General features: G+C 43.2%; 3 protein-coding genes across 4 annotated transcripts; 2 read left to right on the top strand and 1 right to left on the bottom strand.

The window, feature by feature from the left end:
- The first annotated feature begins 5,593 nt into the window (after positions 1-5,593).
- GPR174 (G protein-coupled receptor 174) lies at positions 5,594-6,595 on the top strand. The gene has a single exon (XM_074963123.1). It carries the CDS (start codon positions 5,594-5,596, stop codon positions 6,593-6,595), a length of 1,002 nt encoding a protein of 333 aa, XP_074819224.1.
- A 23,989-nt stretch (positions 6,596-30,584) lies between these two features.
- On the top strand, positions 30,585-32,346 carry LOC141993230 (uncharacterized). The gene is made up of 2 exons (XM_074962657.1): positions 30,585-30,975; positions 31,895-32,346. The coding sequence occupies exons 1-2, from the start codon at positions 30,585-30,587 to the stop codon at positions 32,344-32,346; spliced, it is 843 nt and encodes a 280-aa protein (XP_074818758.1).
- A 10,316-nt stretch (positions 32,347-42,662) lies between these two features.
- On the bottom strand, positions 42,663-57,715 carry ITM2A (integral membrane protein 2A). Of its 2 annotated transcripts, none has more exons than XM_074964480.1 (6): positions 57,543-57,715; positions 52,812-52,943; positions 52,314-52,502; positions 48,990-49,100; positions 46,775-46,925; positions 42,663-43,413 (listed from the first exon to the last, which is right to left on the bottom strand). In XM_074964480.1, the coding sequence occupies exons 1-6, from the start codon at positions 57,612-57,614 to the stop codon at positions 43,325-43,327; spliced, it is 744 nt and encodes a 247-aa protein (XP_074820581.1). In that variant the 5' UTR covers positions 57,615-57,715; the 3' UTR covers positions 42,663-43,324. The 2 variants fall into 2 exon arrangements, with proteins under 2 accessions (XP_074820581.1, XP_074820580.1); XM_074964479.1 differs by having other exon boundaries at positions 57,531-57,713.
- Positions 57,716-71,684: the final 13,969 nt, after the last annotated feature.

Below are 71,684 nucleotides of genomic sequence, written 5' to 3'. Positions count from 1 at the left end.
CTTGTATAAATAACCCCATTTGCTTCCCCTTCTCTTAACCTCTATCTGTTGTTACACTATGAGCTACAAGGGCGGAGACTGTCCCTTCTTGAAGGGATGGGAAATGTCTGGTGCATTGCGGGCACTACCTTAAATCAATAATGAATATATAGAATGACAATACTGTATGGAAGATGCTATTAATACATTTTTTTTAAGTATAAAAGATAAGTCACAGTGTTGTGCCTGCCAAAATCTGACCAGTCAAAAAAAAATATTACCACTTAAACAGGAGAAACAAAATAGAAAAAAAGGAAGTTACTTATGGTTTATAGTTAGACACAGAAAGTCTTCGTAATACCATAAACTGAAGGTAAACAAGCATGCAGAACATGTGAAACATGAGTTCCTCTTTTAGCACCTTGCTGGGTTTTATATTGTATTTTTGGCCAAAATGCCATACTTTTTTGTTTGGAATTTTCCAGTTGCAGTTTCTCACTTTGCTTTTGTATTTTTTCCTCTAGTAAAAATTGTCATTCGTCTCCTGGGGTGACTCAGAATATCACAAGCATCAGTATCTATAGCTATATGTGGAATCCCTGCAGTGAAAGCGTAATTTTAAAAAAATTTCAGTGCTTGATTTTTCTATATTTCTTCAGTGTCTCCTGAAGCTCCCCAGTGCACAGGGAGAGGAACACACTGCTACAGCCCTTCAGGCTAAAATTTTCAAGAGAGCCAAAGGGAGTTTCATGCCCAAATCCTATTGAACATCTTTGGGAGTTGGGTGCACAACTCTCTTAGGCTCTTTTGAAATATTCTAAACTTAAAGGGTAAAGCATTCTTTCCCTGTGTACGAGGACAGTTCTGCTAGCTAGTGCCTAGCAGGTGGAGCCATTGTTCCAGCTAGTCTCTACTTTTCTTCACTTTTCTTTTTGGGTTACTGTAGGAAAACGGGTTTGTAAATGGGGAGCAGTCTGTGAACTTTCCTGAGTGCAAAGACTGCAATTCTATTTAGCAGTATGCAGGCTGTGCAAGGAGAGGGAGACTTCTTACTTTTCCCCCTCTGACTATGTGCCCTTTTAAGGACTAAGCAGAACCTAGCCTTTGAGGTTATGATGCCTTTGATGAATTATGTAATGTTAGGTAATTATGTAATGTCTGTTGTTTAGTGCAAGTGTAATGACATTGTGTTAGTAATGGAATTAAGGGAAATATTTCAGGAGGAGTAAATATAGAGTGAATGATGGTGACATTTACACAATAAACCAGAGTGGGAAAAACACTGAGGCTATTTTACTCAGGTACTGGTTCACTTAGAGAAGCTCCACCATCCATTTTACCAAAGTTGTTTGTGTGTGTGTGCAACATGTATGGCTTGCGTTAGTTGCACTGCATTGCACTACCCCCTCACTTGAATGGGGGCCATTGATGTAGGGCCAAATCTATCTTGCCTTACTCACCTAGGTAATCCTAGTTCAGTAATGTGAGTAAGATTTAACCTTACTGGCTGGATGAATCTTGCTGGGAACCACCATGCAAGAGAGGGCTTATAAAAACACCCCATTGAGAGATTTTTTTTAAAAAATGAAGCTGTTTTATACGCTGAGCCTGCAAACACTTATACACGCTTAACTTTACTCATATGAGCAGTCCTATTGAACTCCATGGGACTACTCACGTAAATAAAGTTAAGCACACATAAATTGTGCAGATTTGGGACCTTAGCATCCAGACAGAGATGAAATCATTTTAGTATCACACATTCAGAACTTTAAAATAAATTCAGTGCTACATGTTAGGGAAAATCAGGTTAATGTGAAGAGGGAAAAATAAACATCAAGCTGGCCTGTGCAACTATCGATGAGCCTCCTTTGTTCAGTCATCGGAGTGCCTAATTCTAGAATCACAAAATAGGTGACGTGATATCTTTTTATTGGACCAACTTCTGTTGGTGAAAGAGACAAGTGTTCAAACTACACAGAGCTCTTCTGCAGGTCTGCGAATGACAACACTGAACCTGTTACCTAAAACTCAGAGGAACTGAGATTAATACATGCGGTATTGGGTCATGGTTTAATTGACCTTGTTCTATATGCCCCAATCTCACAAACATTTGCACATCTGAGTAATTTAACACATTGAGTAGTTCGATTGAACTCAATGGGCTATTCATGTGCACATTTGAAAGGTAAAGGCCTTATTTTATTTCTTGAGCATTGTCATCTAATGCTACTGTTATGCTCAGGAAAGCAGGCAAAGGCACTGGGTGGGAAGCACAGACATAGGATATTTATTTAATTGGAATTCTACAATAATAAAAAGGGGGGGCCTTTCCCAGGCACCCCAACACCCATTACAAAAACGAGAAGTAAACTAAACAGAAGCTTATCCTGGAATAGCCTCCTACTAGGAGTTGTGGGGGCAAACAACTTGTTTTAAGAGAGAGCTGGACAAATTTTTGAGTGCAATTGTATGAGAAGATTCTTTGTGATGGTAGGGGGCAGAGCTCAACAGCCTAGAGGCTCATGTCTGGTTTACATCTTATGTTCCTAAAGCTCTCATGCTTCAGCTTTTCAGCCGGCCACTAGCAGGGGTCAAGAAATGAAAGTTTCCCCCATTTTTAAAAATCTCCTTCCTCTGAGCATCAGGGATAGCCATGGCTGGAAATGGGTCACTGGGTAGGGTGGGCCAGGGCCTTGAGATGGCGCTGAGCAGTCTCCCTTCCAGGTGCTTGGCTGGCAGGTTTTTGCTGACATGCTTGGGGTGTAGCTCATTGCCATATGTAGGGTTGGGAAGGAATGTCCCCCAATTCAGATTGGCAGTGACCTTGGCGGTTTTTTTGCCTTTCTGGTGTGTGGGTGGGAGTCACTTGTCAGGATTAAATAAGATATATCTCATTTAATCATTTCTTTGCCATTGCAGGGTGCTTGAGCACTGGTGCACCTGGGTTCCTCCTATTCTCTGCCGATGGCACATATTAATGTAGTCTCCTGTGGGTCTCATTTACTTTGCTCTCATTTCAGTTGTTGGGGTTAGTATGCGGGTGCTGGAGGGGGTGTTGGTGGCCTGTGATACACAGGAGGCCAAACTAGGTGCTCTAGGTCACTTCTGGCTTTAAGCTCTATGACTCTATCACTCTCCTGGCCCATAATACTGAACCCACTCCAAAACACAACATTTCCCCTGCTCCATAGATTAAATTCTGTTCAGATGGCATCTTCCACAACAGACTGCACAAAACAGACATGCCTTGCAGAGTGCTCTTAAGGCCAACAACTTAGGCTATGCTGGACCACAGGAGAAGGCAGCTCATCTGCGAGCTGTCAGCCCACCCCTCACAGGGAACATTCTACTACCAAACCTTTCTCTTATAAGTCACAGGTGCTGCAGTCTGAGTGCCTCCGCTGATCACAGCTGTGACAGAACGGTCCAAGAGGAGAGGTGGTTTCTCATGTAGGAAGGTCCCAAGACATTTGGGTTGTTGTAGACAATCACTTATCATATGTTAACAGTATATTCAAGATGCTTTCATCACTCAGTTTGTCATTTGCAGGGGACTTTACCTCAACAAAATACTGGCTGCGTGATAGATCTTTTTATGAGATGTTTCATCCATTAGCAAAAAAGTTACATTTTAAGAAACTTTAGTATCAGCAGCTTCTTGTGAGAAGGTAGGTTGGAAATGCAAAATATTACAGTGATATCAACTGTGAGGAAAAGCAAACATGTAGCCGCACTTTTACTTTCAGTTTCAAGGGGAAACCTGTTAACTGGCTGCCGAAGTAACCAATGGAACAAGTGAAACATTAGTGGAAGAACTATGCTCAAAAATCATGTTCACAGAACAAAAATAGCATTTTTCCCTAGAATGGAGTTTGGCTAGGAGGAAAGGCCACCATTTTGTGACCTGACATTCTGGGTTAGCATAACAGCATTTGCACTGACGGAAAGGTCAGATTTTCAGATTAATATATCAGCCTCATTTACATGAGAAATAGATTCTTTTCTGCAATGCGGCAGTAGCCCAAGACCTTAGAGGTTTTCAGCACATACAAACTGTAATTATATGGTTTCAATCAGATGAGAAAAGTGCTCCTTCTTTTGGGTAAATATCGAAAATTCCTTCTGTGGGTGACTTTTATGAAAGGTTCTTAAATTTTGGACAATTCTGGCAGCTTATGTTATTTTATCATTGCAAAATTATGGAAATAAAATATTTTTACTTAAAGAATTTGTCTTAGGCACCAAATTCAACATTGGTGCAACTCTACTGACTTCAGTGGTGTTACAGTAGAGATGTATTTGGATCAATGTGGTTATTAACATAAAGGAAGACGTAGGCACTTCTTGAAGGGCTCATTACTTTATTAGTCATGCAGCACACTAGACTCCATTGCAGATTCCCAGGCATGACTACTTGGCATAGGAACTATCCAGTCTATCTACCTAATCAGTACTGAGGGACACATAGTGATGCAGAGTGCCCCTTGTCAAGATGTCTGCTGCCTCCAACAGGTGCAACTAGGCATAAGAAGGTCCTTCCTTTTAAGCGGATACCTCAGTTTGTAGAAGAGAATTTGATAAAACTACTTAGTTATTAGCAAATGAGGGTGTACTAGGATCAGAGAAGAGTTCTGCTTAAAGATGCATAACACTGGATTAAATGATGCAGGTGTCGTGATTAGGCCGGTCTATACTTTCTTCTTATTCTGCAGTGGCCTTGCTCTCACTTTCACTGAAGATGACAAAGGACTTGATTTTCTGAAGTGCTGAGCACTCACTGATCTTGATGAGGACAATGGGAACTGTGGTGCTCAGCATTTTAAAAAGCAGGCCCATCTTGGATAAAAAATAATTTAAAGTTTCTTCCAAGATTTCATACACACATATTATATATATATATATGGAGAAGGAGAGAGCGCTTTCAAAAAAGCATACTCCCATATGGCATGATATTAGTCAGTAATTTTCCTCGTTTTCTTTCAGCTGCAGGTCTGCATCTGTTTTGACATTTGGGGGCTGAGAAAACTGGCTGTGAAATACCTCCAGATGGATGATTTTGAGGATGCTATTGCACATGTATTTATTGCTTACAGCACCACATAGTGAATGCTCCTTATTCCAACCTGCACCTTGCCTTCATGCTGAGCTTCATTTTATCGGCACCACAAGCAATTATATTCAAGAGGCATTTGAGAAGGAACGTGACCAGGGTAATACATGACTTACTCACCACAGGACAAAGTTTCTTCCAAAATCAGAATAGATGACATAGAAACTGAAACCAACGTAAAAGTGAAGCCCAAAGGAAATGTCATGTGTAGTTTTTACCTTAGGACAATCTGGTCAGCAAGAAGCTTTAGAGGAATAATGTTATCAAGCCTTGCAAGCAACAATCTTACTTAGTTAGATGAACACAAAGTAAACAAGATACTGTGAAGAGCAAAATAATGCTGTACAAGAAAGCAAAGGGATGCAAAGGAACAAGACATGTAAATGTTAAGTTTGCAGCTTTTCCAGTATTTTTTAATTGTTACCTATCTAGGAAATTTGACGATAGCTGGAAATTCCATTGGTAACGTAAACTTCTCATTAGAGTTCACATCTGTGCTAAATGAAAATAAACATGACGACAGACAGCTCAATCTGTTACAACAATACTGATGTTAAGTGTTACTATGCAATTACATACACTTTGATTTTGGTCCCTGGATTAATAGGGAATGTTTTAGCTCTGTGGGTCTTTTATGGCTACATGAAAGAAACTAAAAGGGCTGTGATATTTATGATCAATCTAGCCATTGCTGACTTAGCACAAGTTTTATCCCTGCCTCTAAGGATTTTCTACTACTTGTCTGGAACATGGCACTTTGGAGAAGGTCTCTGTATATTTTGTTTCTACCTTAAGTATGTAAATATGTATGCAAGCATCTACTTCTTGGTTTGCATCAGTGTAAGACGATTTTTGTTTCTTATGTACCCCTTCAAGTTCAGTGACTGCAAACGTATATATGATGTGTACATCAGTATCGCTGGGTGGATTGTCGTCTGCATTGGCTGTTTGCCTTTTCCTCTTCTAAGATTTAATTCTGGTAACTCTAATAACTCTGATAAGCTGAATGCCAGTATTAAGTGCTTTGCAGATCTTCCCATAAGGGACATTGACCTTTCCAACTCCATTGTGATGATGACCATAGGTGAGATGATTGGGTTTGTAACTCCTCTGCTGATAATTCTGTATTGCTCATGGAAGACTATCCTATCATTAAAAGAAAAGAATTCAATTTCCCATGACTTTGGAGAGAAAAAAAAGGCTTTAAAGATGATCCTCACCTGTGCTGTAGTATTTCTGATTTGCTTTGCACCTTATCATATCAGTTTTCCTTTAGATTTCCTTGTTAAATCAAAATGGATAAAAAACCAATGTGCCCGAAATGTGATTTCAATATTTCATGCAGTGGCTTTGTGTCTTGCCAGTTTGAATTCTTGTGTAGACCCAGTCATATACTACTTCACTACAGATGAGTTCAGAAGACGACTTTCAAGACAAGATTTGCAAGACAGTATTCAGTTACACAACAGAGGTTATGCGAAAAAGCATTCCAGAACTGTGTGATAAGGTGAAGTGGTGGAATATTAATATTGCACTTTCTGAAATGATTACAAGGATGTTCATCATCATATTCATGTGGTCCAGCATATTGGGGAAAATTCTGAAATCCTTTCTCAGGCAAACATCTGTTGACTTCAATGAGCGTTGGACTGATTAAAAAATTGACAAAGGACTTGAGGATTTGACCTTTTTCTTGCAAACCTGTTGTGAATATTGAATTTAAACAACATGGTATGTATATTATAAAAAGAATTGATATGGTGCCCAATCCAGAACTGACCAAGCCGGAATAAAATAGCTTTGTTCATGTGAAACTGATGAGAGTGAGGTTGAGATTTCACTTGTTGAATGGAGGTAAGGGCCAGGGCACTAATTCTGTGTCCAGCTATTGCTGTGTATAGGACAGGGAGCATGAAGTATGTAACCTGCCACTACCCTCCTATATCAGCTTTCAGCCATGTGATATGCAATACACATTGTCCCACTGGTCACAACCACAACATGTCCACTTCTACAACTCTGCAATGCCTTGCAGAGGCCCTCAGGAGATATCTCATATATGTCCACATGCCCCTCTGAGAAAATTCTCTGCTACTTTGGCCAACAGTGCAGAAGAAATGCATCATTTCTGCTAATTTGCAGCTTAACGTGCCTACGTAAGAAGGCTCAGTATTTGGTTGAGACCACTAATCCCACAAACTACACCTAGGTTAGACAAGCGTGATAGGCGGCCCCCACCAGCAAAAACTGATTGGCAATAATGCACAAATAGACCTAGCTGAGGAGAAACCACACAGTACAGTTTTGGTGGATTATGTAAAGAGGAGAAAGTAATATGTTGGAGGCATGGCCTGTTAGGCTCCGTATAGTGCAAATTCTGTGCAGATTAGGTGCAACAGTCTACATCCACTACCCAACTCCATACCTTTCTGTAATATCGGCTACCCTGCCACATACTGGCGACTGTTGGCTGGGGTTGAGCTCTTTGATTTGGATTTTCCTATGTGGCCTGGATTTGGCCCTAAAATAAGAAGCACTTGACATTATTTATTTTTGTGATGAACACTGAATTCAGAAACTTTGTCAAAACTTTGAATCAAGTAAAACTGTCTTCATATTGGGCCAGTCCCTGATGTTGTTGGGCTCCTTACTCGGACAATATTCCCTTTGACTTAAAAGAGAATTTTCACTAAATAAGGACTTCCAGATTTACTAAATCTGGAAGTCCTTACTTCCAGACCCTTACTAAAACAGTAATGATTATTTAATTTGTATAGCGTGCTAAGGGTCTGCTTAATGCAATACTAACCATATGGAGAGGAAGAGGAAGTTCTTGCCTCAACAAGTTTACAATTTAAATATTAATTAACATTGCCTCATATTTTTGAGTAGATCATATTATATATTCCATCACCTTGGCTCTAAGATATGGTTGGGTTAATCTATTAAGAAAAAAGTAAGGACTGACTTGTAATTTTACCTGTTTCTATAATCAAAAGTCCTAAAATGTCCAGAAAGCTTTTTTATTTCACTGCCTGTTTCTGGCTCAGAGATGGAAATGCCAAAACGAGAAAGATTTCACTGCTAATTTTGCAGACTCGAGTAAGCTTCCAATAAAAGGCTCCCCACTTCAGGATATTTGTACCAAACCAAATGTCAAACAAATCTTTTAAAGCTCACCCCTTGCTGAAGGTGTGGAGTGAAATGATTTCTTACTTACAGCTGACATTTTGTGACTATAATATCTACCTTCTGTGTAGTCAGTCACATTTCAGGTGCATTTTGCAAAAATGTTCAATGGGACTCCAGGTTTACAAGCCCACTGTTCATTTCATGATTGATTTGAGAAGATGCTCTCTGTAATTCTAAAAATGCCAAACTCTAGCCAAGTGGAAACCAATGAGAACTTCATCCCTGACTTCAATAGGGCTAAAATATGGCCAGAGGAGTCTAAACTCTCTGAATTTTGCTGGTTTACATTTTATTATTAAAAGTAAACTACTTTAAACTAAAGTGTAATTTTAATGCAGAAGATTAATGTAACTAGAAGCAAAGATATTATATAATAGCCTTGGAGAGATTCTCACAATGAAGGTTCAAACCTGTTTTTTGTTTTGTTTAAGCAATTTATTTTATACTAAATATCAAAAACCTGGGACTGCTGTTGGGACTTAACCCTGCATTTCACCGGCACCCTTCTGTGAAATTTATTTTGTATAAAAATATATTTTTTTAATGTTAAAAATACTGTGAAAATGTAGAGTTTTAATTTAATGAAAATGTAGTTTTGCTAGATAGGGACATAATTTATAAAATGTTTACTTTCCTTTGAACTGATTGATGTGTAAGTTTAAGACTGTTATGACATAAGGCTCGGTTTATACACACACACAGTAATCCCTTTGTACATGCATATGCATGAGTCAGTGTGCCTGTATTTATATTTGTCTGAGTATATAATACTAGACAGGGTATTTCATGGAAATTGTAACTTGTCATTAGAAATGGAAAACAATCTACATAATATTCCTGACTGTATATAATTAAATAAAAATTCCAATTTTTATAAAGTAGCTCATCTCCACATTTATGAAACCTCCTCTGTCACCTGTTCACCCTGCTATAGAAACCAACTCCAGGAAATTGAATCTTGTTGCTGACACCTGCCTGTCAATGGCACGATAAGAAACCGGTGAAAAACCCTGCTCAATAGGGACCAAACAGCTCTGTAGAGAGCACAGACTCACTTTCTGTGGTCAGTCATCACAGAAGGCACTAGTTACTAGAGCTGATGTGTCAAAGTCATTTTCATCCCAAGGGTCCCAAAAAGAAATGATTTCTATTTATTCAAACAAACATTTTCATTTTCAATTTTTTGTTTGTATTTTGGGTTTTTTTTGTTTCTTTCCTCGTTTTCTTATTTCTTTTATCTCCTTTCACCACAGTTTCCTTTTTGACACTAGTGGAAAAAAAGTGGGGGGAGAGAGTAGAGTTTAGAAATAAAAGAGAATGAAAGGAGAAAAAAAGAAAGAAAATTGACAAAAATCATTTTCCAGTTTTGTTAAAAATAGTTTGAGTGTGTGTGTGTGCGTGAGAGAGAGAGAGAGAGATTTCACCAGCTCTATTGGTTATCCACACTGGGCCACATTTATTCCTCCTGTTACTCTACTGACTTTGCTGATGTAAGCCCAACAATGAGTTGGGCCCACTGCTTGTTTCAAACTAGTAACTCCCCACTCCGCCACTTCCTTCATGTTCTCCAATGAGCACCGAAAGGAGTTTGACATCTTTCAAATGTTGCTAAGATATGTCTCCATTATTGCCTCCAGCCTACATGCAGCTTTCATACCCCTGCGTCAAATCCATCTAGGATCTTATATGATCTCCTCACAGGGCCATCTAGCAACCTCAGTTGCCATCTCTGCCTCTCTACTTATTTTAGGGTTTAGCATATGGAGAAGCATAATTCTTTTACATACCTCAGATAAAATGTAGCCCTTTGGAAAGTGGGCACAATTCCATTGAAGTTAATGGAGCAATTAGATGTCAGACTGACTGGCAATCTATGAATGCCTAAGACACATGGTGAGGTACACACACAGGACCAAATTCTAACAGCTACCCAGAACCCTGTGATCATTACATACTTAAGTGCACTGTGTCAGTAAGCCATGTTCTGTCTACCGATCTGTGTTTCATTATCACACCCAGCATACCTTACAAAAAGTGAGTGACACTTGCTTGGTTCTCAGTTTGGTAATGAACCCCAAAATGAGTCCGTGTTCATCAAACCATCAGTGAGCCTTAGAAAACCTTCTCAGTGAGTCTCAGATCAGTTTTGAGCAAACCAGGGCTAATGTGTATAGCTTTGTATCAAAACTCTGAACAATTTTCAATTTGCAACAAGTTTCACTTTGAGGTTTTAATTAGGCCAAAAACTAAAACAAAACTCTAGAACACAAACATATACAAACCAAAACCAAAACAAAGCTTCATATGAACCACTCTCAACCACAACTGACGAATTTCACATGAAGTCCATAAATATGGGCTTACTATAGCCATACTTTTCCATGGGGATTTCTGCATGTTTTTTAATGAGGGATTTTCCAGATAATTGTAAGAAAGCGCAAGCAATGAGGCCCTGCATAATGGAGCATAAAGCAGGGTTTAAATTCCTCCCCCTCCAATCATACATGGAAGTGAGGGATGGACCTTAGCACCTCTTAAGAATTCCTGAAAATCTCCACATCCCCGTCATCAACTTTGGGTTAATACTCCTTTTGTGAGCAATGTAATGTGACGAGCAGAATTCTGGCCAAGTAGAAAAGTGGGAGCAAATCTATGCTGTTCTTAACTGACCAGAAGATCAACTGCTGAGGAAGGCATAGGGCTTGCCTCCACTGGGATGGGGTACACTGCCCTAAAACTCAGTGGCAGGTTCCTGGCATAACAAGGTAGTACCTGGCCAGGTTTAGCATTTATAGACCTTTTCTTCCTATAATTGATACCCACAGATGTTAAGGGTGATTTCATTTAAAACAACCCCCAACGAAAACATGATCTCTAGCTAAAGGGAATCTTATTATTTGTTTAGCACCAACAATGTGTTAGGTGCTGTACAGGCCACACAACTAATATAAGCTCTTTAGGAAGGGCCTACGATCTAAATGGGAAACCTATAGAAGACAGAGATCCTTGGGAAATCTAGAGGAGTGGAGGACATAGCTCATGACATACATTAGAGATACTCAGAGACTGAATTAGAGATACTCAGAGACTGCGTAGCAACTGAATTCATTTTTTTTCATTTAAATTTCTCTCTCTCTCTCCCTCTCTCTTTCTCATATTCTGCATATGTTTTTCCTTCTGCCTGCTCTCTGTGGCCAGATCCAGTCCTGCTTAAGAGGGCACAATGCTATTAAATCAGGGGTACTAGTCATCGGAGTAAGGGCTCACCAGATCAAGCCCAGAATCTCTCAGGGCCTGCCTATACTAGACTATTGGTAACATCAGTTCAGCTCCATCATGGTCAGCAAATGTTCAGATCCCTAGTGCAGACAGGCTGCTTCCACTGTGTTATAGAACCATGTCAATTAGACAGATCTGATCTGAGCAGGATTAGATGACACCATGCTTAAAATGGCAACAGGAGCACTACACTGAGGCTCCCAGTATTGCTGACTCCAGTGAAGTTTAACTATTGTTAGCAGCAGTGGGATATTTTTAGAAAATGTCCCTCCTACTGATTGGAGCTAAGAATGAGAAAAATGCCCAGACAGAAATTCACACCCCGCTTGTAAATACCATCTGTGTTCACTTGTTGACTCTACAGAAAAACATGTTGAAGTAATTTGCACAGTTCAATTGATCTACTATAAAATACATCAAAATCATATTTCTGTTCATTCTAATAGCGTCCACTTAAATTTTTACTGAGAAAGGTCTCTAGACATGATGGATTGAGCTAATTTAATTTCCCTGTGTACAAGAGATAGAATGGTTTCCCAATTTTGGATGATGGAGGTGGGAGTATTTTTTTTTTTTTGTATAACAAGCGGTCTGCCTACTGAACTATTGTCTTGCAAAATGCTTTTCTCTGTATGTTCCTTTTGTTTGGAATTGTTTGGTGAAAGAGATTGAAAGAAAAAAAGGAGGAAAAAAGAAAAAGGATCAATCATTTTATTACACTCAAGTAAATAATAACCTACTGATCTGGGTGTGCACGTCCCTGCTCAGGGTAATACTAGCATTTCTGAGATATCAAACAATTCTAGTGGGTCACTTTCACCAGACTACCTCTCAGCTCTTATAGTAATTTAATACTATAGCCCTGCCATAATTCTCAGCAGCATGTCTACAGCACCTTCCAACTGTGGAACTCATGGCACTTAATAGAATTATTAATTATCAACACTCTTATGAGAAGGATTATCCCTGCATTAGAGATGGGGAAACTGAGGTACAGAGGGGTTAAAGTCAATTTTTCCAAAGTGGACCTCTGTTTTGGGGTGTCCAGCTTTAGACACATAAGCCTGGATTTTCAAAGGTGCTAAATGCCTACAATTCCAACTGAAGCCAGTGGGATCTGCAGGTACTCCGAGTTCTGAAAATGTAAAGCTAGGCACTTACCATTCAAGGGAGTCAAAAAATAGGGGCCAGTTTGGAAAATGTGGCCATAAGTGACATGCCCAAAGATGTGAGTCAGTGACACAGGTGGGAATGTCATTGCACAGGGTCAGGGTGAGGAAGAATGTGCCATGGGGCACTCCACATTTCCATGCCCCACCACCAGATCCCACCACTTCTCACTTTTCTCTGAAAGTGGAATGTAACATTTGGCTTTAGTAAAATAAAGCTACTCTCAGTTCTAGGTTGAGAATTAAAAAAAGAGAGTAGTTTGAAAAGCTACACTGCTAACTTTTCGCCCCTAGAAAATAATGTGGGTGCGGAAACAGCAATGTGGTTTATTCATATTAGTTTTAAAATAACGGTTTCTTTTTACAGGAAAAAGAGTGTGATATGTTCAGTAGACGACTTGAGTTGATTTCACAAGAGAGATAAGTATTGCCTCCTTCCTCCCCTGAGCACAATACTTAAGGGGGTTTTCTCTGAGTAGATTCTACCTGTGCATATAGCAGAAATGAAAATTCTTCTGAAATGAGAAAATCATTTCTCCCCAAACATTTCCAAGCACATTCCCAGTCTACAAAAGGATGGAAACAGTGAACCTGCCTCTGGTTCCCTAATTCATGCCTCACAATTTAGATGATTTTGAATATGGTCTGATCAAACATTAATATCACATTAACAAAAAGAGTCCAGTGCTAGAGCTGCCCTGTGTATGGAACACCTAAGATTCTAATGGGATAAAAAAATCATAAGTCTTTGTTCTTGTTCCTTCACGTTCTCTTTTATCCATCACCCACATCAGCAGAAACTTCTGGTAGCGTTCATGGCAAAAGAAAAAAAGGCTGATTGTGCTGGAGGAAAAAGGTTCTTTGCATCTGACAAAAATAATCTAACCATGCCAGTTACAAGTGACATTTTGAGACTTTCTCAGAAGACACGCATGTGTGCACACACACACAAATTAACTGTGTGATTTTTTTTTAGCATGCATTACTATGATCAACATTAAGGAGAGGAGCAGTGTTTGAGGCTACCTGTGCTTTAGAAAACCTTGGGCTAAGATTTTCAAAGCCATCTGGATTAGGTATGTATTTTACATTAGAATTAATGGAGGATGTGTGTTCAAATCCCTTACATAGCTTTGAAAATCTCAGTACTTTCAAGCTGCATTTCGGCTTCAACACAGTCATGTGCAAACAGACCAGGGTGTTGCTGTATCCCCAAGGGTCTTGCTAAGCAAGAAAGCTTTGAGCATTTAAAAAGAACAACGAGAAGTCCTTGTGGCACCTTAGAGACTAACAAATTTATTTGGGTATAGGCTTTTGTGGGCTATAACCCACTTCATCAGGAGCATGGAGTGAAATTCAGTACGCAGATATAAATATACAGTACATGAAAAGATGGAAGTTGCTTTACCAAGTGGGGAGTCAGTGCTAATGAGGCCAATTCAATTAGGGTGGATGTGGCCCATTCCCAACAGTACAAGAAGAGATGTATATCAACAGAGGGAAAATTATTTTTTGTAGTGACCCAGCCACTCCCAGTCTTTATTCAGGCCTAATTTGATGGTGTCAAGTTTGCAAACTAATTCCAGTTCTACAGTTTCTCATTGAAGTCTGTTTTTGAAGTTTTTTTGTTGAAGAATGGCCACTTTTGAGTGTCCAGGGAGATGGAAGTGCTCTCCTACTGTTTTTTGAATGTTATAATTCTTGACATCTGATTTGTGTCCATTTATTCCTTTCCATAGAGACTGTCCGGTTTGGCCAATGTACATGGCAGAGGGTCATTGCTGGCACATGATGGCATATATCACATTGGTAGATGTGCAGGAGAATGAGCCCATGATGGTGTGGCTGATGCGGTTAGGTCTTATGACGGTGTCCCTTGAATAGATATGTGGACAGAGTTGGCAACGGGGTTTGTTGTAGGGATTGGTTCCTGGGTTAGTGTTTCCGTTGTGTGGTGTGTAATTGCTGGTGAGTATTTGCTTCAGGTTGGGGAGCTGTCTGTAAGCGAGGACTGGCCTGTCATCCAAGGTCTGTGAGAGTGAGGGATCTTCCTTCAGGATAGGTTGTAGATCCTTGATGATGCGCTGGAGAGGTTTTAGTTGGGGGCTGTAGGTGATGGCTAGTGGCGTTCTGTTACTTTCTTTGTTGGGCCTGTCCTGTAGTAGGTGACTTCTGGTACCCTTCTGGCTCTGTCAATCTGTTTCTTCACTTCCCCAGGTGGGTAAAGTAGTTTTAAGAACACTTATGCCCAAATAAATTTGTTAGTCTCTAAGGCAGAGGTGGGCAAACTATGGCCCCTGGGCCACATCCAGCCTGTGGGACCATCCTGCCCAGCCCTTGAGCTCCTGGCTGGGGGGGCTCACTCCTGGCCCCACCCCTGCTGTCCCCCCTCCCCCGCAGCCTCAGTTTGCCACACCGCCAGCACTCTGGCCTGCTGCTCCTGCCGGGCAGTGCGGCGGCGTGACTGGCTCTGGCAGGGTGGCGGGGCTGCGAGCTTCTGCTGCTCTGAGCAGCAGCCAGCATGGTAAGGGAGCGGGAGAGTTGGATAAGGGGCAGGGGGTCCCAGGGACAGTCAGGGGACAGGGGGCTGTTGGATGGGGTGGAGGTTCTGGGGGTGGTGGTCAGGGGACGGGGAAAAGGGGGGGTTGGATGGGCGTGGGAGTCCTGGGTGGCCTGTCAGGGGGTGGGGGTGTGACTAGGGGTCGGGGCAATCAGGGGACAAGGAGCAGGGTGGGTTGGATGGGTTGGGGGATCCCGGGAGGTGGTCAGGGGACAAGTAGCGGGGGGGGTTGGATGGGTCGGGGGTTCTGAGGGGGGCGGGAAGTGGGAGAGGGTGGATGGGGGTGTGGGCAGGCTGTTTAGGGAGGCACAGCCTTCCCTACCCAGCCCTCCACACAGTTTCACAACCCTGAAATGGCCCTCGGGCCAAAAAGTTTGCCCACCCCTGCTCTAAGGTGCCACAAGGACTCCTTGTTGTTTCTGCTGATACGGACTAACACAGCTACCCCTCTGAAACTTGAGCATTTAAGGGAGGTTTGGAAAAAGGACGGTGAAGAATGGAGCAATATCATTCATTTTAAAGGCTGGCCACAGATGCCTATGGGTGTACAAATAATACTTTTCTATAAAACTGTTGAGCTAAATTATTCCTTACTCAGCTCTTATTCAGATAAAGTTCTCATTGTTTTGGACTTTTGACTCTACATTAATTCATTTTTCTGATGATCTCAGGGCCATCAGCAACAAGATTTGCATAGGTAACATAACTAGTCTTACTGCCTGAAAGTCATCAAGTTGAATGAAAGACGATGCTTGTGCTACTGGATTTGGGTACTTAATGAGAATATTGCTTTAAGGATCTTATATCTGAGAACATGGAAATGACATTTAGTATAAACTGGTCTCCAAAACCAAAGGTGCTTCCTCTTGTTGTTCAACAAGCACCGTTCTCTTAAAGGAAATTACTGCTGGGAAAGAAGGTGAGTAGCAAGAAGCACATACGTGGGAAATGTGCTACAACCAGCATAACCATTCTAGCCTTGTTCTGAAGTTATGACTTCATGCTATATGCTCTGCTAGTCAAAAGGAAAGGTGAAATGTACAGAGAGCTTGATTCTCATCTCACACTTACAGCTGGGTGTCTTCTGTGGCGATATTCTTCATTGACATCAATGTAAGTAGAATCAGGCCCAGAGACAAGTAACGACATTTTCTTGGTGCATGTGACCCACTGGAACACTGACAGATAGACCACCTTGGGACTGAGAGATGGCTATAGAGTGTGAGAGTGGAAAAGGACTTTTGCTTTTGCTATACTCTAGCTAAGGTTCCATCAGAGTTAGTTGTGATATACCCTCCCCCACCCCCCCATGGAAAATTTTGACTTTTCCATTTTCAAATAATTTTTTTTCTATTTTTGGCCAAAATCTGTAAGATGGGGAAGTTACTCACCTTGCAGTAACTGAAGTTCTTCGAGATGTGTGTCCCTGTGGGTGCTCTACTCTAGGTGTTGGTGCGTCCTGGCGCCGTTGATCGGAGATTTTCGGTAGCAGTGCCTGGTCAGGACGCAGGCGCTCACTTGGTATCTCCCGTCTCGTTGGAATCTTCCTGAGCGCCTGCGTCCCGCACCCCCCTCAGTTCCTTCTCTACCAGGGAGCGATTATACTAGAACTCCAAAGTAGAGGGGAGAGGGTGGGGAGTGGAGCAGCCACAAGGACACACATCTTGAAGAACTTCAGTTACTGCAAGGTGAGTAACTTCCCCTTCTTCTTCGAGTGCTGTCCCTGCGGGTGCTCCCACTCCAGGTGAATGTGTAGCAGTACCCACTATGGTTGGTGGGACTTTGGAGATGCGGCAGTGAGTACTGTAGAGAGTACAGTATGGCCTACTATGGTGTCTTCTGTGGTATCTTGCGTGATAGCATAGTGTTTGGCAAACGTGTGTTCAGATGACCATGTAGCCGCTCTCCAGATATCAGAAATGGGTACGTTATGTAGGAAGGCAACAGATGTTGACATAGCTCGAGTGGAATGAGTTCTAATGCCTGCGGGCGGTTGAATATTTTGAACATGGTAAGAGGATCTGATGCAGTCAGAGATCCACTTGGACAGATGTTGTTTAGAGATAGCTGTACCTTTCGATCTTTCAGTGATGGAGACAAAGAGTCGTGGAGATTTACAAAACGGCTTAATCCTGTCTAAGTAAAAGGCAATTGCTCACCTGACATCGAGAATATGCAGGGATGCCTTGTGTGGAATATTGTGAGGTTTGGGATAAAAAGTAGGCAAGTATATCAGTTGGGTAAGGTGGAAGGTGGATACTAACTTAGGGAGAAATTTAGGGTGTGGTCTCAGAGTGACTTTGTCTTTGGAGAAGATTGTGTAGGGAGGATGGGCCATCAGGGTGCTTATTTCACTTACTGTCCTTGCTGATGTTATTGCAACTAAGAAAGCTACCTTCATGGACATATGGGGAAGAGAGGAGGTAGCCAAAGGCTCGAATGGAGGTTTCATGAGCGCATGAAGAACAAGGTTAAGATTTCATGTAGCTGCCGTAGGGTAAATTTCAGGGTAGAGATTTTGCAGGCCCTTGAGAAATCGTTCTATGGTGGGGTGGGTAAAGAGTGACTAACCTTCTAACAGGTCGTGGAAGGTGGTAAGCGCCACCAGGTGTACTTTGATGGAGCTGAGTGAAAGTCCGTCCTGTTTTAGTTTCAGGAGGTAGTCTAGAATGTTAGGGAGGGTCATCGTATTGGGCATTAAGTGATTATTTGAGCACCAGAGGGCGAAACGCTTTCACTTCTGCAGGTAAGTTTTACAAGTGGAGTCTTTTCTACTGTGCAGGAGGACGTATTGGACTTGCTCGGAACAGGCTAGTTCATGGATTTGGAACCATGAAGAAACCAGGCTCTCAGGTGGAGCTTTTGGAGCTGGGGGTGAAGAACCTGTCCATTGTCCTGAGAAAGGAGATCTGGCCTGTTGGGGAAAGCCCGTGGATGATGGGAGGACATGTGGAGTAGGTAAGGATACCACGTCTGTCTCAGCCAAGCCGGTGCAATGAGGATGACCCAGGCCTAGTTGTCTATGATCTTCCAAAGAACCCTGTGTAGCAGAGGGATTGGTGAGAAGTGTAGAGGAGAGAGTTGTTCCACGGAATGAGGAATGCGTCTCCTAGGGATGCAGTCCCGAGTCCCGCTCAAGAGCAAAACAGCCGACATTTTCAATTCTGTGTTGTAGCAAAGAAGTCTATTGATGCGGTGCCCCAGAGGGAGAAGAGCTGTTGAAGTATTGCGGGATGCAGTTCCCATTTGTATTCTGTTGAGAAGCGTCTGCTGAGTGCGTCAGCAGTAGTGTTGTGGCAGCCTGGTAGGTAGGAAGCGATGATTTGTATTTGATGTTGTATGCACCAGTTCCATAGTTAGATGGCTTCCATGCAAAGGGAATGTGATTGGGCTCCCCCTTGTCTGTTGATGTAGTACATACATGCTATGTTGTCTGTTAAGACCCGAATAGATTTGTTCTTTTTGAGGGGAAGAAAGTGAAGGCATGCTCACCTCACTGCTCTGAGCTCTAAGAGATTTATGTGTAGGCGCGTCTCTGATGCGGACCACCGGCCTTGTGCCCTGTGTCCCCCTAAATGCTCTCCCCAGCCGATTAGGGAAGCGTCCGTGGTGAGCATGAGCATTGGGGATCGTTGCTGGAAGGAAACCCCCATGCAGAGGTTTTCTGGTCTTGTCCACCAATGTAGGGAAGCTAGAACATTGGGAGGAGGAGTTAGCAGCATCCCTAAGGTATGTCTGTTGGGTTTGAAATTGGAATTGAGCCAGCCCTGAAGACATCTCATGTGTAGCCTAGCATACTGGACCACAAAGGTGGTGGCCACCATGTGACCAAGGAGCTGTAGACAGATTCTTGCTTGTGTCCTGGGACGAACAGAAAGCATGCATATGAGCTGAGTGAGAGCAAGGAATCTGTGATATGGGAGCAAGGATCTGCTCTGGATTGAGTCGAGATGAGCTCCGATGAACTCAATCTGTTGTATAGGTGTCAGGGTGGATTTTTGGATGTTTATTTGGAGGCCTAGGCTGTGAAAGAGGGAGATGGAGAAACGGGTAGCTTGAAATGTCTCGCCATAGGAGTTGCCCTTGATGAGGCAATCGTCCAGGTAGGGGAAAAGCATGATCCCATGTTTGTGGAGATGAGCCACGACCACGGCTAGAGTTTTGGAAAAGACTCTCGGCGCTGTGGAGAGGCCAAAAGGAAGAACTCTATATTGAAAATGATTGTGACTGATTGTGAATCATAGGAAGCATCTGTGAGCTGGATGAATTAATATATGAAAATAAGCGTCCTGTAGGTTGAGGGCTGTGAACCAGTCCCCTTGATCCAGTGCAGGAATTATTGTGCCCAGTGTGACCATCTTGAATTTTTGTATCCTCGCGAATTTGTTCAGTTGGCGTAGATCTAGTATAGGCCTCCATCCCCCGGTCTTTTTCTGGGTCAGGAAGTAATGGGAGTAGAACCCTTTCCTTTGATGTTGCGTCGGCACAGGTTCCACTGCTCCTAGCTGGAGAAGGTGAGCCACTTCTATGCGAAGTAGGTGCTCATGAGAGGGGTCCCTGAAGAGGGACAGGGAAGGGGGAAGGGTAGGAGGATAGAATATGAATGGAATAGAGTAACCAGACTGAACTATTTCGAGGACCCAGCGATCCTGTGTAATACACTGCCAGGCATGTTGGAAACAAATAGGCAAGTAGGCTGTGGAGTCAAGGGGTGGTCGCGCAGACCCTCGACCAACGTTTCAAAATCGTTGTTTATTCCCGGATGGGTGGGAGGTGGTTGCTTGAGCTTGATTTTGTCTGCGCTTAGGGGGGCTAGAGAGATTCCTATTTATGTCATATGGTTTGGGTTGAGGCCAATAATATTGTTGTGTGTGCGGTCTTTGGTAAGGTTGGTATCGTTGTCTCCTGGGAAGAAATGGGTGAATACCCAGGGTGCGCAGTGTCGCTCGAGAATCTTTCATAGTGTGAAGTAGCTCATTGTTTTTTTTGGAAAACAGTTTGTCTTTATCAAAGGGGAGGTTCTCCACTTTGGTCTGCAGATCTTTAGGGATGCCAGATGCAGAAAGCCATGAAGATCTGCGCATAACCACAGCATTTGTAGTAGTACGGGCTGCTGTGGTCTGCCATGTCTAAAGAGGCTTGTAGGGCTGTTCTGGAAATCAATTGGCCCTCACTCAGAATTGATTTAAAGTCTGCTCTCCTATCCTCTGGAATGTAGGAGGCAAATTCAAGAAGTTTATTGTAGTTATCAAAGTCGAACCTGGCAAGGAGTGCAGAGTAGTTTGCAATCCTGAATTGTAAAGTGGAGGACGTGTAAACCTTGCAACCCAAGACGTCAAGGCTTTTAAGTCTTGTGGGGTGGGCCGATACTGTGGCTGTTTCGTCCTTTGTGCGACTGCATCCATGACGAGAGAGTTCATGTTGTCGGTGAGAAAACAGAAAGTCAGCATCCTTAGCAGGAACATAGTATTTACGTTCGGCCTTTCTGCAGGTAGGTAATAAAAAAGCTGGAGTTTGCCAGAGAGTGTCAGCTGGTTCCAGGAGTGCTTCATTTATAGGGAGCGCAATCTTTGAGGGTGCAGAGGGTTGAAGGATTCTGAGGAGTTCGTGTTGTGTCTCCTGAACCTCTTCTCGGGGAATGTCTTGACTGAGTGCCACCCTCTTGAAAAGCTCTTGAAATTGTTTACAGTCATCCACATTCTGTGGAGGCATCGGGGAGAGGGCTCTGTCTGGAGCAGATGGAGAATTAGGGTTCGGTGAGTCAGGATATGGTTCGTAGCTCACGTTCTCAGGAGGGGGTTCAGGTACTCTAGAAGTGGACGGAGCTGGAGATCGAGGCACAGAAGCAGGTAGTGGTTTAGTGGAAGAGGTCTGAGGATGAGTGGTAGGAGGATGTGGCCAAGGGTACCACTGGGGCCAAGGCATAGGGTAGGAGAACCCAGGTGCCATCCACGGGGGGGGGGGGGGGGGCGATGTAGGGAAACTGAGGCTGGTGGCTGTGGACCGTAGCCTGAGGTGGAAGAGGGTCTGGTGGAGGAGGAGAGACAGGTGGGGAGAACTCCACCTGCTGCTGTATATCAGGTTTGCTGTCAGTGAAGGTAGCCAGTTCAGGTGGTGAGAGTGGCTGTTCGAAGAGTGAGGCCTGTGTATCCAGGAGCGGAGAGTTAGGCTCAGGTGGCACTGAGTGGTCACACTGGGTGAGGAACTGTTGCTCCTGCTCCCTGGGCTACGCTGAGCCTGGACTGTGCTCTAGTGCATTAGCAAGTGAAAGTGAAAGTGCTTGGGGTGCGGCGGGTCTGTTGGAGGTGCCCTGCAGGGGGTCTGCTGCTGGTGCCGGGGCAGGAGGCAGGCTCGGTGCCGACATTCTTCCCGGCACCGGGGCAGAGCGCACACTCAGCACCGCGGCTATTTTTAGCATGGAGGGGGTCAGTGCCGACGTCCTTGTCGGCACTGGGGCAGAGTGCACAGCCGGCACCACCACTATGTTTAGCGTTGAGGCGCTCGGTGCCGCGGAAACCTTCCCGGTATGGAGGTCGGGTTCCTGCCTCTGCAGTCTGCGGGAGCCGCGGCTGAGGCTTTAGGAAGAGCTGTGGCGCTGTCAGCACAGAGGGTAAGGATCTCGCGGGAGACCCTTTACCCTTGTCAGAGTCCCTCCCATGAGACTGCTGTGCTTCTTGCCTCTGCTCCAAAGAGGGTGAAGCAACGCTCCACACTGGTTCAGATCTGGCCGGGGAGCGTGTAGGAGCGGGTTTAACTTTCCCCATCTCCGAAAGCGGCTGCAGGGATTTTTCCATCAGAAGCATTTTAAGCCGCAGGTCCCTGTTGCGCCGAGCCCTTGACTTGAGGCTCGTACAGTGGAGGCACTTTACGGGAATGTGGGTTTCCCCTGAGGCACTTCACACAATGTGAGTGCCCATTGGACCGTGGCATGGAGTCCTGACAGGAAACACACTTTTTGAATCTTGAACTAGAAACGGCAGGGGAGAGTGTCTCAGCAGGAGACAAGCCTGAAGCGAAAAGTTTTTTTTTGGTTTTGTTTTTCTTAACTAAATAACTAACTATGTAACTACACTAAAGGAAGGGAAACAACTGGGATGTAACTAATAACTATTTCTATATTCCTTGTTACTTTTTTCCTACAGAGACCCGGGAAGAGAAGTAGCACTGCCTCAAGTCCCATCTTCCGCCGGGGACGGTTGAGAAGGAACTGAGGGAGATGTGGGACGCAGGCGCTCAGGAAGATTCCAACGAGACAGGAGATACCAACTGAGCGCCTGCGTCCCGACCAGGCACTGCTACCGAAAATCTCCAATCAATGGCGCCGGGACGCACCGACACGTAGAGTGGAGCACCCACAGGGACAGCACTCGAAGAAGAATTTCAGTTGTGGGGGCGGTGGGGGGGGAACTTGGAATCTTAGGGTGACCAGATGTTCGGATTTTTTGGGACAGACCCCATTATTGGGTCTTTTTCTTATATAGGCTCCTATTACCCTCCCACCCCCGTCCCGATTTTTCACACTTGCTGTCTGGTCACCCTATGGTATCTTGACAAGAAACTTCTCAAGAACCTTTGTTGGGGGGGGGGGGGGGGTCAAAAATCCAATTTTCAGAAAAAAAAAAGTTTTGACAAAAAAAAGTTCAGACAAAAAAAAATTTTTGACTGGCCCTAGTTTCAATACTACATAATGTGAGTTTGATGATGATTTCCATAGCATCAGACAAGATGCATGGATTTATTTTTTGTGTGTGTATGTATCTCTCTCTATTTCTGTAATTTGCCAATAAAAGCCACTTTTGTTGGAACTAGATGGTGGGCACAATTGAGCCAAGGCAATCACTATTTGGGTGATTCAGAGAGAAGTCAGCTTCAGGGCATGGGGAAAACCCTGTGGGTAGGAGGACATGGGGTGCCATCACACCAATCTTTTCAGACATTAAAAATGACTTCAGGCAAAACTATGAAGATGGGCATTTGGGGAAACTTAGTACTACAGCACACATTTGCATGACATGCCTTTGGGTCAAATAACTGGGCTCTCAGTTTTAGCAGACATGGAAGTTTATAGATAGAACTACCCTTCACAGGCTGGTTTCTTTATGTCTCAGAGCACAGCCCCTTGAGCTTCTGTTTCCATAGACTCCCACACAACAGTTTCCCTGCTAAACCACACTCTCTAAAGACAGCGTACGTTGGCTGCAACAGCTGGAAGGCATTTCTTCATGTGTCTACTGCATTTTCTCACCGCTTCCTTTCTTTGTCTCAATATGTTAGAAGGATAAGACAAGACATGACTGAGTTTTCTGGAATTTCAGGACTTAAAAACAGTAAATAATATCATGTCATTTGGAACATGCTGGGGAAGTGGGAAAATTAGTCATTTTTTGCCATTTATTGTCTGAGGTTGAAAAATTAACTTCTTGCCTACAAGAGGCTGTCAGTGACACCAAAACTGCTTTGCAGCCCCTGGAACTGTGCAGACCACCCACACACCAATGCACTCTCTACATGGGTGAGACTGTGGCAAAGGGGAAGCTTGTGTGGGCACTGGAGAGGAAAATTCAGAAGAAAGTACCATAGATACTGTTGTACAAGTCACTCCTCAAATGTCACAATCTGAAAAAGAACAAAAATGATTGACCCACATACAGCCAACCCTACCAAAACTTAACAACAATCAAAATAAAATCCTATTAGTGCAATGCAGTCATTAACCTGCAGCCTTGGAGTCCGATACAAAAATATTTCAGTTTCTGGCTCATACTGGGCATAGCACACACTTCTCATATTCTTTACCACCTTTCTTTAACTAGTGCAGTAATGCTGATACTGAGTTTGCACAGACAAACGGACCTATTTATAAACATGACTGTCACAGTTGCAGGGTAACTGCAGCTGTATTACTGTCTCCCCCTGCAGTGGTGCACTCCAGCAGTTTCCAGTCAGGTCTTAGCCAGCTATCATCTGTCTCTGGGTGGGGACCCTTGTCTCACTCCCTGCTGAGTGGGGGGTTTTGAGGCTGCACAGCTCCCTGCCTTACCCTGTGATATCCTCAGCAAGACAGTCTGCCTCAAGGCCAGAACCTGTGCTTTGCTTTCTCTCTGAGGGCTATGAACAGGGTATTGCCAGCAGTTACAAGTTACCACACAGCGTTTTCTAAGCAAGAACATCTATTCTTAAGGTAACAGAGAAAACATAATTAAAACTATAATCAGATGTTTAGTGTGTGTTCAGATACCAGGAGTCACCATCAGTCTTATGCGGCCTAGTAGGCCAAAATAGTTCCAACCCTTGTGCAAGCACTGGGGCCCTGGGACAGATGGTCCTGTCCATTTGCTGGATCAGAAAGAACCTCAGCCTTTTAATGCCAAAATCCATTTCTTTTTCTGTAAAACCCAATTTGAACCAGTTTATGCAAGACTTCTCAGGAATGGTGCCTCTCTAGAGGTGTTTACAACCTGATTGATTCACCTTAATCATACCCCACTGTTTTTAGCTCCTGGAGGAGCTGTGGTAACCCTCCCTGCTGGAGCTGCATACAATCCCTGACCCTCAGTGATACATAAACCATTCATAACAATACAATATGTTCCCCCAAAGATACTGCATGGGATTGCAATATCTGTCACAATGACTTTAAATGTCCCCTCATACAAAGCTGTGTGTTAATTAATGAAATTCACATACAAATAAACTGAGGCCACTTTTATCCTTGTACCCTGTGTTGTAAAATTTGTAAATCAAAAGCATTTTTCTCTGTGTTGGCAGACAAGGTGAGCAGGGATTGTGAGAGGAGAAGTATAAGCAGAGGAAAAAATATGAATGTTAGCTTAAGTGCTGTCACTGTCTCATTACCCTTTGGCTTTCTTTTGGGATGGGCAGTGCCCAGCTTTGCTGTAGCTTCCTTCTGCAAAAAAAAAAATTTCTGTTATGAATGTGATGGAGTGTACAGATCATTTGGGGCTTCCTAGAGAGGGGTCCTGCAGCCCTACAACACCTCATCCCAGTGGTTCTCCCAAAAGCAGGCCTCACTGAGCCAGATGGTGGCATAGTGTTTTTTGGCTTCAATTCCAGCTAGTCAGTTGTCAGTGAGTTATTAAAAGATTAAGCTTCTATATCAGAGTATGCAGTAAGGTACAGTTATTTAAGTCATTGAGACTGAAACATGCAATGAATGTATGAGCAATGCCTGTTGTTGTACAACCACGCTCTGTTATAAATATTTTGAAAATTCCAGTATCTACAATTATCTTAAATTATTCTACTAACCCCTCATAGTGATTAATTGGTTTATACTTATTAAATATTTGAATATATAAGGTAACAGCTCTGAAGTATTTGAATAGAGAAGAAAAACACCAGCGCTCAACCTCCAAATAAGAGAGCAAGATGTAATTAATGATAGTTCCTGCTACAGTATTTCTTTATCTTCTCACATAACTGATTGAAGTGAGTAGAAAGATTCCCAGTTGACTTCAATGGGCAATGGATTAGGTCCTAACTGTGAGAGATTGGCCTGCCTGGTGTGGAAGGAATGGACCAGATCCTTCTCTGGAGTCACTCAGTTGAATGTGGTGCAATGTTCACTACAGGCTAATCCCATCGCTTATATAAAGACTAAAAACACTCTACCAGACACAAACATGGCATGAGCATGAGAGAGAAAGCAATACACCAGTTTGTCAGCCTATTGCACTTCTACCATGTTAGAGGCTAGTGATGAAAGATGGTACAGCTAGGAGCATCACAATAGCTACCCCTTCCTGTTCTTACTCAAGCTGATTACACTTCTGATGACACACAATTTTCAGGCCCTGTCATGAGACTATGGTTTTGGCCAGTGAAATGAAGTTTGAAACTTTCCATCCTTTGCATCATTTAGACAGCATCACTCAAATAATAAGAAATGGTGTCTTGATCAACACAGTCTGCATTCATTTTGGAGACTAAATCAATTTCCTTTATGCCCACGTAACATGTAGGCATGAAGTTAAAGGGATTGTATTGGTTTGACTGAACATGACTGTGTGTGTGTGAGACTAATAATAAGAATTAAGAAGTGTCAACTGTGTTAATTTGTCAGCCCAATAATTCTCACCCCAGCAAACTCAGTCAGCAGCAATTTAATAGAGGAATGTGGTAGGGAGTCCCATAGGGCTAAAATGTCATTAATTTTTGCAAAATATACTACACTACAGTTAGTGGTAAACTATGAAGTATCTGATAATAGCAATAAAAATGAATTATGCATCATAATAAAGAGTGTTTTGTGGTGCTTTTCAAAAAATTATCTTTGTTAAGCTAACTAGCAAATTTCAAATATTTGGAACCCGCAATAAGTCTCACAGCCATTATTGTGATTTAAATGTAGAAAACCTTGACTATTGCATGACACAAAGCAGGTATTTAAAGAAATGGTAACTCCTTGTGGTCAGACTGGTCCTTGAGCAACTAGCAAGAAAGTTCCCATGAGACATATGTAAAGCAAAATCAAAAAACACTCAATCTTGGGTTTCCAGTTTACTTAAGAGGTTTCTTGTTTAACTAAAATAGCACAAACCAGCAGAGTTCCTGGCCACTTCCTTTTCTGCAGGTTAATAATCAGTCAAATCCAAACCAATAACATAAACCCAAACAAAACAAACACACAAAACATGCACTGGGCAGCTCTTACGTACACAGAGTTCCTTGTTCTGGATTCTGCTTAGCATTATAGGGTTGCAGGTGTCCAGTTTTCGACTGGAATGCCCAGTCAAAAAGGGACCCTGGCGGCTCCGGTCAGCAGTGGGGCAAAAGGGGCTGGGGCTAAGGCAGGCTCCCTGCCTGCCCTGGCTCTGCATGGCTCTTGGAAGCGCCCACCATGTCCTTGCAGTTCCTAGGTGCATGAGTGGTGAGGGAGGCTCCCCGTACGGCCCCTACCCCTAGTAATGGCTCCGCAGCTCTCATGGGCCGGGAACCACGACTAATGGGAGCTGCGGGGGCAGCGCCTGTGGGTGCGAGGGGCCTCTCTGCGCCTAGGAGCTACAGGAACCTGGCAGCTGCTTCCTTGGAGCTGTGGTAAGCGCCGCTGTGACCCTGCACACCCCCAACACCCCAACACCCTTCCCCAGCTCTGAGCCCCATCCCACACCCCAAACCCCTCATACCCGGCCCCACCCCAGAGCCTGCACCCCCAGTCAGAGTCCTCACCCCCCCCTGCACTCCCAACCTCTCTCCCAGATCAGAGCCCTCTCCCACACTCTGAACCCCTCATTTCTGGCCCCACCTGGAGCCCACACCCCATCCCAGATCCTATACCCCCTGCACCACAACCCACTGCCCGGAGCCCTCTCCCGCACCCCAAAGCCCTCATCCCGGCCCCACCCCAAAGCCCGCACCCCCAGCCGGAACCCTCACCCCCGTCCTGCACCCCAACCCCCTGCCCCAGACCAGTGAAAGTGAGTGAGGATGGGGGAGAGTGAGCGTCAGAGGGAGGGGGGATGGAGTGAGTGGAGGGGCCCTCATAGAAAGGGCAGGGCAGGGATGGGGAAGGGGTGTTCAGTTTTGTGCCATTAGAAAGTTGGCAACCCCACTTAGCAACCCATGTCTCTCACTACCATGAGAGTAGCCCAGCCCCTTTTGAAGGGTCTCTGGATAGCTAGGTTCAGTTGTACCTGACTGATTCCTCTCATGTATGTACTCACAGCTGCTTTCTGGCTCACCTTCCCTTAAGGACACCAGTAAGCTGAAGGGGAGTCAGAGCTCTCTCCAGAGGGCACTGAAAGCTCTGGACTCCTTCCTATCAATGTTTGCAGCTTGGATTTTACCATCCCCAAAGAAAGTTGCCTGGCATAAAATGTGCTGGTGAAAGAATTAGCTGCAGAATGGGAATGTCCAAAGAATAGTCCTCAGAGAAGCCACTAAGAGATTTTCCTGGAATCTGTAGGCCAAGAAAGTCAAGAAGTTCCCTTTTGCTGTTAAGAGTGAGGTACTGTAGCTATATCAGTCACTTAAGAGGAAGCGGAGGTCTGTATCTTACCACAGTGACAGTGTGCTGCACATGACTGCTTTGCAGTTATGGCCATGACATAGCAGGGTGTAAAATGCCAGAGTGTTCCCCAGATGGGGAAGCAGCCATTGGAGCATGTGATGAAGCTATTATGTCACTAAGCCACTAGACCTACAAGACAGACCCCAAATAACCCTCCCACTTCCTTGTCGTATCTGTGCATAAACCCATTTGTAACAGTTGCTAAGGGAGAAGTTGATGCAGCTGAACTACTCATATTGTTTGTTGGAGAGTTATCAGAAAAGCCACAGCTGAATAGAAGGGGAAACAGTGTTTGTTTCTAAACACACTGACACCCTTTTGGAAGCAGCGTGCTTGCCAAGGGCCTGCAGAACAGCACAGATCCCTGAATCAACAGATCTCCAGCCTCAGCTGACATAAAGTACCATGGCACCTGACGCCACTGCAATCATCAAGCACTTTCTCCCTCAATAGCTCAGTGGTTTGAGCATTGGCCTGCTAAACCCAGGGTTGTGAGTTCAATCCTTGAGGGGGCCATTTAGGGATCTGGAGCAAAAATTGGGGATTGGTCCTGCTTTGAGCAGGGGGTTGGACTAGATGACCTCCTAAGGTCCCTTCCAACCCTGATTCTATGATTCAAAATCTATGATTCAAATAACTTGTGTGTATTCCCCCATTCACACTGCAGAACTGAGGAGGGAGAAAGAGGGCCAGGGTAAGCAGAGGCTAAGGGAGTTCTTGGAAACACGGCACCAAAGTAGGGTTCCCAACTTTCTAATTGCACAAAACCAAACACTTTTGCCTTGCCCCCTTCCCCACCACTTCTCTGGGGCTCCGCCCCCACTCACTCCAGCTCCACTCCCTCAGTCACTCGCTCTCTCCCACCCTCACTCACTTTCACCGGGCTGGCACAGAGGGTTGGAATGCAGGAGGGAGTGAGGGCTCCAGCTGGGGGTGTGGGCTCAGGGGTGGGGCCAGAAATGAGGGGTTCAGGGTGAGGGAGGGGGTTCCGACCTAGGGCTGGGGGTTGGGGTGGGGGTGCGGGCTCTGGGAGGGAGTTAGGGTGTGGGAGAGGGTTCCGACCTGTGGCAGCAGATTTGGGGTATGAGCTCTGGCTGGGCAGCTCTTACCTCAGGCAGCTCCCAGTTGGCGGTGCAGCAGGGCTAAGGCAGGCTGCCTGCCTGCCCTGGCTCTGCGCTGCTCCCAGAAGCAGCCAGCATGTACAGCCCCTAGGCAGAGGTGTGGCCAGGTGGCTCTGCACAGTGCACACTGCCCACACCCGCAGGCACCGCCCCCGCAGCTCTCATTGGCCACAGTTCCCAGCCAATGGGAGCTGCAGAGCTGACACTGAGGGTGGGGGCAATGCAAGGAGCTTCCCTGATTGCCCCCATGCCTAGGGGCTGCAGGGACATGCTGGCTGCTTCTGGGAACTGCACAGAGCCAGGGCAGGCAAGGAGCCTGCCTTAGCCCCACTGCACCACGAACCAGACTTTTAATGGCCTGGTCAGCAGTGCTGACCAGAACTGCCAGTGTCCCTTTTTGACCAGGTGTTCTGGTTGAAAACCTGACACCTGGCAACCCTACACCAAACTTCCTTAAATATATAAAAAGAAAAAAAGAAAAGAAAAAAGGAGCAGGGAAGGTTTCAGGTCCCTTATTCATCATAACAAAACAAAAGGATAGGCACAAATCATTGTTTCTCGCCTTTGTAGCTCACTGTTAATGAGAGCTGACTGAAAAAGGAGAAACGTTCTTCACGACAAATTTCTAAGTCCCGGTCTACACTATGGGATTAGGTCGAATTTAGCCACATTAGGTCGATTTTATAATGAATGCGTCTACACAACCAACCCCGTTCTATCGACGTAAAGGGCTCTTAAAATTGACTTCTGTACTCCTCCCCAGCGAGGGGAGTAGCGCTAAAATCGATCTTGCTGGGTCGAATTTGGGGTAGTACAGACGCAATTCGACAGTACTGGCCTCCGGGAGCTATCCCAGAGTGCTCCAGTGTGACCGCTCTGAACAGCACTTTGAACTCCGGGGCACTAGCCAGGTACACAGGAAAAGCCCTGGGAAATTCTGAATTTCATTTCCTGTTTGGTCAGTGTGGCGAGCTCAGCAGCAAAGGTGACCATGCAGTCCCCCTAGAATCGCAAACGAGCTCCAGCATGGACCGAGAGGGAGACGCTGGATCTGATTGCTGTATGGGGAGGAGAATCTGTGCAGGCAGAACTCTGATCAAAAAGAAGAAATGCTAATATATATGCCAAAATCACACAGGGCATGGTGGAGAGAGGCTACAACAGGGACACACAGCAGTGCCACGTGAAAGTTAAGGAGCTCAGGCAAGCCTGTCAAAAGACAAAGGAGGCAAACAGTTACTCCGAGTCAGAGCCCCATACATGCCGCTTCTATGATCAGCTGCATGGCATTCTAGGGGGGGACCCTACCACTACCCCACCACTGTCCGTGGACATCTGCAAGGGGGGAGTCTCGTGCAACAGGGAGGAGGATTGTGTGGATGAGGAAGAGGAAGAGGAGGAGGAGGAGGAGAATGTGCAGCAGGCAAGCGGTGAATCCGTTCTCCCCGGCAGCCAGGACCTTTTCATCACCCTGGAGCCAATACCCTCCCAAGGCAGGATCCCCAACCCTGAAGCTGGTGAAGGCACCTCTGGTGAGTACACATTTGTAACTACAGTACAGGGTTTAAAAGCAATTGTGTTTAATGTTTGATTTGCCCTGAAGAATTGGGATGCATTCGCAGCCAGTACAGCTACTGGAAAATCTGTTAACATGTCTGGGGATGGAGTGGGAATCCTCCAGGGACATCTCCATGAAGCTCTCCTGGGTACTCTGAAAGCCTTTGCAGAAGGTTTCTGGGGAGGGCTTCCTTATTTCATCCTCCATGGTAGGACACTTTACCACGCCAAGCCAGTAGCAAGTAGTCTGGAATCATTGCAGCACAAAGCATGGCAGCGAATGGTCCTGGGTTTTGGTCGCATTCAAGCAACATTCAGTCTATATCTTTCGGTGTTAGCCTCAGGAGAGTGATATCATTTACGGTCACCTGGTTGAAATAGGGGAATTTTTGTAAGGGAACAGTAAAAGGACCCCGTTCATGCTGGGCTGTTTGCACTTGGCTAGAAGGGATCATCCCGGAGAATAGCCACGCGGCTGGGGGAGGGGTGAAGGGACCATCCCAGAGAATAGCCATGCAGTGGGGTGGGGGGAAGTGTGTGCTGCACATCCACCTGAAAACCGCAGCCCCTCCTTTTAAATGTGAAACCCAACCAGCATTACTTGCTATGGGAAAGGAGGGCGCTGCAGTCTGAAACCATTCCCACATGTTCTGAAGGCATAAGAAGCCAACCCCGCGTACCCTTTGGCTTACCATGGCTGCTTGGAAACTGAATTCTGTTGCCGAGCCGTGTGTGATGTGTCACCATACCGGCAGGCGCTCAATATAAAAGGCAAAATACGACCTTGTACCTAAAGCACATGTGCTGTCTGCTGTGAATTGCTTGATTCACTGTGAAAAAGTCTCCCAAAGTTTATCACCTTAAATTTTACTCTCCCTTTTTATCCCTCCGCAGGTGCAAATGTTTCTATGCTCCCTCTATCATCTCCGACCCTGAGGTTATCGCAGATTAGAAGGCGAAAAAAACGCACTTGCGATGACATGTTTTCCAAGCTCATGCAGTCCTCCCGCACTGATAGGGCACAGCTTAATGCATGGAGGCATTCAGTGGCAGAGGCCAGGAAAGCATTAAGTGACTGCGATGAGCAGAGGCAGCAGGCGATGCTGAGGCTAATGGGGGAGCAAACGGACATGATGAGGTGTCTGGTGGAGCTGCAGGAAAGCCAGGAAGAACACAGACCCCCGCTGCACCCATTGTCTAACTGCCTGCTCTCCTCCTCAAGTTCCATATCCTCCTCACCCAGACACCCAAGAACGCAGGGGGTTGGGGGGAGGCTCTGGGCACCCAGCCACTCCACTCCAGAGGATGGCCCAAACAACAGAATGCTGTCATTCAAACAGTTTTGATTGGTAGAGTGGCTACAATAAGCAATGTGGCCTTGTCCTTACCTCCTCCCCCACCCCCACCCGGGCTACCTTGTCAGTTATCTATTTTTTTTTTTTAATTAATAAAGAAAAAATGCATGGTTTCAAAACAATAGTTACTTTATTTCCTTTGCCAGCTGTGATCGAATGGGGGAAGTTGGTTGGCTTACAGGGAATTAAAATCAACAAAGGGGGCGGGTTTGCAGCAAGGAAAAACACACACAACTGTCGCACCATAGCCTGGCCAGTCATGAAACTGGTTTTCAAAGCCTCTCTGATGCGCAGTGCGCCTAGCTGTGCTCTTCTAATCGTCCTGGTGTCTGGCTGCTCAAAATCGGCCACCAGGCGATTTGCCTCAACCTCCCACCCCACCATAAACGTCTCCCCCTTACTCTCACAGATATTATGGAGCACACAGCAAGCAACAATAACAATGGGAATGTTGGCTGTGCTGAGGTCTAACCTTGTCAGCGAACACTGCCAGTGAGCTTTTAAACGTCCAAAGGCACATTCTACCACCATTCTGCACTTGCTCAGCCTATAGTTGAACTGCTCCATACTATTGTCCAGGCTGCCTGTGTACGGCTTCATGAGCCATGGGAGCAAGGGGTAGGCTGGGTCTCCAAGGATAACTATTGGCATTTCAACATCCCCAACAGTAATTTTCTAGTCTGGGAAGTAAGTCCCTTCTTGCAGCTGCTCGAACATCCCGGAGTTCTTAAAGACGCGAGTGTCATGCACCTTTCCCGGCCATCCCATGTTAATGTCGGTGAAACAGCCCTTGTGATCCACCAGTGCTTGCAGCACCATTAAGTACCCCTGGCGGTTTAAGTACTGGTTGGCAAGGTGGTCCAATGCCAAGATAGGGATATGCATTCCATCTATCGCCCCACCACAGTTAGGGAACCCCATTGCAGCAAAGCCATCCAGGATGACCTGCACATTTCCCAGAATCACTACCCTTGATAACAGAACATCAGTGATTGCATTGGCTACTTGGATCACAGCAGTCCCCACAGTAGATTTGCCCACTCCAAATTGATTCCCGACTGACCAGTAGCAGTCAGGCATTGCAAGCTTCCACAGGGCTATCGCCACTCGCTTCTCAACTGTCAGGGCAGCTCTCATCTTGGTATTCCTGTGCTTCAGGGCGGGGGAAAGCAACTCACAAAGTTCAAGGAAAGTGGCCTTACGCACGCGCAAGTTCTGCAGCCACTGGGAATTATCCCATACCTGCAACGCTGTGCGGTCCCACCAGTCTGTGCTTGTTTGCTGGGCCCAGAATCAGCGTTCCACGCTATCAACCAGCCCACTGCTGCCATGATGTTCCAATTACCACAGCCTATGCTTTCAGGAACATCTGTGTCCATGTCCTCCTCACAATCATCCTCATGCTGGTGTCTCTTAGCCACGTTCTGCACATACTGCAGTATAATGCGCGAGGTGTTTACAATGCTCACGACAGCAGCGGTGAACTGAGCAGGCTCCACGCTTGCCATGCTATGGCGTCTGCACGGGTAACCCAGGAAAAAAGGCGCAAAACAATTGTCTGCCGTTGCTTTCATGGAGGGAGGGAGGGAGGGAGGGAGGAAGGGGAGATTGACGACATATACCCAAAACCACCCACGACAATGTTTTTGCCCCATCCGGCATTGGGAGCTTAACCCAGAATTCCAATGGGAAGTGGAGACTGCAGGAACTGTGGGATAGTTACCCACAGTGCACTGCTCCATGAGTTGATGCTAGCCACGGCATTGAGGACACACTCTGCCGACTTAATGCGCTTAGTGGGGACATACACAATCAACTGTATAAAATCGATTTCTAAAGATTGATTTCTATAAAATCAACCTAATTTCGTAGTGTAGACATACCCTAAGTCAGTTTTGCTCTGCAAAAGAATGATTTTCATTTATTCAATGTTTGAGAAGATTTTTATAGGAAATTTCCAGTCTAGAATATTTTCCCCCAACTTGCTACTGAATGGGAGGGAGGAAAATAGGAGAGGAAAGTTACGGGGGAGGGGAAGATTTTTTTTTAAAATAGACAAATTTAGAACCATTTTTTCATGAAAATGTCTGAGTTTGAATAAAAGGTCTTTTTTCAACAAAAACCTTTTTCATTCAAAAATCTTTTGATCAGCTCAACCCGGTCTTGTGAACTTAATGAGAGGAATCTCCCATCAAATCTATTTATGGGTTTCCCATTTCTCTCATCACCATGGTCTCCCCGAGGGCTTGATCCTGCAAAGTGCTGAGTACTCTAGTCTTGATCCAGCAAATCACTTAAGCACGGGAGTAGTTCCATTGAAGTTAATAGGACAGTAGGCATATGAAATAAGCATATTGAACATTAAACACATCAGTAGATTAAGGGCTTGGCTACACTTGCAAGTTAGAGTGCATTAAAGTAGCCCCGGGTGCCCTAGCTCGCTACCAGTCCACACTGGCAAGGCACGTAGAGTGCTCTGACTCCACAGCTAGAGCGCTCCTGGTACTCCACCTCGGTGAGAAGATTAATGCTTGCTGCGTCTTGGCTGAAACGCCTGGGTGTCAGTGTGAAGGAGGTGTTGCTTTACTGCGCTATGATCAGCCTCTGGAAACGTCCCATAATCCCCTTAAGTCAAGTGGCAACTCTTGTTATTGTTTTGGAGTCGCTGCAGGAATGCGGATATGCCCTTTGAAAGCTCCATTTCTGACAGCCAGCTGCTTATCTGCTCCGAGACAAAGCAACCATTAGTGTGGAACGCTGTGTGTGAGAGAGGGAGGCGGGGGAAGGGAGGAGGAGGGTCTGCTGGTATCTGAACTTACAAGACAGCATGCTGACATGCTCTCAGTCCCCCAAAAACCCAGTCTCCCCCCCCCATACACACAATACATTCCCTGTCACACTCCACCCCACCCCCGCCCCAATTTGAAAAGCACATTGCAGCCACTTGCATGCTGGGATAGCTGCCCATAATGCACCGCTTCCAATGCATATTTAAAAAAAACAATATTTTAATAAACAAAGTAAGCTCCTTGGGCCAAGGGTTGTGATTTCTATAGGTTTGTGCAGCATCTAATGCAATCAGGACCCATCCTTGATTGGTTCCTGAGAGTACAATTATCCTGCTCATAAAACATCCAAATTTGCGAGTAGAACCAAATATCAGTTTTCTCTTGGTAGGTTAAAGATATGGAAGTGATACTAGTTAAACATGAGATGATCATACTGAGATACTACCCTAGTGAAAGCTCTTATTCAAGTAAGTTTTATCTTCAACCCAGAATTGTAACATTACTCTCCTCTGTTCAAAACAATGTTCCAGATACTGTTCTTAACTAAGCCTGACCTTCTAGCACTTCCCTGACACATCTGACAATGTTCTTTACTCACTGATTTTTTTTTATGTGCATTGTACAAAGGTTAGCCCATTATCATCTTTTGAGCATACTCTGTAAGTGGTTTAAATAGGAACATAGAGTCTTTATTTAAAAGCAATAACATGCCCGAATTTCATAACTTCAGCTAGTTCCTCTTAAACATCTTTCCAAACAACCTCTCTCTCTTACATAGTACTTTATCTTTGATCTTAAGCTTAATTATGATGAAAAGAAATTCTTTAAAGAGGCTGCCGCTTGCAGGTGAGGAATTTTCATCTCTTTTGGGGTGTGAAATTATCCAGTGTGACAGTTGTCTTCATTAAAACACCACTTATTAAAAAGAGAGAGAGAGCACGCACATGGTGGTAAAACAGAACAAATGCTTGGCATAACATACCTCATCAGAATACTCTGCAAAACCCAATGAGGTTAGATCCCTTTGCTTAATCACAAAGAAAAGCAAATAAAATATTACGTCTCAAAAATTAAGACCCCTCTGGCCATACTGACCTCATCTTCACTAGGAAAAAAGTTGTGTTTTTAACATGTGTTAACTTCCTAGTGTAGACAAGGCAGTTGTAGGCTTGTAGTGTAGTAGTGTCTCTTTGCTATTAAGAAGTCCCCCTATCCTTCACCCAACGTGCTTATGAACAAGTCTCAGTTCCTAGAATTCATTATCCTACCAGGGTGAAGTTACGTCACCATTTCCACCAAGGGTATTTTATCAGGAGTAACATGTAAAGGCCAGTCTGTCCCCTATGCAAGGACTATTGTCACTCCCATTATTTCAGAGAGGTTCCTGCATCTAGCATTTCGTCAGCTACTTTGATCTTCCCGTTGCTATACATTACTCACTTGTCAAGGTCACTGATTTTAGTTGTGTCCCCATTGTTCTTGGCTATAGGAGTTAGACCACACTCTCTTGCAAGATATGTTCAGTTTCTATCTGATCACAGAGGTGGCATGGATTCATCAATTTTCCTTTGCTAAGGCAATTTACTTTTTACAAATATGATAAATATGACAGGTTTCAGAGTGGTAGCCATGTTAGTCTCTATCAGCAAAAACAATGAGGAGTCCTTGTGGCACCTTAGAGACAAACAAATTTATTTGGGCACAAGCTTTTGTGGGCTAAAACCCACTTCATCAGATGCATGGAGTGATGAAGTGAGTTTTAGCTCACGAAAGCTTATGATAATTATGTTATCTGTAACCCCCACTATCGCCTATATGGTATTGAGGTTAAAACCCATGCTGATGAAGGTACAGATTCACACACATAACTTTAACAAGTGCTACTAATAGCACATGCCTGCCATGGCCATTTACAAGTAGATGTTAAGTGGAGACTTATTAGAGGCTTCTACAAAGGTCAGTAGTACCTCAGCTACATAAACTATTTTAAGTTTGCCACAAGCAGCAGCTTTCTTTCCTTTAGTATACACAGAATAGTGCAAAAGTAGGTTTCGAGATCATGAGTCATCTACTACCTGGGATTTATGAGCACATGAGGTAGTTTTCTTGTCAATTTCATAATATTTTCCTCTCTTGCACATGGATTTTCAAAACTTAGCACTAGTTGAAGATATTTTTAAAGGGGTCAGGCATGTAGCCTGCATATTAGCTTCAAGACAACTTGTCAACAAGCAAGTATCCCAGCCTATCCCCTGGACAGTGGTTTTACACTGACAGTAGATGTTTTAGTGGACACAGACCTACAATATAAAATAATGACCATGACCAGGAGTAGAGTTTTCATTTCAGTTATAAGCTTCACTTACTACACTGATTTTTGAAGAATGTCTCAGCCACTGAAGTTTTTTTTAAAAGGAGTTACATTGTAGTTTACATTCACTCTACAAAATATTCTTTAACAGGGATAAAAGACTAAACACTGCTAAAACACTGTGTAAATGTTAGATACAAGCAATTTTCTTTTAAAAACCAACAGTGTATCAAATGGTTTATGAGAGATCACTATACTTTCAGTATATAAATAGGGGTGTTCATGTTATTTCTTTTGCTAGATGGTTTGTAAAGCAGAATGTCTGCACTGAGACATTAAATAAAGTACTTGAGGTTTGGGAAACCTTGAAGTACATAAAACTAGACTATTACTTTCACTGTTATTTTAATAGAAGACTTCAAAATACAAAAATTAGCTTAAAGAGCCATCTACTGGTCAAATGTTTACTTACTACTACATAAAAGTTTAGTGCACACTGTAAAGTAAAACAAAACTGATGCATTGGTTGCAAACAAGAAATCCTGAGAGAAGGTTTATCGAGACTAGAGATAGTCAATTAGACATTTCAGTGCCTAACCTTTAGGCTTTTTGTCACCTAATGGAACTGACAATTCCCAGTTATTTGCTGTGTTGTTGTAGCTGTGCTGGTCCCAGGAGACCAGAGAGACAAGAGAGGTGAGGTAATATCTTTTATTGGACCAACTTCTGCTAGTGAGACAAGTTTCAAGCTGTAGAGCTCTTCTACACAAGCCCAGACCTAAAGAAGAGGTCTGTGTAGCTTGAAAGCTTCTCTCTTTCACTGGCAGAAGTTGGTTCAATAGAAGATATTACCTCACCCACATTGACCCTCTGAACCCAAGGTTAGGTGCCCAAGCTCCTGGTCCAATGCAAGGGGAGCACTGGTACCTAAAAACAGGGATTCCCAAAAGCCAACAAAATCCCCTAAGATTTTGAAATCCCCTAAGCTAGCCAACAGGAAGTGCCTTAAGCCCACACCTCAAACAGTGTTAGACATCTATTGTCACTTGGGATGCCTACCTGGCAATCCTCTCCTGGAGTTAGGAGTCTTACTCAAGGTCAGTCTTCTCAAGAAAATTGGGGTGCTGCCAGTACCTTATAGTTCAGACGTTCACCCAGGATGTAGGAGACCCTGCTTAAAATCTCTCCTCTGCCCAATTCAGAGCAGGGACTTCAATCCCTGTACTACCCATTGGGTATAGTCTCTCTCTCTGGCTCTGTGACTATTAAGTATTTCACACAAAATGGAACAGTTCAACAGGAGAGTGCTCTAACCGCCTGAGTTGTTGGTAATAAGGAGGCCACCCCCCCTTCCTGTCTTCGGGGTGGGGGTTAGGTGGGCTCTGAGTACACCTACCAGATCAGGCCCCAGAAGGGAGGTTAGGAGGTTCACAAACTAGGCATTCCTCCTAGGTGGCTTTGTCCCTGCCCACCACCAGAAACTGAAGTGCCTAGGGGATTTTACCAATGGAAAATTAGGTGCTTAAGGCGCCTACAAGGTTAGCTAGCAGCTGAGCAGTGGTTTTGTGAATGCCAGTGGCTTGATGCTGAATTGAGGCACCTCAAGGGACGGTTAGACAAATTCCCTTTGTGAATCTAGGCCATAGAGCCTAATCCTCCCATCCTTATACCTGTCAATACAAAATGGGCAAGAGTTGTCAAACATTAGGATAAGCTCCAGCCTCATTTTGAAGTGTACAGCTGAAATGTCAATTAATCCTGCAAAACAAAAAAGGGTTAAATAATCCAGAAACTTGGCTGTAGAGGACTATCAGCACCATCTGCTGCACTGCACGTGCTGCAAGCTGGCAGCCCAAAACAAAGCAAAAAAGTCTACCTAGATCTGTAGTTCGCTCCATTCCAAGCATGAGGAAGCTTTAGCTGCCTGGGTATTTTGAGACACTCATCTGCTCTATTATCCTTGCTATGCATTCTAGGTTAGGTGACAAGTCTAATGGATTCAGTGCTAGCATTGTACAACAGCTGTGGGTTTCAGTGCTGCTTAAAGCCGAGTTGGAAGAATGTGGGTTATTGGAAATGAACTTAGAATGTTTAATACCAGTCAAGTGGTTACACAGTACTTAAGTCTCATCTTGCTCTGATCAAGATCTTGGCGAAACAGCAATCTACTCCTCTACATTTCTAAGTCCTTCCACACAAGCATGTCAAAGCAAATTAAGACAATCCATCCTCCGAGGTATTAGTCCCCCACCTCCCTACCCGTGAGGAAAAATCAAGGGAGAGATGGAGTGACTTGCCCTAGCAAGTCTGGGCTAGTGACAAATAGAATCCCCATCTTTTGGCTCTGTCCTACAGACTTCTTCCCCACTTCAGCAAAGCACATGCTTGAAGTAAGAGCATGATCTTCTCTCTCTCTTCAAAGCACTTTGAAGCACGTACTTGAAACTTAGCACATGCTTAGTGCTTTACTGAATATTAGAGCCATACAGGGCCACGTACTCCTCCTCCCTATAGAATGATATGAAGACCTAACACCTGCAGAAGAGAGCTGTGACTCTGTAGCATAGCCTCTGCTTCCAGAGACAGTGATACTTACACCTCAACTGTGGGAGAGTCAATCTGGGCAAAGTCACACTGCCCCTTTTCACCACCCCGTGATAAGACCATTATCACCAGCTCCATGGAACCTGATGGATAAGTCTGCGCAACTCATATCCTATCCCTGCAGAAAGTTATCCCCCTCTTCCCCAGGATCAGTTATTCCATTGCTTAAGCAGCAGCTAAATTCTGCTGATATATGGCTGCAACATTCATCCTAAAAAAGCGCATACTGGAACCACCAATTGTTTCCCAGCTCTTCCAACAGAGCACACATTTAGCTAGAATGATTTTCTGAATCACAGCTCTGTCTGCAGAACGGTAACCATTTCATTCTCCAAACAAAGTGAAACGTTAAGTGTTATAGAGGTGTGCTACATTAATCCGTGTTGGTAAATCTTTTTCTAAAGAAGTCAATACCAGGATTGAGTGACAGGGACAGGTTACAAAGCCACCATAAAGTGGCTCTTACCTATTTCTGTATAGCGGAGTGTCATATGTTGTGGCACATGTAACCTCATTTATAGTTTTGGGTTTTGTTAAACTTACCGTAAAAATTCAGGGATGTCATGCTGATCCTCATGCTCAACTGTTAGCAAAAGTTTCTATTTACAAGATAAAAATGAAATTCTGCAATAACAGTTAAGTGAACTTTCTATTTTGCGCACACACCCCTCAATTCAAAGTGAAGCCACAAAGTCTACATGATTATCATCAGTACTCATTTACAGTGCTGTTAATTTCAGTAGTATCTGCATTGCCTGGTTGAGGAGCGTGGAATTTAATTCCTGAATACAACTTTGTATGTCTCAATGTACCCACCAAAAATTTTTAAAAAAACAAAGTATCTTTATTAACCGTGCTCTCAAAGAGCCGTGTGAAAGGATTTTTATGCTTTAGTTGCACTGGAGCTGTCAACTACAGCCCAAAAAGTTTTCTTCACTACCGAATTGCAGGACACTCACAAAAAAACACGAGAATCCCTCTTCCCCTACATCCTCCAAAAACAAAACAAAAACTCGCACCTTTAAGGGAAAAAACAAATTGTAAAGAGCTGGAAACTTCCAAATTGAGTTTAGATACCCGCTAGTACATTAGAGGAACAAGAATGATCAGGCAGATAAAGGAGTTTCCCTCATAAGGCTGCATCCATATTTACTATTTTTTAAGAACTATGCTATGACAGTACACAATCTCCCCTCCTCCATTCATTATGGTATACCCACCTGCCACTTTAAGTGTCAATTAAGACCAACACCACAGTTCTAGAGAAACATTTATTATAAGGTTGCAGGAATAATGCCAATATAAAGTCCCTTATTAAAACAGACTCAAGTTTTGAATCTGCAGCACTCTAGCAACTCTTTACCATCTTTATACTGTAGTTCTCAACAGGGAACAATACTCTGACTGCAGTAATAATGCTACTTGCTCATAAAAAGTTCTGATCTAAAAAGTTCGTTGTATAGGCCAAAGTAGTTAAATTTACAGCTACAGTCACATCCACAAGTGGGCCATACCAAGAGAGGTTTAATGAAACAGGCAGTTACAAGATAAACCAATTTATAACCAAAATACTGACACAAACTTTAGAGATTAACAGCAACTAAATCTATGACAACTAAATACCACAAAAATCAAACAAAAGTATAAAGAATTTAAATGTAAACTTAGGGAAGATTCCAAATATACATACGAGTTCAATACAGTAATTGCACAAAATGAAAAAAGCAATGTTAGAGGTTTATAATCACGGAGGTTAGATTTTACATGCTTCACACGTGGAAGTTAAAACAAAACCTTTAACGATAAATGTTGAAAGGTGGAGGTTGTTTGTTTTTTTAAAACCAGAAAATGGAGTGCAGAGCAATTCTATAGAACTACACTAAATGTGCAAACCACAGACTATTTATGTATTAATTTAATCATTCTGTGAAAAATCAAAAGGTGTATAAGGTGATTCTGGCTATTCCTGAGGCCATTCTGGGCCAAAAAATTAAGCGCCAAAAAATTAAAAATTCTGTGCACACTTTATCAAATAAATGTGGAGGCTCCAGCATGGCACTGGGGAGCACAGGCCACTGGCTGCACAGAGGTGGGAGGTCACTGAGCAGCTCCCCTTTCCCAGGACACAGACTCAGTGGTGAGGTTGCACACAACCCTGACACAGTGCAAGGATCGGGCCTCCCAAGAAATACCCCAGAGCCCTGCCCCTCCATGCACCAGGTATCTCAGTGGGGGATCCGAGTGCGTGGGGGGGGGGGGGGGAGGGGGCAGGATCTGAATGCACAGGGACTTGTTGGGGGGGGTTCTGAGTGCAACAGTAATAGGACTCTGCAGGGGGGGTTCAGGTGAAGGTGGTTGGGGCTCAGCAGAGGGGGTCCAAGTGTGGGGGGGTGGGATAGAGCTCAGCAGGGGGGTCTGGGTGTATGTGGGGGGGGTCCAGATGCAGCTGACTGGGGCTTGGTAGGGTGGGGATCCGGGTGGCTCACTGGGGAGGTGCAGGGGGAATGGGGCTTGTCTGGGGGGTAGAGGGGTGAGGCTTGGTGGGAGGGTCTGGGTGTGAGGGGTTCTGGATGCATAGGGGTTGGATGGATGGGAATTTGTAGAGCTTCCTACAGCCAGGGGAGAAATCTGGGGGTGGGTCTGACACAGCCCTGGATGCGGTGCAGAGGAAGAGGAAGTCCCATCCTCCCCAGCCCAGCCGGGACTAGCAGTTGAGCCTGGCATGATGGTAGGAGTCATCAGCCGGGTCTTCCCCAGTCCCGCCTCACAGCCGGCTGCCCTGGGCAGCCAAAACGTACTGCTCGGGAGGGCTGCATGACCGCTTTTGTGGCTTCCCTTTGCATCCCCGTCAAAGTCATTTTTCTGTGGGGAAACAAAGAAATCTGCAGGGGACATAAATTCTGTACATGCACAGTGGTCTAGAATTCCCCCAGGAGTAATTCCGACCAAGGAATCAATTAACATCATATATGTATTTTTTTTCTGCCTTTCCCAGAAAAATTCTAAGTCAAACGCATTCAATGGATAAGTTGATAACACATTTCTTCTAAACATCTCAAATTTCAGTTTTACGTAAGACAACTAAAAATACTGTTATACCAAGGATCAAAGAAAGCTGAAATGGTGGTTTTGTAATACAAGCAATACACAGGAGATGCATAATAAGGCTTTTGATTATCACTGCACATTTTAATTTAGAAGTCAAACTGTAAAGCTCAGACTTCTTAATGAAGATGTGAAATAGTCACTTTCCATCCAGTGTCTTTCACTGTTGACAGATCTTTGTTTCAATGACAAAAGAATTTTCGAAGTGTCTGATTGTATGACAGTTCTCAGCTGAGCGCTTCTGGAGACCTGGGTGGAAGAAAAAAGTAAATTAGCAAGCTACAACATTGTGTTCTTTACAGATATCTAGAAGTATCTGTATATTTCTTAGGAGATAGCAGTTTATGACTAGCTTAGTCTGGCAATATACAATTAAGTACTCAATAATAGTGTAAGGTCATTCAGTTAGTTATCACTATGGTTGTACACAAGCTTGTTTCTACTGTTTAATTATAAAAAGCCCACTATTCTCAGAGCTGTGTTGACATTATACTAGGGCTAAACAAACAGGTGTTAAATACCTCTTATGAATAAATGTAAATTTCTTTTTGTTTCCAGTATCCTCTCAGCCCTTCAGACTGTAAGCTGCTGTCTCTAAACTAATTAAGGTCATGCCATAAGCCCCTCTACTAAACCATAGCCCCTCTTAACTCTTCCAAGCTCCTGAAGGCAATTCTCCCTTTGGCACCTCTTTCCCTTCCTGGGTTCAGAGAATTCTGAAGTGGCTGCAGAGAGGGTGTTGCAGAACAAAATCCTTTTTTGTTCAGCCAGATACACTTACACCAAAACACTGCAGAGATTACTCCTCTGGGGCCCAATCCTGGTCCCAGTGAAATAAATAGCAAAGCTTCCACTCACTGATAGGAATAGGATCGTGCCCTCGATTGCCACTCTGCTGACAATGGATAAAATACATTAAAAACTTGACAGAGCATTCTCAGTACATGTCGGCAGCAGACCCCTACCATACCCAAATTGATTCTCCCACATGGTTTTAATGAAAATAGATTAGACAGAAGGACAAGCGAAACATGGCAATACTGTAATCAAATCAATAGTTGATCAAATTCAGTCTCCCTAGTGGAGTGCTCTCAGTGATGTCAGATACCTCATGAAAGCTAAGAAGCTGACTATTAGCATTAGTTTTGTTTGGGTAGTTTAACAGAACACACAGAACAAGAGTTTCCAATGAAAGTCTCTTCCAGAGTAAAAGGAAAAAGGAGTACTTGTGGCTCCTTAGAGACTAACAAATTTATCTGAGCACAAGCTTTCGATGAAGTGAACTGTACCTCACGAAAGCTTATGCTCAAATAAATTGGTTAGCCTCTAAGGTGCCACAAGTACTCCTTTTCTTTTTGCGAATACAGACTAACATGGCTGCTACTCTGAAACCTGTCTTCCAGAGTACTAGCTGCTAACAGTCTGTTTATACCGTTATGATAAACTGATGAGAATGTTGGCCTTCACTTTGAATTTTTGCTTATTTTAAAATAGCTTTTGTAGAAAGTTTATAAAGTCAGTGGGAAGTTCTGTAACTGGGTATAAAACTGCCCTGTATATGGAGTCTCAGTTAAAAATTTACTATATGTAAACAAAAACAAGCCACACACTACTGTCCTTCCTCCTCTGTTCCTCAAGCCCAAAAAACTTCCTGGGAAAACAACCTGGTCTGAAGTGTCCACAAATTAGTGGTGAAAAAATCCAGGACATGAACTCCAGAGTCGAGGACCTCTAACTAAAGGTACCGTGTCTTCAACCCCCAATATCAGTTGCCTCTTCCTATTATTTTCTCTTCTCTTCCCCCAGAAGAAGTGTTTGCAAAATGAGAATATACCATTTAATTTTAATCAGTTTTAGTGTCACTGGTTATATAGGGCATGGAGGCATTTACTGCATATTAACAGCAAGATGTTATCTTTTAGACTAGGATTTTCTATGGAGAGTTTTAGACCCAAGCAATTCTCTTAACAGTATAATTACAAAACCCTTAAAAAAAAAAGTAAGGAAAAACCGGCTTAATTAGAGCAACATACTGTACCACAGTAAAATGTTTTTACTTATTTCCTGGAAAAGACTTACATGCAACCAACTCATGTAAATGGCAGATTTGAACTCCTGCTGTCAGTGCTAATGCATTAGCATGGCATGTCAGTGACACAAATGGAGGGTTAATACACTAGAGCAAACAAAAACTGATTACTTCGTATTTAGGCAACTGCAGTACACTACTCAAAGTCTTCAGTGCATTGACCACTCACTGGAACAGAGCATCTATCTGAACTAAAAGAGTATGTGCCTACCAAGGGAGTTAAAATTAACAACCTCCCCATCACTTTTGTAAGCTTCTCAGGGGGACTGAGAGATTCCCGTTTCTGCATATAAAGCTTTCCTTCTGCTGTCAGAAGAACAGAAGCAGAAACAAATCAACTGATCCTTCAAAGTTTTATTCTGCCAATAGCAACAATATCAAAGAAACATGCAAAATCCCAGTTGATTTGGAGCAGGAAGAAGACAAACATAAATGTTGAGGCAACAAGGTGGAGTTGTACCAGTTACCTAACAGCAACACATATTAGTAGGGTCCCTTCCTCCCTGGCAAGCCCAGGCTAGAAGCACCTGCAAATTTAAGATACAAAGAGCAGCACCAACAGGCTGTGAAGGAATATCCTGTCAGATCACTTCAGACAAGAGGATCACTCTAAAATGGAGCAGGGAGGAAAAATTGGATAAGTTCACTGTTTGGCAAACAACTTCCTCTAACCAACCCCTACATATTAGGGTGCAAAGGTTTAATTTCTAGAAAGGACTGACTTAACTATGCTGTGAACTACATACAGTAATTCTAGTATTAAAAAACCCCTTGAGTGCTTTAAAGAGCTGTGATGACCAGAAAGCTCCCAGTATCATTAGTGCTTTGGCGGCATATTTGTGTATTCAGACCCACTTCAAACAGCTTAGATACCAAATTCATTCCTGAATAGATGGCAGTGCTCTAGTTTGGTTGCAACTGAATCTTGCATCAAAATGTTTAGGATTAAAGCATGAAAGTCAACTGGTATCACATGCAGATCTAGGCATTTGTATTTCAGATTTCCTTTTAAGATTCCCTTGAAGCATTCATTACTTGTGACAAGAAGTCTCTAAAATAGATTCTACAATTTGTCAAAGTGTAACTAACAAAAGAGAAATCCCCTATTATCTGAAGACCAATTATCCAAACATTAGACTGTTAAATTTGGATGTCCCTCCCACCCTGCAGACAAGATTTCTATGTAAGCTAGTTTCTCAAATTCCAAATATTCTACTGCCTCAGGATCTCTGACTAAAATGAAAGAGTGAAAATGAACTCATGTTCAGGTTGGTGTTTTGGGCATATCATTGAGGGTTTTGTAACCTGTAATAGACTATGTCTCATTGGAGAAGAGAAACTTCAGATTCAAAGACTCTAAAGGGGAACAAAACTACATTAAAATAAAAATGTAAGTAAATGTAGTAACAGCCTGTTTAGTGAGGCATTAATACCTACCTGTTTCTGGAGTGAACTTTTTAAGTTTCCTATTTCCCCTCTCTATTGAGGTAGTATATTTCCTATACTGGAGGAAACACTCACCTGCTCTCTGATCTCTGCGCTGCAGTCTGAAGGTCTCTTTTCCTACACAAAGCTGGTAAATGAAGATGCCCAAATCAGACACATTATCTATCTCTTCTGTTACCACCATTTCTTCACGAACTAGGTAAGTCTGAGGCAAGTAAGAACCAGTCTAAAAAAAAAAAAAAAAAAAAAGAGACAAGGGAGTTAAATTCCTTCATTAATGTTCTGTTAAGAAATGATACTAGTCTTCTGGATGGTCACATAACAAAGAATAAATAATTTTGACCCCCTACTGGATTCTGTTCATTAGATTGTTAAAACAAAAACAGGATTCATTTTTAACATTATCTACCCATCATTAAGGGTCACACTCAAGTTGTTAATTCAAAGCTAGTTGGGGTACTATATTAGGAAAGTTGTAGTTAGAAGCTAGACACTCACACAACCCAAGCACATGAAGAAACTAAGTCTAACAGTCTAAGTAGATGGTTCAACCCCCACCACTATTCAAAAGTGGTATTTCTGTATTTTCCTTATTTGAGACAAACTATCTCCAATACCATAAATACACAAAAGAGTGCAGCTACTGCTTCCAAATATATTAATGACATGGCAGATATGAAGCTGCTGCTTCTGCAGCTAAGTTATATGCCCACTATAGCATATGGCAGCGTTTCCCAAACTTGGGACGCCGCTTGTTCAGGGAAAGCCCCTGGTGGGCGAGGCCAGTTTGTTTACCAGCTGCATCCGCAGGTTCGGCTGATCGCGGCTCCCATTGGCCGCGGTTCGCTGCTGCAGGCCAATGGGGGCTGTGGGAACTGGAGGCCGGTATGTCCCTCGGCCCGCGCCACTTCCCGCAGCCCCCATTGGCCTGCGGCAGCAAACCACAGCCAGCGGGAGTCGCAATCGGCCAAACCTGCGGACGCAGCTGGTAAACAAACCGGCCTCGCCCACCAGGGGCTTTCCCTGAACAAGTGGCGTCTCAAGTTTGGGAAACACTGCCATATGGTATTGTAATGTTCATGACAGGAAGAGCAGTGTGCATTATGCTAAAACGTGATCCTCTTCCTTCAGTCCAGCTATTAGACACTATCATGCCTGCTCCTTTTCAAAACGCACATACACTACATAGGAAAGGATTATAAAGTCTGCTTCCATGGAGATATGGGCACTTCCTAGCAAAAGTTATTACTGTTTCCAACACAAGTAACTAAACCTAGAAACCATCAGCCTTTAAGTTTCTCTCTCTGGTCAGAGGTGATAACTGCATTCTATTGATTTCAATGCTTTGTCATGACACATTGTTTTTCTTTAGTTTATAGGGAGCCTGAATAATATTAGACGTTTTAAATAGTTTCAAAAGGCCATCTGATTTTCTGGGTTTTGAGTAAAAAACCCTAAAATTTAAGATCAAGTCAAATAATTTAATAGCGGTTTCCTATTTGGGTTAAAAATGTTTATTTTTAAAATATAAAATTTAGGTTATTTGAAAGTTTAATGTCTTCATGAAGCTGAAAAATTATTATATTGCTCTATTTAACAAGCTGATATATGGATCAAATTTCACAAGTCTACATTGGCTTTGAAAAAATATTTACGTAAAAACACAGCCAGGGAAAGTTTAAACCCAGTTTTAAAATCTCATTTGGAGGCAGAAATCAGGTTTTTTCTTACTTTAACTCTAAAAAAGCAGAGTCCCTTGAAAGTGCCAATTCGTTTCAGAATTTAACACAGTTGCCAAGCCACTGGTTTCGAGTCTGTATCATGAAAAGCTCACAACTGCACTTCAGTGAATGATTTGAGGTCAACAATTGGAAAAGCAAGTGAATACAGTTTGTTTGTGAAAGTTTCTATTAAATCAACACAAACCGTTACAGTAACTTCCAGTTTCAGACCTTTGTTTTCCGAAGTCTGCTGCACGTTTCTCCATAGTGGCCAGATCTGATGTTATTTGCAAGTACTTAGCTTTCTTAAAGCTAGATATTTAGTATTTGAGAGCCGCTATCCTGAAAACTCAAGTTCGTTATCCATTCAACAGGTACAAAATGTACTGAAGAGTGACCATGAAGCTTTACCACAACGACACAGTAAACTGAGGAACAATACCCTTGGGAGCAAAAAGGTTCATTGTGGGAAGGTTATTGCTACTGAACTTTTTACTTGCAGTTTCATTTATTAACAGAAATCACTCCTTTAGCTGTACTATTCAAAGTAGTGAAGAAGCTGTACATACCGCCAGTTTTGCGAACAGGTCCATCAGATTCCTTGGTGGCATAACAATGGATGTGTTCAGAGGGATCACATAGCAGTTACCCAGTTGTAAGTCAAGATAAGCAGTCAGAAGCTATTACGGAAAGAAGTTTAATAGCTGTTCTCAATAAATCAAGTGTTATCTTAATTTGTGATGATTACAACTGACTGTTAGATTCTGTGAAACAGAAAACTCATTAAGTATTTAGCAGGCCAAGATCAGTGAATATTAAAAACATCAAAACAGAATTAGTGTTTTTAGACCAAGCAGTGATGGAACTAAAAATACGTTTATTGTAGGTGATTTCAGAACATGAAAAAGGCTACAGCTCTACCTCATGTAAGAGAGCCTCCTAACAGGAAGTGAAAGACAGACCACAGGAGTATAAGCCTTCACACTTTAAAAAGAGAGTCTTCCTACCAGGAAGGAGCGTCTTATGACAGTTAATATCAGGGAGAGGGCTTGGTATACTGAAGATGTGTTCCTGTAATTATAGGAGCCTAATTAAAATGTGGCTCTAGTCAGAAATAGTATATCCATGTTCTGGCTTCGTTTTCTGGAAACATACCCTGATTTGTTTCCACCATCAAATTAGGCCTGAATAAAGACTGAGTGGATGGGTCACTACAAAAAGTAATTTCCCCTCTGCTGATACTCACACCTTCTGTCAACTATTGGAAATGTGCGACGTCCACCTTGATTGCAGTGGTGTTGTTAGCACTACAAAAGTAATTTTCCCTCTTGATATTCGCCCCTTCTTGTCAACTGTTGAGAATAGGTCACTCCCACCTTAATTGAATTGGCCTCATTAGCACTGACTCCGCACTTGGTAAGGCAACTCCCATTTTTTCATGTGCTGTAATATTTATACTGCTTAATGTATTTTTTACTCCATGCATCTGATGAAGTGGGTTTTAGCCCATGAAAGCTTAGGTCCAAATAAACTGGTTAGTCTCTAAGATGCCACAAGAGACTCGTTGTTTATACCCCGATTTGTCACTTTCCAGTTACTTTCCTTTAGCTAGAAGATAGAGAATCCTCATGGGACAGTGTAGGTACCAATATAAACAGCTAGACTAGAGTATTTGTATGAACTATAATTTAGCAAAATACTTTCAAGAACCTCACTAAAAAGTTACCATAACCCGCTTAGTCTCTTCAACTGATGGCAAGGTTCTGTCAAATTAATTAATTTTAAAACAAAATCTATCCTTAACAACTGTAGATGCCAACTCTAAGTACTCAAAGTAATTTCTGTTTATCGAAGTGATATGTTTATACATAAACAATAGTAAGAGAAAAAAAGTGTATTAAGTTTTCAGTAAGTAGTAATTCCTTAGGCATTTCAACATGAGTTTTTTGCACTCAAAGGTTCAGCAATAGTCCAGGTAGACTTCAATCGTTACACAGAAACCCCAGTTGTAGCCTTTTTCAGTCTCTCTTTTGACATATGACCACGAAAGACTCCCTCAAATCCAGACAGAAGAGGCAAACTATCAGAAAGTCCTTTTAATAGCCAGTTCTTGGAAAAAGTGTTTGGCTTGAAAGCACTATATTGGCCTGCTAAACCTAGCAGGTCATGAAACATCTTTAAAACACCCACATCATTCTGATTATCCTTCTCCTTCCCTCCCCAACCCTAACATGATTTTAGCAGCCAATAGCTGCTAACTTCATGGGATTAAAGAGGGGGAGAGAACAAAGTTAACCAAATTGTCAGTTAAAATGACATTTCAAATTATAGCAAGGAAGGAAAAAGGCTTCATTACTCTCCAGCACAAGTGATTTCTGCTTCAGGACTCTGGAAATACATTGTTTCCAGTGAGCAGTGGCTGATTTATAGCTTCACAGCCAAGGAAAACTAAGGGAAGGTTTTTAAAAAGAATTGCCTTACAGCAATGAAGAACTGGGGGTAGACAGGCAGAAGCATGCACATGCTCTACATGTGGGGAGGAGAGTGGCAAGAACACAACTTAGGAAAAAGAAGAGTACACAAAGGGCATACAGGAGGGTGAAGAAAACAAGAAGTAAAAAGGAGTCAGCAGAAACTTGAAATGTTAAACATTAAGAAGAATACACATTTTGGTGTTCCGTTTATTCTATATGTAGGCAGTAGATTTTGAAAAAAAGGACATGCACACCAGTTTCCATTCCAGAGATGCCCTCCCCAAAATAAATTGAAATTTAATCTGTAGAAGTCTTGGACTGTCCAAGGATAAAAACAAACTTCAGTATACACTTCTGAAAAGCAATTTAATGTTTGTTGTTGTTTTTAACTTCTGAAATACACTAAATTGTAGGCATTTTCAAATATTTTTCTCAAGGTGGAATACTCTCAGAGTTGCTTTCCTTCTTAGGAGGTCTTTATTTCCCACACCCTAACCTTGCAAAATTAGGGTTAATTTTCAAAAATGCCAATTTTGATTGATGTCTGAATAGCTGACAAGACGACCTGTTGTGGAGAAGACTGACTGGGATACAAACTTTGAGGGCGGTTGTTCTCAAACTAAGTACCTAGGCTTCTTTTGTTATGTTTTTTGAAAAAAAAGAGACTTTCATCTCTAAGTGATCTTTATATTTGAGGTTAAATATAAGTTTTGGTTACTTTTGCAGCAATGTTTTTACACCCCAGCCCACCCCACCAAATCCTGGCTCTAGGAAGTCATATATGAATAGCCCAACAATGCTGTCAGTTCCTTGTTTTCAACTACTTTTAAATACATTTAAAGTAGGAGTTTGTCAAAAGCTTCCTTTCTGCCACACCCACAAAATAAATAGAAGTTGATATTTGTTTTGCTGTATGGGCCTTCCCTCAGTTTGCATTTTACTGTAGTATGCAACTAAAAAAGATCTTGTATGACAGATTTTATTTTTATTGGCAATTTTTACTCTTCTGTCCCAATTCAGGTTCAAAACTCTCATTCCTTTCCCCAGTTCAAATTGCACAATTCATTCCCAGGAGTTACGAAATCTATCATGGGCAACATTGTCAAATCACACAGCAACTGATGGATCCATTCTGTTAAATGAACCTGTTTCATTTAATTTATGGTTGAAAAGACTTCCAGTTTTAAGAAAGAGTAGTGTAGCTAGAGTTTACATCTAGACTAGTAAGCTTTGTTAACACAAAGAGACAGATTATCAACAGACATTTCATTACTAGAAGTGTGAGATGCATAATTGTCGGTGCCACACTGAAAAACAAAGTCACAGAAAGCTGACATTTAAAGCTATCACCCAGAGGACACATCAGTAGGAAAAGCCATCCATTTTTTAAAAGCATTAAAACGCCCCTTTTAAACTCACCCTGTCAAAATCATGGACAATAGCTGCTGGGTCACTATCTGAGAACTTTGGAACTGGAACATCAATGATTGCTATGTTATCATCTTCCCGAATATCAGCTTCTTCTGCAATGGGCAGGAAGTACGGTTCTATAGCACGATCCTGATTTTCATTTTCAAAGTAACACATTTCCCCACGGTACACCTTATGCTAAAAACAAAAAGAGCCAGCTGTGTTATTTTTTGGTGCTGCACTTTATTTTTAAATTTTAATCTAACACTAAATCAGAAGTTTAGTTTGTAGTTTAGTTTAGTTCTTTTCTACCCAAGCTTCAAGGATCAAGGCCTGTAACTCATTTCAGTTGTTAAGCCTGAATTTTTTATCAATACCATGACAGAAATCCTGTAATAAATCTATCGCTTACAATTAGTTAATATTTTGATTTTGGGGTTGTCAAAATAGGAAAGTTAACAAAACCAAACATTTATTCTGAACAAAACAAATAAATATTCACATTACCTTAGGCATGAAGTACTTGTAGATGCAGGCTCCACCAACTACAACCCCTGCTAAGATGAATGCAAGACCCAAAAGGGTCAATAAACATCTTCCAGATGAATTTTCATTTCCATGTGTTGCAATTTCTGGATCCTTTATAGAAAAAGGAACGAAAGATTTGACATAATTTAGTTGCCTGGAATTTACAGTCATCGTTCTTCTGCTACCTGTTTAAGTGCTCAAGCTTGACTTGTGATCCACACGGGGTGTCACTTTGTCTCTTGGGGAAAAGAAGCTGTATCTGAGAAAGGTTTTCCTGGTATGATGTCATGGCAACGTAAGACCAACTTTTTAAAAAACAAGTGCAATGAAAGTTGTTGTTAGTGTAAAAATATAGCTAATAGCAATTTCAAAAATCCTTTGGAATTCTGGCCCATTCTTAGCCAGAATTTGGCAAAAATGGCATGTCCTATGAAGTTAAACTGTCCCATTTCAGAATATTCAAAATAAATAATTGCTCACAGTAGACTAAAGTATAAAAGAAACCCCCCCCCACACACACACATTTCCACTAACCTAAAGAGTAGCCATTTTCTAACTCAATTTTAAAAATATGCAAAATTTCATTGCTATGTCTTACGTTCAAGATACAGCAGATTTAATGAGCTTGAGGCCATCTCTCAACTGTCTATTTAGCATGTGTATAACTAACTACCCTTCTTCAAATATCTTAACTGAAGAAACTCCAGCAAGTTTCAAAAACTTTTAAAGCAGCAGACGAGATCATTTTTATTTCATCAAAGCTTTTTTAAAGCTTGTTTTGTGCTTAATACAATGACCTCCTTTCAGAAGTTATTCCTGACAGGACAGAGTACATCAAAGCAAAGCCCACCAGATGCTATGTAAATATCTCCGTGTCATCCTATTACCCCCAGTCCCATGCTAGTTTTTGTAGTTTTACAATAACCTTTTCAAATTCTTTAAGTGATCATCTCCCTCTGTTCCTGTGTAAGAAGCCCATACAACCAGGAGGTGGGCTCTAGAGTGTTGCCAAATACACAACAAATGAGAAAAATATTTTTATTCAAAGAAGTAACAGAAGGTGTTACTTCTAAGAAATGGAAGCTAACGTCTCACATAAGTGTTATCTTAAACTGACTGTGTGTCCCTTAGCTGTGTTTGTCAACTGCATGCACATCTAACAACATATGCTGAGCAAACGGAGCATCAAAACATCAGAAAACAACTATAAGTTGGATTTCCCATGGCACGTTAGTGCAGGAAGAGATTACTATTGACTTAGATTCCAAGTTCTTTGGGATAGGGGACCATCTATTGTTTGTGCCTAGCACAGTGGGACCCTAATTCATGATTAGGACCCCTAGGCACTACTGGAATACAACTAAATAAGCACATTAAAAGGGCTTTTTGTAAGATTACTGAATTCCTTTTTAAAAAGGGATATCCATGTTTTGCCAAGCGCAAACTTGAAAATTCACACACCGAAGGAACTAGCTCTTAAGTAATCAGTTTAACACAATTTTGTCCTGTCACTGAACCCTGTCAGATGCTGGTTTATCTGACATTCTGCTAGCATACTACTGGGGTAACAAGTATTGCTGCAGCAAAACGACCACTAGAAGAAGGTTGAAAAATATTTTAAAGTTATTTAATTTTACGTGTAGTGAGAATTTGTTTCACCATACAGATATTTAGATTGTGGCACAAAATAAAACATCTTTTAAAGAAAGCTTACATTTATTGAGGCCAGTTTTATTTTGCCCTTGCCTATCTTTATCATGATACTGTACCACATATTCATATATACCATTAAATAGTTCCACACCCTTTCATACGATTACTTAAATCAAATGTTGGTGTGCTACTGAATACTGTGGTTCTAATTGTTAAGGTACCCTAGGCAGTCTAGATGGGTGCTTATTTCAATATGTAATAATAGGGAAAAAAAACTAGCTATGTTGGTTTGTGATGACTATACACAAGTCATGAGACATTTGCTGTTTGCTTATTTATCTTAGAAAAAGATTCTATGTGTGAACTCAGACATCTGAGTTAAAATGTTTTCTGCACAAGTATTTTCTGGTGCTCTCTTACATGTGTTGTTTCAGCAAACATTTGTGCCAGTCAACTTGTCTGCTTTCTACTATTATAGCAAATGCAAAAAGGAAGTGAACATAGCCAAACTGAAAAGGAGTACTTGTGGCACCTTAGAGGCTAACAAATTTATTTGAGCATAAGCTTTCATGAGCCACAGCTCACTTCATCTGATGCAAACTGAATTCGCTTTTATTTAAGTGGAGCTGCATGGTATTCACCCACTTCTAAGACCATCTGCTACATTGCACTGGAGTTGGAGTGAGGTGTACGTTGTTTAGTTTGAGAGAGTATTTTGAAAGGCATAATATAGTCAACACAAAGTAGCTCAGATCACAAGCTGCTCATCTTATTTTAATGAGAAAGCAAGAAATAAAGGGAATGGCATAACATCTAAATATGTTGCAGTGTACACATGTTTGTAACAGTGTTAAGAAACTTAAAGAGAATAATTAAAAATATACATCCACAATGCTATTTAAGGACAAGAGGCCTCAGACATTTTTTGGCCAAATAGAAGAGAACCAGTTGAATATGCTGCAATATATAGTCCCCATCTCAAAACTAATATGTATTTTCCCCTTAAAGTACGTAAAAGCCCAGGATAGATGGGAACTCAGCCTCTGAACTGTTGTGTGTCTGTGTCAATTACCAGGTGGTAAATTAGCCTTCCAGAGCTACCAGTTCAGTTACATGAAGGGGAGGGATAGCTCAGTGGTTTGAGCACTGGCCTGCTAAACCCAGGGTTGTGAGTTCAATCCTTAAGGGGCCATTTAGGGGATCTGGGGCAAAAATTGGGGATTGGTCCTGCTTTGAGCAGGGGGTTGGACTAGATGACCTCTTGAGGTCCCTTCCAGCCCTGATATTCTATGATTCCATGATCAGAGGTTAAGACTACAGTTAACTAAAGCAAAAGCATGGTGTAAAATAGTTACTAATTTTTCTTTATAGTACATCATTTAAGAAAATAAAGTCTTCCCACATATTTAAATGGCTGTAGTAGAATAAACCATATTGATAACTCATAAGGGGAGAGGCAGGAGAACCCAGAGAATACATGCCTGGGACTTTAGAGGTTTTCAAGGTCAGGCCTGACAAACCCCTGGCTGGGATGATTTAGTTGAGGATTTGTACTGTTTTAAGCAGGGGGTTGGACTAGATGACGTCCTGAGGTCCCTTCCAACCCAGATATTCTATGATTTACTTAAAACTGTTCTTAGAAGGAATTCTTAATTTAAGTCAGATTTGCCATAACCCAGGAGTTCTCAAATGGGTCGTGACTCCTCAGGGGGTCACAAGGTTATTACATGGGGGGGGTCGCAAGCTGTCAGCCTCCACCCTCAAGCCCCACTTTGCCTCCAGCAATTATAAGTGTTAAATAGAAAAAAAAAAGTGTTTTTAATTTATTGGGGGGAGGGAGGGCACACTCATAGGTCTGCTGCATGAAAGTGGTCACCAATACAAAAGTTTGAGAAACACTGCCATAACCCTAGACAGTTTACAACAATTCCATCTTTCCTAATAATTATCAACAATGCTTTCATAACAATGCAGTGGCAGTTGCATGTTCAGGCAGAATCAATTTTGAGTGACAAAAAGGCTCTGACCAGCAACATGATTTAGATAAAATATACAGAACTGCTTGATCTAGTTGGCTCACTCCTTCCAGAATACTTTCTTTGCCAATTTCACTACGGATGCTTATGCAAGAGTGAGATTAGAGTTTCAAATCAACACTCAGGTCAGCTGGTTAATTAAAGTGTAATCATTCCCCAGCATGAAAACACACTGTTTACAGGGAGCCTGCAGAGGGTTTTAAACCTAACCTCGGAGCTGGCAGAGGACGGAACACAACGAACTCTTAGCTGTTGAGGATTCATGACTCAAGAAGGGTGGCACAGAGCAGAAAGCAGGGAATGTGCGATTCCATTTCCATAAGTCACCCCCGTCCCCCATTAGCTCCAGTGCCCAGAGCTCGCTGCGCAGCAGGGCTTTCATTGGTTAAGCGCGGAGCTCACCGCACGCTAGCTAGCGCGGGTCCCTCCGGGGGTGCCCCGCAATCCGGGACGCCATCACAACAGAAAGTGGGTTAAAGGACAGAGAGCGGCTGTGGAGAGGGCCCTGCACACCCCGGCCGGCCTCCATTAGAGACAGGAACAATAACACACTGCCGCACCCTCCCCCCCGACACACACAAAATGGATCCGTCCCCTCCTCCTTTTCGCTCCCTGTGCGCTTCCCCGAGCAAGCGCAGGAGTGGCCCGAGCAGGACAAGGCCACCGCAGAAACCAGCGCCCCGCTCCGCGGCGGCGGCTCACCGGGCAAGCCACTGAGCCTCCGCCCCGCCGTGGGACTGGGGGGAAGGTGACCTGGCACCTCCCCCGTGCAGGGACCGAAGGAGGCCCCTCTTCCCCCTAGGGCGCCAGGACAGATGACCCCCTCCCCCGGCAGGCGGGAGCCCCCTCCCTAGGGGGCGCCCTCGGCCTCCGCCATTTTAGCCCCTAGCTGAGGGCGCTATATCCGCCCCCAGCCAACAGACATTATGAGAAGATGGCGGCGGCCCGGTTCCCCTCGTCGCTCCCCGACGGCGGAGGAGGCTCGCTCCCCGCAGAGCGCGTCCCGCACCTTGTCAGTTACCAGTGCCTCGGCCGCATCCTTCTTGGGCTCGTCCTTGTGGGCGAAGAGAGAACTGAAGGCGATCTTCACCATGGTGCTGCCCGCTCCGTGCTGCGCAGCGTCCGATCGCAAATCTCCCTGCCGCTGCCGAGCGCCCGCCCCTCAGCCCCGGCCAGGGGGAGGAGCCCGCCCGCGCCTGCGCGCGCGCCCTGCCGCTATGCTCCGTGCGTGCGTGCGCGCGGGTGGGCGGCCCGGGGCGTCCAGCGAGTCAAACCGCTGGCTCGCTCGTAGCGCTGACGCGAGCGGAGCCGCGCGGGCGGGCGCGCGCGCCCCCGCAGGCCGGGCGCATCACAATACTGCCGCCTGCTGTGCGGGAGGCCACCTTGGGAGGCCCAAGAGGGCCGTCCCCATGGCGAAGAGCCCGCAGGAGGCGGTGGCTTTCCAGGGGCGCCACCCAGGAGTCGCCCCGGCTGCCCCATGGGCTCCAGTCTCCACAGTCTAGTTAAAACCTCCCAACCCTCCCTCTGCCTCCTGCCCGGGCTGCTAACACGGGCGGGGCTCCCCCAGCGCGGGCTGTAAGACACCCACCTGCGGGGGAGGGGGTTCGCTTGTTTGCACGTCCCAGCCTGGACCGGCCCAGGACACTGCCAGCTGCTGCTCTCAACCAGGGCCTAAGTGCTGCCATCTGCCTCCTTGGGGAAGGCCTTTAGGCCCTAATGGCAGCCCCACACTGCCACCCCTTTTGTCCCTGCGCCCTTCCCACCGCACCCCCAGAAGGGGAAATTAATAACAAAGAAAACCTTGCTCCCAGCAGAGTTTTGACCCCAAAAAGGAGATGGGCTTGGGACTCCATGAAGTCCACTAGGGACTTTGTCACCCTTGATTTTACTTGGCTTACTATGGGAAACCCTCAGCTAGGTAGGTAGGCGTACTAAACATTAGTTATGTAACAACACCATTTGTCTCTGTGTTTAACAGTTTAACAAAAACAAAATTTTGGCTTTTCTCCTCCCTGCCTTGAGGAGTGCATACTGTTCCGAGCCTTCCACCTGCCCTACAAGCCACTCACAAGGTCCTCAGTGTCCTGTCTAAGCAACTTTCCTCCCATGCAGGAGTGTTTTACAAATGTTTTCATCAGTATTAAGTATAATTTACTTATATAGTGCCATAATTGTGTGTAAAAAGAAAAAAGAAAAGGAGTACTTGTGGCACCTTAGAGACTAAGGTGCCACAAGTACTCCTTTTCTTTTTTCTTTTTACGAATACAGACTAACACGGCTGTTACTCTGAAACCTATAATTGTGTGTGGCACTTTACAGGCAAATATGAAGACAAGGTTCCTGTCCTGACAAGACAACAGGCGGAAGACACCACTCATTGGGAGTGATACTGCTCTTTGGTATCATATTGTTAGGGCCCTACCAAATTCATGGTCCGTTTTAGTCAATTTCATGGCCAGAGGATTTTAAAATTGGTCAATTTCATGGTGCAACCATGGTCTGGACCCAAAAGGAGGTCATGGGGGTCACAAAGCTGTTGTGGGGGGAATGGCGTGATTTCCACCCTCATTTCTGTGCTGCCTTCAGGCAGTGCAGCCGCAGAGCTGCCTGCAGGAGGGGAAGGTCCCTGGAGGTAGGTCTGATCTCCCACCGCAAGAGCGGCCGTGCAGGGGAAGAGAAAGTCCCATCCCTCCCCAACCTGGTGAACTGGCAGCTGGAGCCTGGGAAACAGTAGGAGCACCCGACTCTGGTGCCCCTAGCCCTGCCCCTTCCTCTCACCTCCAATAGCTACATTTTACATGGGAGGTCTGATTTCACAGTCTGTTACATGTTTTTCAGGGTTGTGAATTTGGTAGGGCCCTAAGTATTGTATATTAGTGTATATATATAGGTAGTCCGTACACACACACATATATAATAAGTTACTAGAACATAGACATATAGGTATCACATCACTCACCAGTGAAAAGCAGACACCTCGGGCATGCGTGGGTGGCAACCAGAAGGGCACCATGCTGCACAACAATGTAGAGGAGGGGTGAAATTTTGACAAAATATATCTGTGACACCCCTTCTCATTAAGGGATCTTTAATGGCCGCACAGGGCAGACAAGACTTCGGTGTTCAATGCCTCATGCAAAAGACCCTCACAGAGCAAGCCACATGGAACTCCTCTACTTTAGACTGATGAAGGTCTGAGTCAATCCTGCTGGAATTTGACCCTATGGTTCCAGCAAGGAGTCTAGGTATTTAAAATCTAACGCTTAGATCACTGAACCATCCTAACAAGTTAATCATAATTAAACAGAACTAATTACTATGCAAATATTGCAATCATTAAAGCCTACAAATAAGTGTAAACAAAATGAATGGTGCATTCCAACAGGCAGACATAGATGGCTATATCACTGTTATTTCCATTCAAGGTCCTGGGCATAATGCTGTTTCCTTTTATATCTATAGAAATTTTGCCTTTGACTTCAGTGGAGGATGATAAAATCCTTCATATCTGTTTAACCTGTCCGGGTCTGCTAAGCGCGCCCATCACAAAATGCAGTCTTTCCCCGTTTTCACCAGGTAACTAGCTAAGGATTTATTTCTCATTCCTAGCTTTAGTATGTCAGGAATTGGTTCAGCCATGTTCCCCTCAAAGTTTATAAAAAAACACAGCTCCAAAATCAGGTTAGATAAATCTTGTTACAGAAAGGTACCACTGCCATGTTCATTTTCCTTTTGCGGCAACTATGATCTGCACAAAGCCTCACTTTCATGTACTTTTCTTTTTATTTTATCCAACCATTTCACCCATCTTTCATCTTGACACACGCCTAATAATCTCTCTCTACTCAGCCACCAAATCCTACTCCAATCTGAAGCGATGTTTACACCAATTAATCTGATCAAATTTTGTAAAGCACTTGCAACAGACAATAGCACTAGGGCAGTCAAGCCCACGCTGAGGAACATGTACATTAAGACAAGGGTTCTCAATCTTTTTCTTTCTGAGGCCTCCCAAACATGCTATAAAAACTCCATGACCCACCTGTGCCAAAATAACTAGTTTTCTGCATATAAAAGCCAGGGCTGGCTTTAAGGGGTAGCAAGCAGGGCAATTGCCCAGGGCCCCATGCCACAGGGGGCACCGTGAAGCTAAGTTGCTCAGGCTTCTGCTTCAGCCCTAGGTGGCAGGGCTCAGGGCCCCAGGCTTCAACCCCATGCAGTGAGATTTTGGCTTTCTGCCTTGGGCCCCAGCAAGTCTAACACTGGTCCTGCTTAGTGGACCCCCTGAAATCTGCTTGTGGCCCCCGAGAGGGCCCCGGACCCCTGATCACTGCATTAGGAAATTCAATTCTCTGGTGACCTTAAAGCCCCAAACTACTGTATTAATTAATATTGGGGATCTGACTTTAATGTGAAAGATCTCCAAAGCCACCTCTTAGCACTTTGAAGGAAAGTGTAACCAATGCCTAGTAGAATTATCTGATTCAACAACAGTTTTGTAGTCAAACTGTCCCAATTTGTTGGCTCTAATCCAATCCTGGAGTCAACAAAATCCGACGATAACTAGATCAGTTTTTATTTCACGAGGAGGGTGGTGAAGCACTGGAATGGGTTACCTAGGAAGGTGGTGGAATCTCCATCTTTAGAGGTTTTAAGGCCCGGCTTGACAAGGCCCTGGCTGGGATGATTTAGTTGGTGTTGGTCCTGCTTTGAGAAGGGGATTGGACTAGATGACCTTCTGAGGTCTCTTCCAACCCTAATAGTCTATGATTCTATCATCTGTTTTTTCAAACTCCAGATTATCTTGGGTTTTCTTTCTACCAAATACCTTATTTCTAGTTTTACTGGTATTTACTCTGAGATCATTTTTATTCCCTTGAAATTCAAGAGAATCTAAGTTATCTCTTTAATCCAACTGGTATTTCTGATGTTAGAGTAGCATTGCAATATAAAATATATAAAACCAATTTTATTATGCATTGTAGGCCAGTAGCTTACTGCTTTTCTAACTCATTTTTCTTTGGCACCATCCACAGTGGGATGGGAACTGAGTTTCTTAAGGTGATTGTAAACATTGTCATTATCTAAGTTAAAGCGTGGTTTTTAAAACCAGTTGAATGGGGTTTGGCCCATCCTTTTTGGTCAACCTAAACAGTGTTAAAACTGTTTTAGTGTGAAAGGGTTTTTACACTATTTTTAGAAACCCTTTAGGACACATGCCTTAAAACTCACTCTTACTTATTCTAACCTTTTCCCTCAGTTTCCCCGTCTATAAAAGAAGACATTTTCTTACCTTACAGAGATAGTATAATGCACCATTTGTTAATGTTTGTAAAATACTGAGATTTTGAGTAGAAGATGCTATATAAATACATAATCTTGATTAATTTTTATTTTTATAGTTCAAACAAAACACTGGTGAGTAGGGCTCCAGTCTGGCAAAGCTCTTAAGCACATGCTAAACTTTCCAGTGGGATATTCACATGCTTAATGTTAAGTGTGTACTTAAATGCTTTGCTGGACTGGGGCCTCGATATTTAGGTCTCAAACTGCTTATTCAATCAGTATGGAATTGGCATCCATAATGCACATTACACATGCAGTGGCTAATGTTTCTTATAGATCAGTACAGTGCCCAGCACAGTGGGAGCTCAATCCAGCTCTAGGTGCTTCCACAAAACAAATAATACACATTATTATAATAATTCATAATAATAATCATTTAAAAATGTAAGATATAGCTATAATTTGAAAGTCCTTAGAAGTGGAATAATTAGCAAAATGTTAAACAATGATTAATTTGCATTTGCCAGTTACTGAAAATTAAAGGGACACTGGTAAGCATAGCAATGGGAGACCCTCAAAGATTTGCTACAAATAAGCCCCAATAAATATGGATGATTCAATCTGTGCTTATCCAGATGTTCGAGGTTTCACCTGTCTTTGCCTCCCATCCTTTTCCATCCGTCTTTCCAGGCCTTTCCTCTTTCTCTTTCCTGCTTCATCCCCTCACTCTTTCTTCCTGCCTGGCTCTGATAGGTTCTCTCTCTATTAATTCCCTAACCAGTGACTCTAGACCCTTTCTCTCTCTCTCACTTATCCAAGACTCCCAGTAAGCATTCCATCCATATTTTTAGAATCTGAAACTGATCGTGGTGAAGGCTGCCCATATAAGCTATTTGCAGTGTTGTTGTAGCCATGTTGGTCCCAGGATATCAGACGGACAAGGAAGGTGAGGTAATGTCTTTTATTGGACCTACTTTAGTTGGTGAAAGAGAGAAACTTTCGAGCTTACACAGAGACCTGAATATGAGCTCTCTGTAAGCTCAAAAGCTTGTCTCTTTCACCAACAGAAGTCTTGTTCAATAAAAGCTATTAGTCACCTACATTGTGTCTCTAATATAAGCTATTGTCAGGGAAGATTACTTCCACTGACTTCAATGAAGCTATGGACTGGAATGAATTTGGCCTATTACTGGCCCACTCCAGATGTAACTATTACTGAGGATATCTGCTTCCAGTGCTTAATTTGTGCCACGGTTTGCCAGGGCTGAGTTCTGGCACCTCTAGGCTTGGCAGTTCATAGACCCACCACCTCTGGACTTGCCACATCAGTTATGAATATAAAATAATTGCTTGAGCCCCGGCACCTAATTGCTTGAGTCCGGCACCTTTTCATTACAAATTAAGCACTGCCAGTTTCTGTACAGTAATTACTGAGTGTCGTTCACTCCACCTACTCCCATTACCGATTGGAGTGTTCTTCTTTGTTGCAGTGGGAATGGATTAATATTTTTGACAAAAAGCTTATGATTATTATGTTAAGGAGTTTGTGGATATAATTTGTACTGTTTCTCTCTTCATAAAAGGTTGTAGGTTTCTTTTGATTCTTTTTGAAGCACAACAGAAAAGTAAGTTAAAGAGAAAAGAACCTATTTACATTTAGAGGAGAGTCACAGGAGTCCATTTTCCTCTGTATGCAGTGACATACTGTGGAATTGTTTACCAGAAGGGCAAGTTTGAAGGAGACTCAGAAGAAGAGGTGGTTACGGATTAAGCAACAGAGTGAAAAAACAAATCCTCTAATTACTGTGTTCAGATTCAAGACTGGATAGGAACTCTGCTGCCCACACAGCAATTGACTCACAAGATAAAACTCCACAAGATATTCCAAAACTCCCAAAAATCTTCAGAAAAAGCAGAAACCAGGAATGATAAACAGGGTCAAATTAGCCTCTGATGTAGTTCTAATGAAGTCAGTGGAATTTCATCAGAGTTGAATTAAGTCTAGAATCTCTTCTGGCAATTCAAAATAAACATTGCTAATGTTATTCTTAGAGGAAACCCAAGAAACACCAAAAGATCAAGATCTCTCCTGCTGAACTGACCAGATACACATTGGTGGATGCATATTGTTTTTTACCTTTGCATTGTGGGGTGTCTTCTGAGGTCCCCCTTTTTTCCTCTCATTTACATTTCCCCCTACAACCACCCTCAATGGCTCCATGCCCCAGTAATTCTCCCTCTGGCTGAGGTGGGCTGGATGCGGCTCACTCCATGGCTCGTCAACACCATTCTGTGTGTTGACCAGGGTGGGGTTTGTTCTAGACTGACGTCAAGTGTCTCTCCACCTCCTGGCCCAAGGGCTGAGCAAAGGCCTGTCCTCTTGGACTCCCTAAATGGGAAGGAGAGTGGAGTTAACCCCACCCCTGTATCCGTGGACATCTTTTTGCTCCACTTGCTTGAACAACTGCAATGTGGTGTCTCACCTTTAGTCCAGAGAGTGGATACTTTGTTTAACTGCTGCACAAATCACCTGGAATGTAGTGCAACCAAGTGACAAGATCTGCACTCTACCACTACAGGTATTTGCAATCTCCAGCCTCTCTTGTCTACACAAGGAAAATCACCTGTTGCTGACAATGCAATTGAGCTACTAGTGCAGCTTGAACTTGGTTTAACTGCAAGCCTCGAAAATGGCAAACCAGTTCATCGTTGTATGACCGCATTTTCTGAAACAACACTGAACACGGTTTGTGCTTGTCTACAAACTGTTAAACTCAGATCAGCACTGGTTAATTTTCTCATTGTAGACAAAACTTTACAGGCAGCCTGAGTAATAAGAACTCACATTTAGTCCGATTCTTGTATCTCCCAGTTTGCTGCACAATGTTGCTTCTTTTGCATATTGTATAGCTATACCTGTTAATATGGCATTAAAGCTGGACCTATTGGTCTGCAACACTTCACACTCAGTACAAGTACAGCTGAGAAACAGCCTACGAAGTAGCCCATTCTGTGAAGTCTGTGACATGAAGCCAGTGAGCTGGAGAAGTTTGCAGAACTGGGACGAAAAGTTGAGGAGAGCCTGGTAAATGTTTCAGTAGAGTTTTGCTAGCCCTGCAGAGCTATATTTGAATCAAAAGGATATAGTTTAGTGGAAAATATATAAGGCAATTGTATGATTCTGCTAACATGAATAAATTCCCTTCAACGTGCAGCATATGTTACTGACAATTTTTCCGTGTCTCCAGTTAATTTTTGGGTAGAGTTTTCCCACAAAGTGTTCGATTGCATTTGTATGATACCGAAAAATGTGTTTGCTTTTCTTCAATTTGAAGACTTTTTTAAAGAATATTTTTAATTCTAAATGCAATTTACGTACCAAATTTCAGTCTATTAATGCCTTCTTATTTGTAGCTGGGTGAGAATGCACCCCCAATTTATTGCAATCAGTTACATTGCATTTCTGCTTTGTTTTAAACAATGAAATGATATGACCCCCCCCCAAAATAAGAAACCCTGATGGAAAATGAAGGGTTATCCTTCTCAGCTCCTGTGGGCTTTTTGTAGAGTGCAGGTGGCTTTTGTATTTAATCTGTTTTAAATCTGAAATGTCAAAAATAGAAATACCACAGAACACCTGTCATAACAGCAGCTTACAGTACAACCATTTTCAGTTAAAAGGATTTGTTATCTTTTTGTGCACACGTCATAAAATAAGTTGCACATGAGGTGCAGATCTTCTGTTAAGGAACAGAACACATGATGGCTTCACTCTGGTGTGATATTTATCTTCATGAGTGAAGAGACTCACAACGCTATGAGTGGCAAAGCCTCAACAAAATCAGGTTTCTGTTCATGAGTAAGGATAACAGTTGTCTAAGACCTAAGCTATCATGCATGGCTCAGGTTTCCTCTCTTCAGTGCATAGGGGAAAGAACAGGTCTTTCACTGTATTTTGTTTTGAGTATAAGCCTGTGTATGCTTCCAGTTTTAAAAGAACGTAAAGTTCTCTCTCTGCATCATTTTAGGCCACAAAGTTTAGTGCGGGAGGAAGTGTTTTGAAACCATATGATACAAGATAATGATACAGGAAGTTACTTGTGGCATCTTAATTTTGAGTTGAAAGAAATCTCTTCATAGAATTTGTTTTCATACTTAGGAAACACCTGGTGATTTAAGAAGTCTTTGATGAGGCCCCTTCAATGCTATCTTTAAAGGTGTTGCATTTCTAGCAGAAAGCATAGGGTATAATATTTAGGTTTTTGAAGGAGTAGAATTAGAAAAATCTAGAGCATTCTTACTGTTTGCTTCCATCATACTTCTGCATAAAGACCCTGATTCAGGAAAGCACCTCTGTTAAGGACAGCACTTGAGAACATATGTCATTCTCATTTAAGTCAATGTTAACCACATGATTAAATACTGTCCGGAATCGAGGCCAAAAGATAGAATGTGTATGAACTTTGCAGAGCAATGTTGTCTAGTAGACTAGTATAGGAGCAGGAGCGAGGAATTCTTGGGTTCTAATCTCATCTCTGTCACTGATTTGCTGTCTATTCTTCAGCAAGTCATTTAATCGCTTCATGGGTAAAATTAAGCTCCAGGGCTGAATTTGGCCCAGGTTGTCATGGGTATGTATTATTGGAATATATGCCATGCTCAAACCAGCCATTTTGAGAATGAGGTCATCAAATGTGAAGTTCAAATTACAATATTATTGCAGTCATCACTTACTAGTGGACCAGGTATTAAAATAAATAAAAAGAGAGCGCTCCTTGGAATAGGGCTGAATCACTACGGTATGTACTCCACCTCATATTTTTTTTACAAGATACTAAGGGCTGACCTATATTATTTAACCCAGCAGGAGCTCAGGAGTTAATGGCAATGCCTCCCATAGCTTCAAGCTCTATGCCACCCCTTAAAGTAATGCAGCATATGGTCTCTTCTCTGATATGATTTACTCTTCTTTCATGCCTTTATACATGTTAAACCCATGCCCACTAATGATTGCAACAAGCAGTTTTTAATGTGGGTCTGAGGAAGCATCCTTTCCATCTGGTATTAGGGCAGAATTTTCTCATCTACCAGGGAACTCCTTCTACCAAATCTGTAGAAGCTGTGCTAAGCTGGATGCTGGATCATTCTTTGCCTCATTAAATTACAGCTGCTCTGTGGCATCCATTCCTCTGAATTGACTGTATTTTGCTGATTTGTTTCACAATCTAAATCATACTTTTAAATACAGGATTTTAGTATTGAATATACATGTATATAATTCAGTACAAAAATCCTGTATTTAAAGATATGCTAGTGTGTGTGTGTGGGGGGGGGGTATACATACACTTCATTTTTTTTGAAGATTCTGAATGCATATATTGTATGGTCAGACTTGAACTCCTAGACAATTAAGAGTCAAAAGGCCATGCAATATATCGGACAAAAGTTACTTCTGGATTTGCAATAAGGTTTTGACTTTGGCTTATGACTTTGCTGACATGAGGCGTATGCCATCTTTATTTAGTCAATATACAAAGATCATACAGAACCAGATTGTGCTTGGCCCTTACCTTAGATGGGTGTGCAGTGGGGAGAAAGCATACAAGTGGATGTCCCCTCTACTGTAGAGCCTGTGTAAGGGTCAGGCATAACTGCAATCCCTACCTTCCAGGCAAAGAGGGACTGCTCCCTCCCTACTCCCCTGGGGGCACACTGTGCTCTCTAAAGGGTGCAGGGATGAGGCTGTGCAGTGCCGTCTCCCTTCCACACAAGTTTTCAGAGTGGGAATGGTGCAGTAGGGGGAATAAGCTACATCTTGGAAGGGGTATAGCAGGGGCCATGCTTCCCCTGTTTGCCGCTCTGCACCACTTCTAACACCAGGATCTACCTACATGGCACAGTAGAGCAAACAGAAAATATAGAGATCATATACTGGAAATTCCCTATTTCTAAAGAAAGTACCATACAAGGTTGTTAGAATGTTTGTGCTTTTCAGTCTCTGCAGGGATTTCATCATCACAAAATGCTTCTGAGTGCTCAAAACAGCAGCAGCTGTGTTGTAATATTTTCTACTGTGGTTATCCCTCAGATAAATGGAGCCAAATTCTGCCCTGACTTACACACAGAGAAGACGCAAAGGCCTTCAAATTTGCACAGCTCTTGGGGATTCTCTGTAGATACAGGGCCATTTACACAAAGGCCTTGAGCCTCTGCAATGGCTCCAGGATTTCTGCTGCTCTCCAAAGCCCTTGGCAGTGTGGCTTTGGTAGAGCCATTCCAAGCCTACAGCTGCTTTTGGTATATGACGGGGATTCCACAGCCCACGGAAGCTCAGCAGGAAAGTTAAAGTCATCTAAGCATAATTTTCTCAGATTCTCCAGGAGTATGGTTAAGGAAGATTGAGTGTCACTTTACTCCTCCCTTCCATGTCTTTCCTAAATATAGATTTTCAGATTTATGGAAGGCATTCCGTCCCCGTGGATCCATCCGCATGTTTTATTGCATATCCTGTCCTTGACGTACGGATACCATGCTATCTTGAATCCTAAACCTTTATTATGACTACTGTGTTCAGATATCACCACTCTCCTGCTACCTGCTGGTCCTGTTTTCTAAGAACATGCTACTGATTCATGTCAGCCTGTCCTGATCCTGCTAGAGAGCTGACTGGGAACTTGGATAATTGTCTCTTTTGTGCTTGCTCATAATCCACAACGCAATTGCTTTTTATTTTTGAGGAGTGCTCCCGGGTTTCCCTACTCCCCACGCCTCTACATTGCAGCAACTCTTCTTTGTTTTTACATGGTAGGATGGAAAGAATGGATGTGTTCGTAGGATCCCTCTAGAGTTTGTGCTGCTCTGCGTGTCACCCAGATGGTCTCTCACAAGAAACAGCTTTTCAGAGCGTGAGTGCATAGTCTTTGTAGGTGTAGAGAGCAAGGCATTGGGCTCTGGGTGTGATCACAGATTTGTTCCTTGTGACACTGCTTTGCTCTGACACTACTCCAGTAGGCTGGCCCACACAATACCAGACAGTATGTATATAATTAATGCTCAGTACTGCAATATAGATTATAGAGTATGCCGTGTTTAGTATCTCACCATAGCTTTTACAAGAAAAATGGATTTTTTTCAGATAGTCCTGATCTTTGGAGGATACAGGTAAAGCAGGTCTTTATGGTAGTTTACTATGTGAGTGTCCCTTATGATAGTACCTGTATTTCTAAAGAATCCTCCTTATACGGAGCATTTGAAACATCTCTATTAGCTATTTTCATTCGACAGGGTTGGGCATTCCTTTTTAGTCTGAAAAGCTGCCACTGAACTAGGTATAGCATTAAAGGGTCTCCCACTGTCTCCAGTGAGAATACTAAAGTGACAGAGGGCAATGAATAGGAATATCTTTGGGACTGTTTTCTAGGAGTACAGCTCTAGTTATTAGATACAATTGCACTTTCATCCTAATGAGCAGAAATGTTTCTGGCCAATTTCAAAATATATTGGAGATTAATATTAACTGAGGTCAGTTTCTCTTCAATTACTGAGCTGAAAAGAGAAGGTGCAGCCTCAGGCCTGGGTTCCGTCATGCAGACATTGAACACAAGCACTCAGCTGAGGATATTGCACAGACTTCTTCTTTTGGTTTTTTTTTTAAATGAAGCTGCTCGACAAGTTTTATTCAGTAGGAATAAAGAGAAAGGAGGTGTCAAAGAGAAGAGGAGAAAAGAGAACCTGGAAGCTCTTTGTGGAGAAAGAAAGACAACAGAGAAAATGGGCGTAGAGAAGGGAAAAGGGCCTAGCAATTAGAGAAACAGTATGTGCCACCCTTTTGACATTCTTTCTGCCCCTCTGTTTCCTTGTGCAAGTTTTTCCAGTCGCCCAAACATCACTTGAATGAAGAGATTTTTCTGAGTACTTATTTATACTATTTATGTATTTATGCTAATAAATTATTTCCTTGGTAGTTCAAAAGTTTGGAACATTGAGGCTGTGTCCCACCAAGAAAACACTGACATTTGGCATTATAAAGGAGAGAGTACAGAAGAGAATTGTTTACAACCTCCAAAAGATACTTTAAGAAACCTATGAACCCCTCAATCAGTGTAGAAGACTGGGGAGTATTTACAGCAAACTCAGTGGAAATAAATGTGTATGTGTGTGTTCATGTCGTGTGCACCATATCCAGGTGAGTGTGCTGGCAGGCACTTCCTTCTCCAGGGAGCTCCTGGCCTAACACTCCCCATCACATAATCTCAGCAGTTCCATCCACTCAACCTACAACTCCTTGGACTCCACCCTGTGTCTCTGTGCATCCCCTGACTCACCTAGAACCCACCTTCCACACTCAGCCCCCTCCCCCACCATGGCTCACACCACTCACCAAGCATACTCAACAGTCACCCATTTAACCCAACACTCAGCCCCTTCACCACCCATGCCTGAGCCAGAATGGGGGAGAAGAAAGGCTCTGGGCCAGCATGAGCAGGAAGCACGTGACTGCTGGGAGTCTATTTCCTTATTCCCTTTCAGTGGAGATGTTAATGCAGTTACAACAGATTTATATCAGTGTAGGTGAGAGCTGGGTTTATTATTAATAGTTATGATGGTAGCCTGCATCATGTGCTAGGTGCTATACACTTAGAAGACACAACCCACTAAAGAAAAAAAGTAGCAAAGAATGGGATTCTGATCCACCTTACGACACAGTAGTATACAAGCACTCTTACTCCCCAGCCTACCCACACATTAGCGGGGTAAGACTCCAGCTTAGTGCTCTCTTGAGTGCTGGGTTGAGGAAGCAGCTAGTGCACCCACTGATGGGCCGGTCTCAGGGGCATGGCCAGGCTCCCAGCACTGGGCACATACTGCAGTCAGCAGCTTGCTCTAAGGAAGTGGTGATACATGCTGCTCCTTTTAGGAATAGCAGTCAGGTGTGTTCCCGCCATGTCCCCTGAGCCATCCTGCCCCATGTAAGGGACTTGTCATGACTCAGTCACTGCTCTGCTTCCCCCTGCAGCTCAGACTGACACAGTCAGGATTTTGCCCATGGTAGAACCTCTGGTGCTTTGTTTGTATTGCAAGCAAGAGCCCAAGCATCACAAAGTAGACAGTAGAAGACAAACACACTGGTGAAATAATTAATTTAAAAATAATGACACACCTGTTATTTAAACCAGAAATATAGAACATACTTATCTCCTCAGCAGGCAAATATATCAGGGTTATTACTGCTTGTGCACCAATATCTTTGTGAAAAAGACAAAAATCTTTTCATTTTATCCCATGCCACAATATACCACATGGAAGCGTGTGGACACACCACATAAGCAAATACCCTACCCCACATGAAATATTATACAATAACTGCACATATTGCTAGATGTCGCCGGAAGATATTCACAAGAAAACTTGCCTAGTCCTGCTCCCACAGATGTCAATAGCAACATTCCCATTAACTTCAGTGTAAACAAGACTGGATCCTAACTGAGTAATCCACTTTCTCCATGCAATGCTGGGTGTCTGCACATTGGAAGGCAACCACCTCACTTTCAATATAAAATATTTTCTAGGCAAACACCTTCCGGAATGGATAATACTCTGTTTACAGGCTTGCTAAATTATGGGAGACAGAATGGTCAGCAGCTCTAATTATAGTACATTTAAAAGTTCATAGTACTAAAGCAATGTATCAGATTCATATCCAATGGCTAACAGGAGATAGTGTCCTGATATGACATCTCATTCTCCCACCAAGGACAAAATATATGTTATATGGCTCTAACAGGGTTTTTGCTGGGTCTCTTTCAAGAGACAGATCAGTTTACAAATCATGGGCTGGGTCATTCCCCCGAGATCCAAACAGGAGTGCTGAGAGGGG

This window comes from Natator depressus, chromosome 9 (assembly GCF_965152275.1).
Source record: "Natator depressus isolate rNatDep1 chromosome 9, rNatDep2.hap1, whole genome shotgun sequence".
NCBI classification, from domain to species: domain Eukaryota; kingdom Metazoa; phylum Chordata; order Testudines; family Cheloniidae; genus Natator; species Natator depressus.
Note: the sequence above shows the minus strand (reverse complement) of the source record. Positions and strands in the feature narration are given on the sequence as shown.

Excerpts from the sequence above, each read along its gene's own strand:
- LOC141993230 (XM_074962657.1), top strand. The coding sequence starts at position 30,585 with ATGGTGGAGAGAGGCTACAACAGGGACACACAGCAGTGCCACGTGAAA. Across the intron at positions 30,976-31,894 it reads AGCTGGTGAAGGCACCTCTG|GTGCAAATGTTTCTATGCTC; the intron begins GTGAGTACACAT and ends ATCCCTCCGCAG.
- ITM2A (XM_074964479.1), bottom strand. The coding sequence starts at position 57,614 with ATGGTGAAGATCGCCTTCAGTTCTCTCTTCGCCCACAAGGACGAGCCC. Across the intron at positions 52,944-57,530 it reads AGGCACTGGTAACTGACAAG|GATCCAGAAATTGCAACACA; the intron begins GTGCGGGACGCG and ends TTTTCTATAAAG. Across the intron at positions 52,503-52,811 it reads ACAAGTACTTCATGCCTAAG|CATAAGGTGTACCGTGGGGA; the intron begins GTAATGTGAATA and ends TTTTGTTTTTAG.
- GPR174 (XM_074963123.1), top strand. The coding sequence starts at position 5,594 with ATGAAAATAAACATGACGACAGACAGCTCAATCTGTTACAACAATACT.